The sequence below is a fragment of the Vigna unguiculata genome, chromosome 4 (assembly GCF_037176805.1).
Source record: "Vigna unguiculata cultivar grain cowpea cultivar isolate G323 ecotype 2 chromosome 4, ASM3717680v1, whole genome shotgun sequence".
Taxonomy (NCBI): Eukaryota; Viridiplantae; Streptophyta; class Magnoliopsida; order Fabales; family Fabaceae; genus Vigna; species Vigna unguiculata.
Genome location: NC_140795.1, coordinates 20,212,131 through 20,284,219, shown reverse-complemented (window position 1 = coordinate 20,284,219; position 72,089 = coordinate 20,212,131). Strand labels below are relative to the sequence as shown.

The following is a 72,089-nucleotide window of genomic DNA, read 5'->3' as shown; positions in this document are numbered from 1 at the left end:
GTGAGTTTTGAGCTTTATTGTAAGGATGAACTACCATGTGTCATGCCTATTTTTCTTGTGTGATTTGCTCATGTCTTGTTGGTACTCAAATGTTTAGCTGGATTCTGTTGTTTTGCATCTTAGGTGAACATGCATGATTTGATATGACTGAGGCATTTCTTGTTTTTAGCTACTTGGCCAAATAAGCTAACCATGACATTGATCCATTGGTAGCCCCTTGAGCTTAAACCTCTTTTTCTTGTTTTGAGCATACTGTTAAACCTTAAAAAGAAAAAGACCATTTTTTTCCTTACCTTAGGGAGAAAGAAGGAGCTAGTGGATTATGTTGAGATTGGTTGAGGAATAAAGTGTGGGGGTGAGTATTTCCCCCACAAAGTTATAAAAATGGCAAAAGGAAAATAATTGTTGATGACAGAGTGTTGAAATGAAAAATGATTGCTGTTTGAAAAAGAGCAACAAAGGAATAGACATGATTAGGCATAGTAAAATTAATTGAGACTGTACTTTGATTGAATTTACTATGGACTATCTAACAATTCTCACTTTTAATTGAGACTGTACTTTGATTAAAAGTGAGGATGCCAACAATTGAATTGAGTCTTTACATTGATTGATTTGTAAAACAACAACAATAATTAATTTAACAATAATCTCTAGATAACCAATGAAGAATCTTATTTAGAAAAAGCAGTGGAATTGACCTATTTATTATTACTGTGTTTACAATCTTCCGTGTCATTTTCTTTGCACATCAAAATCCCCCTATTTTTATAGTTGCTAGTTTTAATTGCATTTTTAAGAATCAAATATTTGAGATCAATTCCGTATTCATTGTGAGACGACTCAGGGTTATCTTAACCCTAACTATTTTGTTCACTACTAATTGGCAATACTGAAGTTGCTAAAGTAGTGGGAATTTGATCGCCTAACGACAGCGATATCAGAAAGGATTGAGATCATTCAGCATATGGTGGTAGACATCATCTTAGCCTACAATTAATATCGTTATTATGATAATAAGAAGGTTAATATACAGAATGACCACCCTAAACTTCCCTCATTATAGGTTGTTGTTGTCCTTCCTCGATCTCCATAGTTTTCAACTTTTCCTCTCACATTTTCACACAGTCTCCTCAATCTTTTGTTGATTTCACATTTTTACTCCGATCTCAATGGCTCAATCTCACTCAGGTTTCCTACTTGTTGTTTTCGCCTTTTTTTTTCTTCTTGTTCTCGCTGACCTCCCTCTCGCCCTCTCATGCTCTCTCTCTTATGTTTGTGATTCACATAGTTATATTTTTCACAGATAATGGATTGAAATTATTCTGACATTTGATTATTAATTGCCTATTTTCGTTTTTTTACAGGTTCTCGTGTTTCAACGTTTCATAAGTTCCGGATTTTCATAGGTAAGTTTTCTTGCTTTTTCTTTACTTTTCTTTTTCAATTGTGGTTTGATTTTCGCTTTCATAGGCAGGTTTTCATTTTGATAGGTAGGTTCTAAGATTCACATTATTGGTTTGTTTGTTTTTTTTTTATTGCTGCAATGCTATAATTTAACTAGATCAAACTACTAATAAGGTCATGACCTTAAGCATATTCAACATAGACTTTTGAACTTCGAAAATGATATTTTTGGTTCCCGTGATTTTTCCCCGACCCTTACTGATAAAATTAAAAAACTTAACTTATACAATAAACCATGTTATCGTGTTATCTACACTGATATATATATATATATATATATATATATATAAGTAAACCAACATTGAGAGATATAAACTATAGTTATGCCTAATATGAAAGTAAGAAAATAAATACAATAAAGAATTTTAAAAACATTGAAATTAGATTTTAAATATAAATTTTGATAATTTTAAAATCATAAGTTTAAACGTGGAACTACTCTCTTATTTCTGTTACTATTTTTATCCATTTTTATTTATCTTTGAAAAAAAACTCAATCTAACCATCAAAAACAAACAAAATTTAATCTCATATAATTTATTATATATAAAAAATAAAACAAAAGACTAATATTATCAAATTTTGTTTCAAAACTGCCGAATATTATAACTAGTAAAAACTAAAACAAATCTAATTTTTTTCTGTATTAATTGTAACATCCCAAAAACTGGATAACCTCAAATTAATAAAACGTCACATACATGAATATTCAGAGGCTACAGAGTTTGGAGTATGAAGGTACACATTACACCAAACATACCCATTTAACATGAAAAGAGGCCTCACACGACCTAAAACAAAGTACACTGGTAAAATAGAAGTTCTAGGTCTTGTACAGACAAAAGAATCATAACTAATAAACTTCTTCAGCGATGGGCTCCATAGTGGCCCAATACCCGTCCGTAACCATTAAGCTGCAGCATCCCTATTCTCATTACCACTGCTAGGGGTTCTCACATCTGCTCACATCAATAAAATTGATGATCATCGCAAAGGAGAAAAACCACACACAAACATACAAGCAAGCAGAAGGGTAAGCTAGTGCACAAGATTTTTACATCATAACACTCAACATCCAATCACATAGTCAAGCATAAATAACGAAAAACCACACATGAGGTACCAAACCATTTAAAACTCCAATACTAGGCTATCTGGATACGTATAATGAGGCACCACCACGAGACAGTGGAATTATGTCCTAGTAGTGAGGCATCACCACGAGGCCTTCGCGGAATTACATCCTTACTTGAGGCACCACCACGTGGCCTTCATGGAATTACGTCCTGGCCTTGAGGTAACACCATGTTACCCTCGTGGAATTACGTCCTGCCGTTGAGGCACCACCATGAACTCTCACCTCGAGGTTCATGGAATTAAGTCCAATAGATGAGGCACCACCACGGACTCCCCCTAGGAGGCCCATGGAATTACGTCCATTAGGTGGGGCACCACTATGAGCTCTCACTACAAGAGTCATGAAATTACGTCCTACTCACACTTTGTACATGTTTCACCAACCAATCAAAAAGTTCCCCTAATTACCAACATCATGCATAAACAACCAATCATACAACTCATGCTTTCCAATTCATACAGAAATAAAGCAACATATCATTCCGATCTCAACCTCATATATTAATCAAGGCATCACCCCTTAAACCTTTCTAGTCAATCATTCAAGTCAGGCAAGCAAGCAATCACATCAATGGCCATTCACATAATAGCACAAAACTTGTCCCGGTCTCGCTCAGGCTAGAAGATCTCGCTCAGGCGAGAGATCCTCTCGCTCAGGCGAGAGATCCTCTCGCTCAGGTGAGCTCCTTCTCGCCTAGGCGAGAGCTCGAGCAGTAGAACAGTGGCTCCTGCGGATTCTCGCTCAGGCGAGTCCCTTCTCGCCTAGGCGAGATCACACCTCGCTCAAAATGAAAATTAGTCGCCTAAGCAACAATTCAAGCAGAAGATCTTGGGCGAGCCTTTGCTTGTCTCGCCTAGGAGAGACAAGCTCGCTTGGGCGAGAAAACTAGTGCCCACCACTGTTCTCGCGTGCAACAGACAAGCATTCGACCCAGAATAATGTTTAAACAGACTCCCAAACAATTAACAGCAGTAACCAAGTCATAAACTCACGAAAATGGAAGTAAAGCAAGCAATAATTTGAAATAAACAGGCAACCCTAGCTTCCCTAACTTGGAAATAGATAGAGAAAGGGTTCGACTCCAACAGCAGGGACACAACAGTTCCAGGAACAGATGAACGAGCTGGAAACAGAAAAGCGGAGCGAGTTTTAAAATAGCTCACAACGAACCCTAACTAGAAACACGAACATGCGAATTGAAAAAGGGATGTAGGAGTCGTAGAATACTTACACGGATCAAGAAGATGGAACTGGGCTCACTGTATCGAGATTGGGGTTAAACCCTAGTAGAGCTCTGGGGAAGAAGATAGGGGGCTTGACGACTGCAGTTTTTGTAGAGTGAAGTGAATGGGTGAGACTAGGGCAGATTAGGTCTGAATCCCCTTTTTGGGCCAGTCCTTAGGCCCAATCGATTGGGACAACTCTTAAAATAAAAGGTAGAAAATAAATGGGTCTTACATTAATAGTATTTAAAATTAAAAAAATAAATTTATTTAATTTTTATGTCTTACTATTCATAGCATAATTATTTTTAATACATGATAATATTATTAAAATTACCTTCCGAATTAAATATTTTACTTTAATTCTTTTTAGGGTTAAGTATGTTTTTAGTCATTAAATTTTGATTCAAAATTGGAATTTGTCCATGTCCGAAACTTTGATACATTTTATTTTCTAAACGTTTAAAATAAATGAATATAATTTTTTAATCCAATTACGTTAATTTTTTTTACATACCTAACATATTTTATATTAGTATTGAAATATATAAAGAAAACAATTTCAATCTACAAAGTCAATTTTTTATTATAGATAATTAGATACAAACACAACGGTGAGAACAAATACTTCATAAAGAAAAAAAAAAACCCTTATGCCATGAGTGTTCTGGTCAGCATTTATATTACTATGAACAATTAAAATAAAACACAAACTCCACATAAAAAAAATCATATTACTTATCAATTACTAATTAATTCCTCTTTCTTATCTCTTCGATGGGATGATAATAAATTATTCATTTTTCGTCTTTACATTCATGTGAATCATTAAAAACCAGTTTTAATGGTCCGGTTGAACTCATTGGTTCAGAAAAGCGGCAAAAGAAAAGCATTTTTGAACGAAAACAAATTTATTGAAAGCCGCGTCATTATGCATAAATATGAACTTCAAAGTAAATTACAAAATTGCTAAGTTGGAATGAGCGCAGAAAAACCTGTGATGATGAAGACCATGGTGCTTTCGCCATAGATACCTTTTGTTCTTCTTCTTAATAATATTTGTCTTCCTAAATAATTCAAACAGATCTTTAACATTCTTTTGTCAATAGATAAATATGTACATGTTTATTTTTTTTTATTGTTTTAAACTTTAGAATTGAAAGAAAAAGAAAAATAACATATACAAAATAAATTAATCTTAAAACAAGTTCTGTCCATTTGTATTTATTTGACCTTCTTTCATTACTGTATTTAAGTATATTATAAATAAAAAAATTGATATTTTCTTATTTACGATAATAAATATATTCTAAATTAAATATTTCCCAAAATAAATCAATGATCACATTTTTTTTTCTTTTGTGTTTTTTTTCTCATTGATGAGATAGTAATAAATTATAGAAGAAACAATTCCATTTTACTCAATGAGATAGTAATAAATTATAGAAGAAACAATTCCATTTTACTCATTGATGAGATGGAAATAAGTTTTATTTCACTTTTTCTTTTCTTTTTCTTAGTCTATGGTCCCAAGTTTAACTCATTGGTTCAGAAAAGAAGCAAAGAAAAATAGTTTTCAAAGAAAATTAATATTCATTGAAAAGCTAGACCTGCTGATGAGGCCGGCATCGTCGTTAATCGACGAGAACTTGCTCCATTCGACGAGGATTCATCGAAAAGGCCTCTTGACGTCGATTTATTCGGTGAAAACAACCGAATATGTAGTGGAAGACTCGATTGGGTTTAGATTTCTCTCGTTCTAGTGGGAACTCTCGTTTCTCTCTGGTTTAGGCAACTCGACGAGGTGAAAACCTCATCTAGGGTTTGTTGTTGAGCCGAGACGAAAATGGAGGAAAAATCAACTCTCATATATTCATCAAGCTACGTTACAATGAAATGGTTTACACCTTTTATAGATGAAGGGCAGCCGTTAGAAAGCAAACAGAAGAAGAAAACAACTAACAACATGCTGTCGTGAAGCGAGAAAGAACGTGAGCCATGAACCCTAACGGTGCTAAAGCTGAACGTGTGAGGATAAACCTAAATCCTAGTTGGGAAAAGAAGGAACACGTGAGGTAAGAGGGCTCGTGTGAAAGCAAGCGAAGGCTGTGACTGAAACCCTAACACTGGCGTGAACCAGAACCCTAATAGAGGTTGGGTTTCGGAAATGAAGAGAAAACCTCCCTGGCTGAACGCATGATATATGGGCTTCAAACATGTGTGTGTGTGTGTGTGTGTATGTGTGTGTGTGGGTGGGTGGGTGGGAGGGGTGTGTGGGTGGGTGTGTGTGGGTGTGTGTGTGTGTGGGGGGGGGGGTGTGGGTGTGTATGGGTGGGTGTGTGTGTGTGTGGGTGGGTGTGTGTATGTGGGTATGTGTGTGGGTGGGTGTGTGTGGGGGGGGGTGTGTATGTGTGTGTGTGTGTGTGGGTGTGTGTGGGTGTGCGTGTATAGGTGGGTGGGTGTGTGTGTAGGTGTGTGGGTGTGGGTGTGTATGTGTGTGTGTGGGTGTGGGTGGGTGTGTGTGTGTGTGCGCGCGTGTGTGTTTGTGTGTGTGTGGGGGGGGGGGGGGTGTGGGTGTGTGTGTGGGGGGGTGTGCGTGGGTGTGGGTGTATGTGTTGGTGGGTGGGTGTGTGTGTGGGTGTGTGCGCGCACGTGGATGTGTGCGTGTGTGTGTGTGGGGGGGGTGTGTGTGTGTGTGTGGGGGGGGGGGGGGGTGGGGGTGTGCGTGGGTGTGTGTGTGGGGGTGTGCGTGAGTGTGTGGGGGTGTGTGTGTGTGTGTGTGTGTGTGTGTGTGTGTGTGTGTGTGTGTGCGTGGGTGTGTGTGTGTGCGGGTGTGTGTGTGTGTGTGCGGGTGTGTGTGTGCGTTTGTGTGCCTGTGTGTATGGGAGGCATGGAGAAGAATTGGGCCACATGCCCAATGCCAAATACTTCAATAATTGACAACTTGGAAAAATGGGCTACAATTAACATAACAAACCAAATTAGAACAACCTATATTTAATTAAAAATAAATGAAAATATAAGAAATTAAAAGAAATTGGCTTAGCCAATGGCCCAAGCTATGAGCCTTAATGGGGTCACATCACTTACTGCGTCAAAGAAGACAGTGTGTGCTTCCACCTTAGAAGATATTGCAAAAATCTTTATTTCTTCTTGTTTTTCTTTTTTCTCCTTTTTCTTCTTTTTAAATAAAATTTGTCTTTCTACACACTTGAAAGTAGAGTGGCAATGTAGGCATGTGCGGTTTGTTTAGGTCTGACCCACATTTAGTCCAAACAATGTGGATCGATTTGCTTCGTCCCACATTTTAAATGCGGGTTGAAATGTTTGACTCGCCCCGCATAATTGCGGGTTCGCGAGCCCGTGGGCTAGCCTGCTTTTTTTTAATTTTTTAATTTTTTTTTAAATTTTATGATAAAACTTTCAATGTTCAAAAAATTCGGAAAATTTAAGAAGTTCACAAAAGTAAACAAAGATTTTAAGATTTTGGGAAAGTTTGATGATAGATTGATAATTTAACATATTCATCATGTTTGTACTATGACATACACGATCTATTCTTTAAATTATAGTACAGTAAAACTACATGATACTTGTCTTTTGCAATCATATACGAATTTGAAACCTTAACATGCAAGAGTCTATACAAAAAGTAACTAATATACATAAGTGCAAGTTTTTATTTTATGCAAGCCGTAGGTCAGCCCATCAGACTGCAGGCTTGCAGTTCACTATCCTAACTCGCCCCGCGTTATTTTTGCGAGTTTGCAGACCAACCTAACGAGCCAGACCATATTTTTACCCCTACTTGAAAGAGGTCTTTTATTATTCTTTCAAAATCAGTTTTCAAAGATATAATAAAAGTAACATAAATGGATAAATATGAACGTGCCTAATTTTTATTGCTTTAAACTGATAAAGATTAAATTATTTTGTCTTAAAACAAGTCTCTCCGTTCGTATTTATTTCACATTCTTTCATTATTGTATTTAAACATATTATGAATTAAAAAAAATTGACATTTCCTTCAAGTGATAAGTTTCCTATTTTATCCAGTATTTTAAAAACTTAGAAAATAATGTCTTATGGATTATATTTTATAATTGCTTTAGAATCTAACTATTTCATAATTTTAAGAAAAAAAAAATCCCAAAACATTTGAAAGGTTGAAATTCAATTTAACTCCCAAATAAATATAATTTATTTTAAATTTTTTATATTTAAGAAAACAAAAATCAAAGGTCATTATTCATAGACCTTTTTCAGCAAACTACAAAATATTATAATCTCAAAAACTAAAATATATATCATTTACTGAATAAGTAAAAAATAATTTACTGAATTTTTATATCTAAATACCATTTATATTTTTCTTTAGCAATATCTTTTATAAGAGTGTTCTCTAAATTAAATATTTTAATTTTATTTATCTCTGAATTTTATTATTGAGGTGTCACTTACTATTCATGTATCCATTTTTTTTTAACTATGTGATGACATAAAACATTTTAAGCGTATTCAAAACACATTGATTTCTATGATAGAAAGTTACTAGACTAATGCTGTGTTTGAATCTGCATGAATATTGTTCATATGGATGGGAAGTGACTTGAAAATGTGTTTGGGTCTGCTTGTTTGCGCTAATATGTGAGTATGGGTTTGCAAGTGAGTTGTAAAATTTGGCACTTTCTAAAATGAAGAGATGAGCAGAGAAAGCCAGATCATCGTATTAAAATTACTTTATTATCCATCTCTTTTAACAATTTAATTTACTTATATTTATTATATTTATTAGTTTCTTTTTTCCCATGGGGGTATGCAGGAAAGATTCCTGACTGCACACCATGCATAGGTTCCTACATGTTACATGCATATAATAATTAGTATTATATAATAAAAAATATATAATAATTATATATTAATTATATGAATATTGATAATACTATATATATAATTTTAATTTTAATTATTATAATAATTACTATTATATAATAATAATAATAATAATAATAATAATAATAATAATAATAATTAACATTATTATTCAAATAAATATCTTTTGTAAATGAATTAATTATATAAAATAAAATAAATTTAAATAAATGTGGAGATATAAATTAAATAGTCTATATTATAAATTATTTTAAGTTATCATTGAGAATAATAATAATTTATTTTAAGTTATTAATGATATCAATAAATTATATTTTTTTAATTTTAAATAACATTTTTAGTTTTATTTTAATATCATTTCTTTTATTTATATTGAAGGGTAAAATGGTAATCATACAATTTACTCTATTAAAAAGTATAATTTATTAAATTTTATCAATAACATCATACACAAACTTTCACAAACTTTCCACTCATATCCATTCCAATCATATCATCTTTCCCTTGATCCAAACAACTCCATTTTTACCTACAAATCAACTCAAATCAACGCAAATTAATTCCCTCAAATCCACACTCCAATCCAAACACAGCATAAAAGGGAAATTTAAATATATTTCAATTATAGGTTACATGCATTTCTAACCTCTTTATATACATGATTCTCATTTACTGCTTTCACGAACGTTTAAATTCTCCGTAAGTACTTATAAATATCTTATTATAACTTCCGTGTAATGCCCAAAATATTAATTATTTCAAGCTTTAACTATGCAATTCTTAACACAACTTTATCTCGAGATATGGCCGAGACATACTCAGCCATTGGTTATTGATATGGTGTTGACCCATTTATGCTTGGAGCTTCATATCCTTCCACTTATTGGGCCTAGCCAAGATATGTGCAGCCACCCTAGGTCGAGAACATGGGCCCCTTTTAGTTGAGATGTATTGGGAAGTAGGGGTTGTAATAAATTGCAATATCTTTTGGCCAAGGTGTGTTGGAAAACATTAGTCTCTACTAAGTTAAAAATGTGGGCCATGACTAAGTTAACATTGCAGGTTGTGATGTCTTGGAAATGTTGAGAGTGACACTCTTAATTGGGGTGATTCCCATGGACCAATTTGCATTGGGAAGCAATATTGAATTTAATTGAAATACACCTAGGTTGACGTGTATTAGGAAGCAACACTTGAGTTGGTTGAACCTTCCCTAGGCCAAGATGTATTGGGAAGCATCAATTGAGTTGGTTGAGTCTCTCCTAGGCCAAGATATACCCACCTACCTATGCCGAGAGGTGTGTGCTTTCTGGCTTCCATTAAGAATTATGTTGTGATACATCATTTGATGAAGCATGACAAATGAAGAGTCGCCAAATATCATTTATTAGATGGACTAGATCTAACGGTTAGAAATTGTTTGCATGATTGTCTTTTAGGGTTTGTTTATTTGTTATAAATAGGGGGTGGGGATCAAATGGTTCCCTACCACTTATCGAGACTTATATAGTGTAATTTTTTATTTATTTATAACGAGAGTAAGAAAATAAATACAATAAAGAGTAGAAATTATGATTTCCAATTTTAAAAACATTGAAATTAGATTTTAAGTTTGAATTTTGAAAATTTTAAAATAATGAGTTTAAAGGCAGAATTGCTCTTTTATTTCTGCTACTAGTTTTATCCATCTTTATTTACTTTTCACCTCCTTTCATTATTCTGATATGAAAAGTACACTTCCTTGAAAAAAACCTCAATCTAACAATCGAAAATAAACAAAATTTAATCTCATATAATTTATTACATATCAAAATAAAACAAAAGATTAATATTACCAATTTTTGTTTCAAAACTACATAATATTATAATTAACTAAAACAAATGTATTATTTTTTTTCTTTATTAATAGTATTTAAAATTAAAAAAATAAATTTACATAATTTTTATGTCTTACTATACACAGTGTTATTATTTTTTTTAAGACATTATAATATTATTAAAATTACTTTTCGAGTTAAATACTTTTACCTTAGTTATTTTTAGGATTAAATATGTTTTTAGTCCTTTAACTTTGATTCAAAGTTAGAATTTGTCTATGTACAAAACTTCAATACATTTTGTTTTAAATTTTTTTAAAATGAATGAATATAATCCTTTCAAATATTATTAATTACGTGTCGAACGTGTTTCATGTAAGGCCCACTTATTATTCTGCCCAATGTTTAAGGGTTACCCTAATCTGTTGGGCCTAAGGCTGGCCCATAGGGTGTCCAAAACCCCTAAACCAACCTAACACTCTCATTCTCTACACTTTTTAGAAAAATAGCAGTCTCACTCTCTCTTAGAACTACAATTGTGCTCTGCTAGGGTTTGGGTCTCATCCGTCTTCGAGTTAGCTTAACCCCATTTTCTGCTTCACGTAAGTTGTTTCTTAACTCGTACTCGTTTTTCTCTAGTCTTGTTTTCGTGATTCCACAGAGGTTCATCTTGATGACCTCGTTTTTTATCTGTGCCACTATTTTCCAGCTCATGAATCTACTCCTAGAGCTACTGTGCTCAGCTGGTTGGGGTATCTCAGTCATTTGCTAGCCTTTTCCAAGTAAGGGAAGTTAGGGTTTCTCGTATTTTCTGAATGTTTGCCTATTTTTGACTTGCTTCGAGTTTGTATGGCTTGTATGATACTGTGATTATATGGGATGTTTTGTTGTGCTATTTGGATTTGTGCGTATGGCTGATGCAAGTACGAATAGTGGCGAGTACTGATATTCTCGCTCAAGCGAGCTTGTCTCGCCTAGGCGAGAATAGTAGAAAATGGCCCAGGTTGGTGCTTGAGCTCGAGCTCAAGCGGAGAGCTTTCGTCTTGAGCGAGAAAGCATCTCACTCAAGCGAGAGGGTCTCGCCTAAGCGAGAACTCGTGGTGTGCTATTGTGGCTCGCTTGGTTGTAGCTCAGGCAAGAGACCTCACCTTTGAGCGAAGAGCAGTCTCGCTCAGGCGAGGAGGTCTCGCCCAAGCGAGAACTCACGAACCCTGTTATGCGTTCTGTTGGCAGTCTCGCCTAAGCGAGGACTTGCAGCTTAAGCGAAAGACCTCTTTTGCCTGAGCGAGGGTTCATAGCTTGAGCGAGACTGGTGTTGGAATTCGTGTTCTTTTCCATGTTTTTGGTTGTTGGTTGTATGGTTAGTTGGAGTACCTTATTTAAAGAATGAAATATGTGAATATGCATGTAATCTTATTTGTTGTGCCATGTACATTTTATGAGATTAAATAGGGATGAGACATTGTTACGTTGGAATGGAAAGTATAAGTTTGTTGGATGGTTGGGTATATGTGTATATTGGCATGGAACTGGTATGCATGGTAACTTTATGCTTGGTTGGTGAGACATGATTGTGGTGTGGTTTAGGACGTAATTCCATGATCCTTGTTAGTGGGAGCTCATGGTGGTGCCTCATTGGTTAGGACGTAATTCCATGAAGGTTTCGTGGTGGTGCCTCATTATATAATTTAGTAAGGATTCAAGTAAGGATTGCATCCTGACACTCTAAAGCGTCAGTTAGTCTCACGTAGAGCGTACTGACTCAAGTGGTGAGAGTAGCAAGAGACCCTAGTCTTTAGCAGGATAATGGCCTTAGATGTTTGAAGGTTAACCTTGTGAGTGATAGGGTGAAACCTATTGGCAATGGCTCTGCAGAGCAGCAGAGACCACCAGAAGTGCAAACATTCAGTGAATCCGACTGATTATATGTATCCAGATAATCGAGTCTTAGTGTCTTGCTTGTTGGTCATTACATGCTTGTTTGATTTATGTACTCATGACTTTTAAATCGTATGTTCAACTGCATGATAAAAACCTTTTTACTTTAGCTTACCCTTTCTGTTTGTTTGTATGTTCTATGTGTGGTTTTTCTCCTTTTGTGATGATCATCAATTTATTGATGTGAACAGATGTAGTAACTCCTCGTGGTCGTCAAGGGGATGGAGATTCCACTGCGTAGTTATCCTTGGGTTGGATTTCCCTGCTCCAAGAGTTCTTTAAGGCCGAGGCCTATTACTATCTTATATTTTTAAGTATTGTTCAACTTTTATCCTGTTTAGTCAATGGCATAGTGGTGTGGCTTAGACCTTTTCTTTAAGAATATAGGATTTATTATAAGGAGTGATATTTATACTCCATAATGTTGCTCTTTATAGTATTATGTGTGATATTTCATTTAACTATATTATTATTTAAATGGGATGTTACATTTCATGTTAATATTGGAACTCACTGTATGAAGGAAACCATTTCAATCTACAAAGTTACTTTTTTATGATAAATAGTTAGATACAAACATAACACTGAGAACAAATACTTCATAAAGAAAAAAAAAAAAAAACCTTATGCCAATAGTTAGATACAAACATAACTTTATTTCTTCTTCCGTTCTTTGTTTCTTCTTTTTAAATAAAAATTGTCTTCTACAAACTTGAAAGAGGTCTTTATTATTCTTTCAAGATAAGTTTTCAAAGATATAATAAAAGTAACATAAAGGGATAAATATGAACGTGTTTAATTTTTATTGTTTTAAACCGATAAAGATTAAATTATTTTGTCTTAAAAACACGTCTCTCCATTTGTATTTATTTCATCTTCTTTCATTATATTATTTAAACATACTATAAATAAAAAAAATTGACATTTCCTTCGAGTGATAAGTTTCCTATTTTCTCCAGTATTTTAAAAACTTAAAAAATAATGTCTTATGGATTATATTTTATAATTACTTTAGAATCTAACTATTTCATAACTTTCAGAAAAAAAAAACTCCCAAAACATTAGAAAGGTTTAAATTCAATTTAACTACCAAATAAATATAATTTATTTTAAATTGTTTTATATTTAAAAAAACAAAATCGAAGGTCATTATTCATAGACCTTTTCAGCAAACTGCAAAATATTATAATCTCAAAAACTAAAATAAATATCATTTTCTTTTGAATTAAGAATACTATTAATTAAAAAATAATTTACTAAATGTTTATATCTTATCATATGTACCATTTCTATTTTTCTTTAAAAATATCTTTTATAAAAGCGCTCTCAGTGACGACAATTTTTTTTCTATATTATACTTTTATTTATATATATATATATATATATATATATATATATATATATATTAAATTTATATCATTTGATACATATTATATTTTTTACACTAAAAGAGAAAAAAATATTATATATTTACAGTTTTCCTATCTTTGGTTAACCTTTAAACATGTGAAGAAAAAAAAGTTATGGATATGATTCACTTGGATTATTGAGGGTAAATAAAAAGTGACTCCAATCTGTCATTCCAAGATAACTAGTGCATTTGGAGCATTTAGGAATGTGATAGTAGAATTTCCAATTCCTTGCAACGTTACCGAATTATCTATCGGATTAGTCTGCCATGCATTACCCGAAAATACTGCTACTATATCGGCAAGGAATGGGTTGAACATGTTAGGGGCAGCCATCTACGATGAGATTATAATATATAAAATTTTTGTACACAATCATAAAATAGGAAAGTGAGACAAATATCACATAAAAAATATAGCATATCTCAAGAAAATAAAAAAAAATGAAAACAATTCAAAATTCATGAAAACAGAGTTTTTATTATACTTTATTAAGATTTTGATTAATTTTGTAGTAACTAGTCAGGATAAACGAGCCTCATCATGGCCAACAAAGTAACCCAAGTAATATCTACTCATTTAAATCCCCAAGGTCATACCTCCAACTACAATAATCAAATATTTATTTATCATAACGAGGACTAGTACATGACTAGAGATAAAAATAAAGAATTAAAGAGGATCCGTACGTGATTGGAGGTAAATATAAATAAATAAATGAGAGTAATATAAGTTAAATAATTAGGACCAGTGCAAAACTAGAGATGAATATAAATAAATAAATAAGAATGAGAACTAAAGATAAATTAGAATGAGGTTAGGGACACCTCATTTAAAGGTAAATATAGAAATAAAAAATAATAATTATGAAGAGATAACAAGATAAAAGTAGTAAAATAGAATGATAAATGTCCTCCCCTTACCTTAGATATTGGAAAAGATCTAAATAAATGCACGATTCAACTCTTATTTCCCCTTTGCTTCTTACTTGTACGTTTCTCATTTTATTTAATGTGCTTCTCTCTATTTTTTTTTTTCTTGTTGCTTTTCCTCCCATTGCTTTCACTATACCATCCCTCTTTATATAGAGACATTATGTGGTAAATATTCCTTCATTAAATACACCCAATCCTATCCAAGATTTGCAATAAGAGAATAAGAATTTCATTTATTGAAGTTTTATCTGTTAACTACGGTACAAGAGATAAACTTTTATATATATATATATATATATATATATATATATACACGTGTAAATAGTATACATACATTACTTGCTATATATTCTGATAGTATTTTATTTTTACAATACCAACATTGTTTACCTTATTATTTTTAATAAAATTATTTTATTTTATTTCATATTTTCTTAAATTTAGTTATTAACTATGTTGACAAAAGGAAGAAGATGAATATCTTCCTTCAATAAGGAGTTTCGATGATGATGATGACTTATAAAGAAGTATGGAAGACTTGATGATGATGCATGGAAAAAGGTTAAAGACTTAAAAGAATGCTTGGATTCAAGAGATACATTGAAGACTTAGGTGTCTAGTTGTTTAGGTCTTCTAATATGTCATGTCAAGAGTCAAAAGGCAAAACACAAGTAGTAGAGCAACAAGAAAATATTTATTTGCAAAACTCACTGGAATAATCGATTATTCATAGTGATAATTTATTATCTGAGTTAAAACTTATTTTTAAGAAAAGTCTATGTGATAATCGATTATCATCTATTGATAATCGATTATCACTTGTTGATAATCGATTATCTCCTGTTGATAATCGATTATCACCTGTTGATAATCAATTATAAGTGATAATCAATTATCACCTGCTGATAATAGATTATCCGGGCTGGTAATAGATTATCAAAGCGAGAAAAATGTTTTTATAATAGTTTTTGTGATAATCGATTATCACTTATGATAATTGATTATCCATGGCAGTTGTGACTTAACTTTTCATATTCTTAACCTAATTTCTAAATAGACTTCTATAAATAGAGTGGTAGGCTTTCATTATCAAACACAGAAGTTAGAGAAGTCTGAGTACTTGAGAACTCTTTGTGGGAAGGCTTTCAAAAACCTAGTGTGGGTAAAGCGATAACTTTCATCAAGTGGGATCTTGAGTGATTGAGTGTTGCTACTATTGCTAGGAGAAGCCATTCATCCTTTGTGTGATTCAAAGGAGGTGTTCATTCCTTGTGTGATTCAAGGAAGGTGTTTTCATCCCTTGTGGATTTCAAGGGAGGTGTCTTCATCTCTTGTGTGATTTAGGAGAGGTGTTTTCTAAATCTAATCTTTCTTATCATTGATTGTAAGTTTGGTTTATGTTAGTGAATGAGTTAATCTCATTTTTGAGAGATTAACAACTAGACGTAGAGTCTTTTTGATCTGAACCAGTATAAATACTTTGTGCAATTTTCTCTTCTCTACTCTCTTTATTTTATTGTGTTTATTAAAATAAAGAAAATAATTTTAATTGATCTTTCATACTAAAAGGGAAAATTTTAAAAGCACAATTGTTTAAGAACCCAATTCACCCTCCCTCTTGGTTTTTGTCCAAATGCTAATCATTTCGTTGCGTGATACCAACAATTGGTATCAGAGCTTGCTTAGATAATTTTTCAAAATTTTCGAAAATGGTTGGACATAATCAAACTTTTGCTGAGGGTGCGTCTATCAATAGACCTCCGCTTTTTACTGGTGAAAATTACCCTTTCTGAAAAGTTAGGATGCAAATATTTTTGGAATCTGTTGATAGGGGTATTTGGGATGTTATGTTAAATGGTTTGTTTGTTCCTGTTAATGTTGTTAATGATGTGTAGGAACCAAAGCCCTTTTTCGCAATGGACTGCGAAAGAAAATAGAAGGGCTCAAAATGATGTTAGGGGCAGAAATATAATATCATTTGCACGAACTCTTGATGAATTTTATAGAATTTCAGTTTGTACAAGTGCCTAGGAAATGTGGGAGATTTTACGAATAACCCATGAAGGAACAGATGATGATAAGCGTGCAAGGAAGAACTCATTAATTCAAGAATATGAGATGTTCCAAATGCAACAAGGCGAAACCATCTATGATGTGTAAAAGGGTTTTATGCACATCATCATTCATCTTTCTAGGTTAGGTAAAATTTTTGATATTGATGAGTTAAATATAAAAATTCTAAAATCTTTGAACAAGACATGGCAGTCAAAGGTTACGACGATCACTGAATCCCAAAATCTTGCAACATTGTCCATGGCGGCTCTTTTTGGTAAATTGAGAGAGAATGAACTTGAACTTAGCCGTTTAAATGAAGAAGATGACAAAGGAAGGAAAAGGAACATAGGTTTCAAATCTGAGATTGTAAACAACAAAAGCCCCAAAGAAGATGATGACTCTGACGATGAGAATATGAGTCTCATGATAAAGAAATTTGTAAAGTTTATGAAGAGCAAAAATAGAGGTCATCACAAAAGGTATAAAAGCGAAAACGAAAACTTTGTTTCAAATTTCAATTGTTATGGATGTGGTGAAACATGCCACATAAAAATGGACTGCCCAAATGCTAAAAAGGGTAAAGAGAAGAAAGGCAAAAATGTTTTGAAGAAAAAGAAATGGGAAGATAACGATTCAAGTTCTTCTTCAAGCTCATCTAACTCTAGTGAATTTGATGAGGAAGCAAATCTGTGTTTGATTGCTGACCATGACTCTTCTGACAGTGAGGTAAGCTCTTGTGGTGAAAATGATTATGATGCTCTATATGATGCATTTCAATAATTGCTCTTTAAATCCAGTAAATTAGATGCTGATCATAAAAAATTAAAATCTGATTTTAAGGATTTACAAAGTAAGTTTGAAAAATATCTTGAAGAAGAAGAAATTTTGAAAATTAAAATTTCAATTTTAGAAAATAAAGAGACCGAAAATGTTGAATGTGCATCTTGCAAAAGTTATATGTTTGATATTAACATTCTTTAAAAACAACTTGAAGATGCAACAAATAATAAAATTTTAGAAAAACAATGTTTATAAGAAAGGTTTTTCATAAAAATAAGCAAGCTCCCAAGAATAAAAATAAAAGAACCCGTAGGGTATGGGTAGAGAAAGGAACAATTCATTCTTGGAATATAAATCGTGTTGCATGATTCTGTTGTATGCAAAAAGGACATACTTCTAACAAATGTAGAATCAAATATTTTGATGTTCCTAATGGAAGATGTGCTTGGATTCCTATTATAAAGTTACATGTCTCTAACCTCAAAGGACCCAAATAAGTTTATTGGGGAACAAAATGTTATTGTTCTCTGTCTCGCAGGTTATTTCAAAATCAAGAAAGTCTCTTTGGATGTTTAAGAGTTAGTATATTCATCAAACTTTTAGTATCCTGGTAAGTTCTATGATTTTATAAAGGGTTTTGGAATATTATATATGTGAAAAAGTGGTAAAAATCATTAATTTCAGTGTTTTCCGAAAATTTATGTTGTATAATCGATTATCTCAAGTAATAATCGATTATCAGTAAATCTAGAAATTTCTGTTATAGGTTATGAACTAATAATCGATTATCCTGCAAAACTAATACAAAAATTCAAAATTTTGACCGTTCTTATAAGTTTTTCAAACATTTAGAATATTGAAATTCTTAAATGAAAATTATAAAATTAAAGATCATTTTATATGATGTAACTTTGCTTGTTTAAATAAACCCTTGTTTTCTCTAAACTTTAGAGTCTCACTTTGATTTGGGGGGAGTTTTTGATTAAGGGGGAGTATTATTTTTTTCTTGAAATGTTTGTGGTTATCAAAATGGGGCAATATTACATGTAGGGGGAGTTTTATATGTTAAACAATTTTTTTAAGGGGAACTTAAGTTATTTGATTTAGGGGAGCTGTGTAAAGAATTCATTTTTGATTATGATAAAAAAGGAGGAGATATATTTGTGTTGATATCTTGTGATAATTGATACCTTTTTAAAGGGAAGATATGTGTTTATTGATGTCTTGTAATACATTGTGTTTTAAAAAAGGGGAAAAAAGTTATTTATCTCCCTTCTGGATTAACTACTATTTTCTCTTAAGTTGTTGATTAAGAACAAGACATATCACAAGTCTTCAACAAATTTTGATCATCATCAAGAAATTCGTTAAAAAAACTGACTGGAACAATCTCTATTATTCTTCCTTCTTGTCCTACAGGTACCACTACAAGCCCCACAGTTGACTTAACTCACAGGGAGGTGAATCATTAAGAAGGTGACTCAATTTCCAATGAAGAGCAACCAACTCTCAGTGACCTAGCTTTCAGTGATGATCAACCAACACTCAATGATATCTCTATTCATGCAGATGAGGCAACCTCACATGTAAATGACACACTAGAAGACACACCAGAAGAAAATAACCAACAAAGTCAGTAGGACAACACGCACTGGATGCAAACCAGAAGCAAGATAGGGATCTACAAGCCAAAAATTCCCTATATAAGGCTGTCAGAAATAGACACAGAAGACAAGGAACCAAAAAATGTTAATGAAGCTCTACTCAGTCCAAAATGGAAAGCAACCATCGATGCAAAATTTAAAGCTCTAACAGCTAATCATACTTGGACTTTGGTACCATTTCAGGGGCAGAATAACATCATAGACTCCAAGTGGGTCTTTAAAACTAAATACAAGGCAAATGACTCAATTGAACGAAGGAAAGCAAGATTGGTTGCCAAAGGTTTTCAACAAACTGCGGGTCTCGACTATGATGAAACCTTTAGTCAAGTGGTCAAGTCCAGCACGACAAGAATTGTCTTATCCTTTGCAGTACATTTAAATTGGGAGGTTAGACAATTAGACATAAATAATGCATTCTTGAATGGCAATCTCAAAGAAAATGTGTTTATGCATCAACCTGAAGGATATACAAATTCAACCAAGCCTGGCCACATATGCAAATTAAATAAGGCAATTTACAGACCGAAGCAAGCCCCAAGGGCTTGGTATGACAAGTTGAAAGACACTTTATTGAGATAGGGCTTTCAAAACACTAAGAGTGATTCGTCACACTTTGTTCTTAGAGAAAATGATCATATCATACTCCTTCTCCTATATGTTACAGGGAGCAACAATAAGTCTTTAGAGACTTTCATTACTCAATTAAACATTGCTTTCTCTCTCAAAGACCTTGGCCTTCTACACTACTTCTTGGAAATTGAAGTACACAAAGATGCTGGTGGAATGTCCCTTAAACAAACAAAGTACATTAGAGATCTACTCAAGAAGTTTAATATGGAAACACCAACAATAATAGTAACAGGGAAACAATTCACTGTTAAAGGAGAACTTATTGCTAACCCTACACTATACAGACAGGCTATATGTGCATTACAATATTTGACCAACACTCGACCAGACATAACATTTTCTATCAAGAAACTTAAGCAATATATGAGTTCCCCAATTATAGATCATTGGCAAAGGATAAAAAGAATACCGAGATATCTTCATGGCACAAAAATTTTTTGTCTTCATATTAAACCCTCAACCGATCTTGATATAGCTGGATTCTCTTACGCAAATTGGGCCACTAACATAAATGATAGGAAATCCATAGATGGGTAGTGTGTTTTCCTTGGAGAGACATTGATCTCGTGGGCCTCAAGAAAACAAAAAGTGGTGTCATGGTCAAGTATTGAGTCAGAATACAAAGCTTTAGCTAACCTAGCAGTAGAAGTAACTTGGATCATATCAATTCTAGATGACCTAAAATTTCCTATGCCTAGAAAGTCGGTTTTGTGGTGTGATAATTTGAGTGCTAAGGCACTAACTTCAAATCCAGTGATGCATGCTCGGTCTAAACATATTGAGATAGATGTTCACTACATTTGTGATCAAGTGCTTCAAAATCAAGTAACAATAGCCCATGTGCCCACAGTAGATCTAATTGCAGATTGTTTAACAAAACCTCTCACACACACAAGGTTCAACAAGTTGAGAGACAAACTTGGGATGACTGAGTCACTCAGTTTGAGAGAGGGAGTTAGAAAAAGTTACGATTCTAATTATTAGAATTAATACCAGAGATATTATGTCAATAATATTATCCCAATATCCCTAATGTTATGCTCGTGTATTATTTCTCATGTGCGCAGCTATCATTATCAATTATTACCTATATTGTTTATTGTATTCAACAATGACTTTATTACAGAGATTATGATTGTACTGTATTGTGTTTATATAAACACAACATCTGTAATATAAACTGCAATATTTCTCCATTTTATCTCTCTCTACAAAAATATTAAACCTACATTAATTTTCATAAAAACAATGAACATATTACAAAAGTATTATACTAAAAAAGAAATTTAAAAATATTTAAAATGTTAATTAAAATAATTAAGATAGCAGTAAAGATGAAATATAAATAAATACTTTGTAGAGAAGAAAATAGTTAAAGTTACAGTAATTCATTGAGTATCTAAATAAAAAAGATATTTCATGTTAAAAAAATTATTAATTTATAAAATTTGACATTGATTGATTCATGAAATGGCAATTGAATTCTTTTATTAGATGGTTAAAAAATGTTTAAATCTTTAATGAAGTGAGAGAAATTTTCTTCTGTAACCATTTTTTTTTCTTTTATCTTAAAGGAAAGAAAAGAGATAAATTTGAATGAATTTAGATGTGTTTAATTCTACTCCAAAATAATACTTATTTAGTAATACCATTCTAAATTTATACAGATACAAGATAACATTTAATGAATTTAATGTTAAATTTAGCTAATTAGAAATTAGTAAATAAAAAAATTATAAAACTGAATGAATTAAAAAAAACAAAACTGTGTAGAACTCTTGTATAAAAATAGAGTTAAAATTGAAATAGTGTAAGACCCAAAAAATTTAAATAATTAAATAAATAATTATTTAATAAATGTGGATGATAGAAGCCTTTATAACATTTAATGTTGATTGTTATGATGTGAAAAAGTGCTCTTGAGAGTACTTGGTTGTGTGATAGGATGGGTTCAAGTCCTGCTAATTATATGTTATTTAAATGGTGCATTTTTTGAGGGAAAAATAAGGCAATTGGGAGGGTTTTTGAGACTGCAATTTTGTGAGGGGTTGAGAAGAGAGGTTTACAAAATCATTCTAATTGCTTTGGGAGTGTGAGAGCTGAGTTTTGGAATGGCAAAGGAAGGCTATTTGGTATCATAAAGAAAAAAAAGGGCTAAAAGACTAGTAGGAGCAAGGATTTTCCAAGTTAGGGGAGCTCTTCTGTATGTATTTACATGATTGTTAAAAATTTTGCGTATTCTGTAATATGCATGAATAAATGTATCTTTGCCATGAAATTTTCGTGCTCAATGTGATTTGATTGTTTTGATGTTGTAAGAGTAATCCCTTAGGAGATTGTATGCAAATCATAGGGTTTTCTGTACCGTATGTGGATTTTAGTTCAACTTCAAATTTTAGTGGTCATTTTGGTGTCCAAAATTATGTTCATATTGTTTATGCACTGTGAGGGACTACTTGGTAATGTTGAATGTGGGATTTGGGCAATTGTTTTGGTGTTTGCGTGCATGATAGGGAGAATATATGTTATTCTCGCTCAAGCGAGCAAGGCTCACCTAGGCGAAAATAGCAGAAACTCAAAACCTAGTTTTGTTCGAGCATCTCGCTCAAGCGAGAGCATCTCGCCTAAGCGAGAAATCGAGAAGTTGTGAGGTTTGCTTGAGGATCTCGCTCAGGCGAGGAGCCCATGGATTAGGCGATAAAGCACCTCGCTTAGGCGAGAGGTCCTCGCCTAATCAAGAAGTCGTGTTAGAATGTGTGTGTTTTTGTTGAGTCGTCGCCTAGGCGAGAGATTTTTGTGAGGGGCGAAGGATGATCTCGCCCAAGTCAGAGGGGCTCGCCTAAGCGGGAATTCACAAGTAAGCCATGTAGCACTCTCGGTCAGGCAAGAAGGCTTAGCTTAAGTGACACAGGCCTGGTCGCTTGAGCTAAGGCTTCTAGCCCAAGTGAGTTTAGTGCAGTTTGTGTGCGTTGTTTGTATGCATTGATGCGGACGTGGATCAGGGGATGTTGTGCCATGAGCGGGTAGGTTCATGGATGGTGGTTAACACGTGATGATATGAGCGGGGAGGTTCATATCCAATTACTCTCATGTGGGGATATGGGTGAGGTAGGTTCGTATGTTCCATGCTCACATTTGAGAGATGCTGCGTGCGGGACGTAGCTGACGGATCATGTGTGTTGGACTATGGGCGGGCAGGTCCGTAGAGTAGGACTAAGAGCGGGGAGGTTTGTAGAGGCAAGACCACGAGTAGGCAGGTTCATGTGAGCATCATAAATCCTGAGTCCATGGCTAACTATGTTATGTGATGTGAAGTTTGAATAGCCTTGGAGTATTAAGGACTTGGCCAATGTCTAATTTTAATAATATAGCTGGGTGTAATTATATGATTGAACTAATGTGTTTCTTTGATTATTGAGCTCACCCTTTTTGTTTGTACTTGGCGATGATCATGTAATTATTTACGCGGGAGTAGTTGATGATACAAGTGATATTGCTAACACTTGAGACGAAGAGAGGGGCTAACTTGGGTTGGAGCAAGGGATTTTGTGATGTTTTTCCTTATTAAATTGTAATAACTTTATTACTCTAATTTTGTTTAAATTATGGCACTTTGATTTATGTTTTGAATTTTCCTGCGTTGGGAATAATAAAAGTTTGACGTTTGATGTTCTTTCCTTATTTATTTATTTTAATTAAGTAAATTCCAGTAGGAATGTTACAATTAGCAGTGCAAGGATTTTTAAAACATTGTATAGAAAATTTTGACACTTCATGTATCATGGCACAAATTTCTTCAAAAGACCATGTTAATTAACTCTTATTAACACTATATATTATATAATTTAACTATATAATATACAAAGTACATATTTCATGCAAATTGTCAATTAAGTGTTTTTTTATTTTTTTTTATGGTTTATGCGTCTACTTTTATATTTTTAAAAATTAAATGAAACATATTTCATATTCCAAAAGTTATTTTGTTGTTAACCATATCAATTATACGTAGTTCATATTCTCTTGTCTAATTGTTTGAATATATATATATATATATATATATATATATATATATATATATATTTTGGACAATGGTGAATATGTTGTTCTATTATAAGATAAATCTTTAAATGTATTCTTCCGATTTTTGGAAGAATATATAAATGCACTTGAACAGTGGATTTTGATCAATAATTTTGGGAGCCAAATTAATATACTTAAAATTTAGGTATAGTTACTGATTTGGTACACTAATTTTTTGGTTTAGTTCAATTTGGTCTCCATATTTTTTGTTGGTTCAATTTAGTACCCCAATTATTTAAAAGGGTTCAATTTGGTCATTTCCGTTAAGTTAGAGTTAAACCGTGTCCGTATAAGACACGTGTCAAGCTGTGAAATTTTTTAATTTTTTTTTTCTAAAAATTTATAATCTGTCACGTGTCATGTTATTGTCGTGCCACGTGGCAGTTTACAATCATGACACGTGATAGTGGTAAAACTTGTTTTAATTTAGTCCTCTATTTTAAATTTTTGGTTCAATTTAGTACCCCTATTTTTTAAAATGATTCAATTTTGTCCTTTTCAATTTAAGACCAAATTAGTAAATAAACTTAATTACAACTTATATATACATGTTACAATCATTTTTTTAATATATACATCAAATCACTTCACTTAACTACTTAAATTATTTTATTTTTTATATTTTTACCTTTATAAGTTTTTACACTTGAAATTTTTTACACTTGTAAAAAATAAAATAATTTGAATATTTAGGTGTAGTGATTTGATATATAAATTTAAAACAATAATTTTAATATGCATATATAAGTTATAATTAAACTTATTTACTAATTTGGTCTCAAAAGAAAGGACAAAATTATATCGTTTTAAAGAATTAGGGTACTAAATTGAACAAAAAAATTTAATAGAGGACTAAATTGAAAACAAATTTTACCACTTCCACGTGGCACGACAATAACCTGACATGTGGCAGATTATAAATTTTTAGAAAAGAAAATTTAAAATTAAAAAGTAAAAAAAATTATAAATTATAAAATTCCACGGCTTGACACCTGTCCTGACGGATACAGTGTTAACTCCAACTTAACGGAGAGGACAAAATTGAATCCTTTTAAATAATTAGGGTACTAAACTGAACCAACTAAAAATATGGGTACCAAATAGAACTAAACAAAAAAATTAGGGGACCAAATTAGTAATTATACCTAAAATTTATAAAGTTGTTTTTGATATGAATACCATTTTAAATACACTATCCTAATTTCATCTTTTTTACTTATTGGATATTCTCATATTTGAATATGTTCTCTTGTATAATGTTCCAAAAAAATTAATATCAAACTTATCCATCACCTGTAATTTTTTGAACTTTAAGAAAATAATTCTTCTAATTGGACAATTGGACTATTAGTATGATATTTTAGTTTATATACAAAATTTGAATTTGTTTTTATTTTCACCTTCTTAGGTAGTTTTCCTTTTATTACTTTTAAAAAATAAACTCATATTCTATATTCTTCATGTAACGTCCCATTTAATCAACAAACATAATTAACAGAAACGTCGCACAAAGGTAACATAACAGCGCAATCCTGGAATTTTAAACTTAACTCCTTACAACCTAAGGCACACCACGGTGCCATAAGAAAACATGTTATAAAGTTTAAGAGGAACATAAAGAAATCTAAAAGTCATACGGGTACATGGGCCATAGCCCTGAAGAAAAGCCCAACAAGAAAATGCAGTCCAGCCCAAGTAGACTATGCAGCGGAATCATCTCTACCTTGTTGACCACGAGTACCTCTCGCATCTGCTCCCATCAATAGATTGATGATCATCGCAAAAGTAGAAGAATAACATACAAGACATTCAAACAAGAAAAGGGTAAGCTAGAGCCAAAAAGATTTCATCAATGCAATCAGATATACTTTCACAGTCCAATATACGTACATCATCCAAGCATGTTATGACCTTCCAAATCAATACACTAAGACTCAACTCGACTCATCCGGATACATATAACCTGATCAGATTCAGCGAATGCTTGCACTTGTGGTGGATACCTCTGCTCACCCCCGAGCTATGTGTTACCAGTGTTACAATGAATCAATCCCCCACACATAAGGTTAGCCCTTAATGAGTTTTAGGCCTGCTGCTACTCTCACCACAAGAGTCAGTCCACTGTAAGTTAGACTAACTAACTCCTTAGAGTGTCAGGATGCAATCCTTACCGAATTATATAGATGGGGCACCACCATGGACACCCACTAACAGGGGCCATGGAATTACGTCCCGACCACTGAAGCATGACCCTAAAGTCTCACCTAGAGACTTCAAGGAATTAGGCATTGACCACAGACCAAACATATCCAAACAATCAAGTAATATTTATTACACTTGTATATAAATACATATATGTCCACCTTTTACAACCAACCTCTTTCATATTCCATGTCAAACCAATACTAACTCATCATGCTCTATCCATGAATTAGAATCTCAACCCATCTCATTACCATGCCACTTTCGCAACCAACCATTTCATGTTCATTTCATGTCAAGGATTTATTCAAGTTCACCATTCACAACTCATACACCCTCTCACTCATGCATATTTATCCCTTTCATGCCATCATACAATAATCCCATCAATTCAATGCCAAACATCCAAGAACAGGAAAGGAAACACCAAACTAGGACGCACTCTCGCCCAGCTCTTCGCTTAGGCTGAAGGGTCTCGCTCAGGCAAGAGGGACTCTCGCTCAGGCAAGCTCCCATTCGCCTAGGCGAGAGCTAAGGGTGGGCTAAAAAATTGGTTTACCCAATCTGATCCAATTTTAAACTGAACTGGTCCATTATAAAACTACTTTATAGATTCTGCTTTTTACTTTATATCCATTTTTTTATATATTTTTTAGATCAGTTTTTTATTTTATTTTTACAGATTTCAAAATATGGGAAATCTAAATTTTAATATTGGATCAGAATTTTATCCAAACTATTTGAACCGTATTCCCTATTCTTGATTTCAATTCCTGAACCCTAAATTTCTTCTCTCTTCCACATTGGGTTCTGCTGCGTTCGACACTGTTGCTTCAACATTGCTCCGATCTGCGATTCAAGGTCTATTTTTCTCTTCCACATTGGGTTCTGCTGCGTTCGACACTATTGCTTCAACAGTGCTACGATCTGCGATTCAAGGTCTATTTTCCTTTTTCTTCTCTCCTTTATTGGTGGATCTGTTGAATATGTTGAACATTGACGACAACATTTTTTTCGGAATTCACTTCTCAAAACATTTTCAGAACATTGTGTCCCTCTATATTTTGTCAATGATTGGAAGCTACTTCAGCTTTGTCGATTTGTTGTATATTGGTAAGCATTTCTTCATTTTTTTTCTTACCACAGTTGAACAGGTTTTCTTACCACTGATATAAATATTGATAACAGACAATTAATTACTAATAAATACTGATAACAGACAATGATATAAATACTGATAACAAACAATTAATTAAACATGTTGCTTAAACATACTACTAACATTCTTCTTAATATGAAGAATCTCTGTTCTTAAATTACTTGTGTGTTTGCATTCATATCACTAATCTTTTCTTTAATAAAACAATAGGAACTATCATATCTACTCTGCATTAATTCTCTTCGGTACGTCAAATACTTTTGCTATCAATCATTTGATGTGAGTTGTCGCATGATAAAAGATTGTTTCCTTTTCACCCAATTAAGACCATATCCTATATTCCAGAATACAACATTGTCCAAATTTATTTCTATTCTGGTGTATCACATCATTTTGTTAAATCCTATGACAGGAATTCATATTCAGAGCTTGCATAAGAAGAGAAATAATTGTGCAAAATTTCAGGAGATACATATATTACATACAACTAGAGGTGAAAAGGATAAAGATCTCACAAATGATAACTAGGCCTCTCTAAGAATGAAAAGAAGAAGATCACTATTTTTTGTTACTAAGTTAAACCATGACTAATTGCCGTTAAGCTTCAATTCTTAGATCTTCCTTCATCTTTCTAATGAAATCTTCAAACTTTTTATTCAACTCCTCTGTGCTCAGCATGCTGCTTTCTTCTTCTACATTTTCTTCTTCCTCTTTTACGCCCTCTTCAATCAGAATGTAATCAATTTCTGACCCTTTAACTTGCTCTTCTTCACCTACATCCAATTGTTCAGTTTCTTCATCTAGCTCATCCAATTGTATGTTACTTCCTTTTTCTTGTCCTTCATCCACCACAATTATCTTCTCCATAGTGTGCTAAATAAAGGGTTGGTGACAGAGTTTTAGATTTATAATATTATAATTCATTTTATAATGAGTTATATGAATCAATGATGATATATGTCATTTTATAATGAGTTGTTCTCACTATAAATGAAAATTCATAATCATCAGATTATGAGTTTTTCACCTATACTGATATTAGTGCAGTACAACGGTTATATTATCAAAGACGAACACATGTCAACAATATAAGTGAGTGAAATTTGTAACTAAGTTGAAGTTGATAAGTAGATGATATTATAATTTCATAATCTAACCATTTTAGATTTATTGATAGCTTCTGATGAGAAATCATACACACTTCAATTGTGTTACCGTAATCCACTCACCATGAATGAGTTCAATATCTGTTATCGTTTCAAGATAAAATTTGGTCTTAGAAATAAGAGAGGAGAAATAAGTAACATTTATTTTGTGATTATTATTCACAGACAGAAATCATAATGCGTGTATAAATGGCAGCCATGCAAAAGGGTAAGATTCATCGTTTCAAGGCTTCTGCAATGCAACACAGATGTATCAGAGGGACCACCATCAATCACATATTCCAGTTTTAAATGTTTAGGAGCGTTACAAACAAAGTTTGTTGTAATTAGATGAGAAAAAAAAATCTGTATTTTATATAATCATACATTCTGACATGTTTGAGTTAGTATTAGCAATAACTTGTAATAACATTTTACAACTGTAAATAATTTCAATTTAAAGGAATATTATGTTAAAGGGTGATGAGAGATTTTGAGTTTGGTTTTATGTGATGATGCAGGTGCCACCGAGACCAAACACATACATGCCTTTTGGAAATGGTGTCCACTCTTGTCCAGGCAGTGAGCTAGCCAAGCTCGAACTTCTTGTCCTTCTCCATCATCTCACACTTTCTTACAGGTTTCTCCCTCCTAACCATAAATTCCTCAACCGTGTATTTGGTTATAAACTGACTTCCTTAAAGAAGTGTATATTCAGACCAAATCTCAATTAATGGAAGATTTTTGGAATTGAAAGTTTTGACATGTTGTGTTTAAAATGATATGTTGATATGATATGATATCTTCCAGGTTGTGTTCTTGGTTAGTCAATATTGCAACATTGTTCTAAAAATGTCATTAATACATGAAGATGATTGTTCCGTCTCAAAACCAATTGAGCATGCACTTTCTACTCCATCAATTGTTAGTGGCTCTACAAATATGGGACCCCCTTCTCATGAGGGACGGAAAAATCGATCAGAAGCTTGGAATCATTTCATTCAAATAGAACCAAAATCGGATAAAAGGGCTCAATGCAAGTATTGTGATATCCTTATTCGATATGAGAAAGGAACAACTGCAATGCATAATCATGTGTTGAGATGTCCAAATAACCCCAATAAGAGACAAAAAGTAAGTTCATCTTCAACAATTGATGGAAATATTAACTCTCCTTCTTATGGTAGATTTGACCAAGAACTTTGTCAAGAAGAACTGGTAAAAATGTTTGTGGAAGCTGAACTCCCCTTTCGATTTGTAGAGCATGTTGCTTTTAGGAGGTATTCAAATGCTTTGCAACCAAGATTTAAGATCCCATCACGTTATACCATATCACGGAATATTGTGACATTATGGAATGCAAAAAAGATATATTTGAAGGATTTTCTTTCTCAACATTGTCAAAGAGTTTGTCTCACTACTGATGCATGGACTTCACCTCAAAATCAAAGTTATATGTGTTTAACAAGCCACTTCATCGACAATGATTGGAATTTGCATAAAAGGATTTTGAATTTCCGTCAAGTAATAAGTCATACCGGAGAGGCCATGGCTAAATTTGTTGAGTCATGCTTGCATGAATGGGGGTTGAGTCGTGTTTTAACCTTGACAGTAGATAATGCTACATCAAATGACACGGGAGTTCAACACTTGAAGAAAAGACTATTGTCTTGGAATAACTCGGTTTTGAAAGGTGACTATACTCATATGCGTTGTTGTGCACATATTTTGAACTTAATTGTGAGTAGTGGTCTAAAAGAGATTGATAACTCTGTTTTAAGAATTCGTGCTGCAGTGAAATATATTAGATCATCTCCTTCTAGATTTATGAAATTCAAAGAGTGTGTAAAAGCCAAAAGATTGAATATAAAGGTCATATTTGCTTGGATGTTGAAACAAGGTGGAACTCAACATATTTGATGTTAGATGCTGCTTTCAAGCATAAAATGGCATTTGTTGAGCTTGAGTTTTATGATACAAAATATGCTAATGAGTTAGGAAAGGAGATTGGATTGCCTTCTTATGAAGATTGGGAGTATGTTGAGTCTATTCTACCTTTCTTGAGCATTTTTTATGAAGCTACTTTGCGCATCTCAGGTAACTCTTATGTTACTAGTAATCTATACATGTTAGAAGTGGTAGGAATTTGGAATGGGATCAATCATCTCCTCAAGTCCAATGCTACAAGCAGTGCTACATATAAGATGGCTGAAAAAATGAGAAAAAAATATGAGAAATATTGGGGTGAACCTAACAAGTTCAATATATTGTTGTTAATTGTTGTTGTCTTAGATCCTAGATACAAGATGAGTTATATGAATTGGGCAATTGATCAACTTTTTGATCCTGAAAAGACAAATGATGGATGGGTGTTAAAGTCACGGCTCGATACTTCCTTAAAGTTGTTGTTTGATGAATATAAAAGTCAAAATGGGGGAGCTGAAAATGACACACAACAAACACATGTTGATGTACCCAATTATAAGCATGATCCATATGGTCGGAATAAGTTTTTGCAAACAACAGGATTAACCTCTTTAAACAAATCTGAACTTCAAAAGTATTTAGAGGAAGAGCTTGGTGAAACAACTTTGAACATTCTTGATTGGTGGAAAATGAATTCATGTAGATTTCCAATCTTGTCAAACATAGCACGAGAGCTATTAGCTATGCCTGTTTCTATGGTAGCATCTGAGTCTGCATTTAGCACGGGAGGAAGAGTGCTTGATCCATATCGAAGTTCTTTATCACAACAAAAGGTAGAGGCACTCATTTGTACACAGGATTGGTTGAAAGACACACATTCACCATCATTGTTAGACTATGATTTTGAAGAGCTTCAATATGTTGACCAAGGTATGTTGATGTTTAAATTATGTAATAATATTATAATTAAATATGTATTAACTAATGATAATTTTGTTTCTTTCTTAAAGAGTTGGTTTTTGAACAAGATGATGACCAGAATATAATTTCTTTGAGTTAAAGCTCACGCCCAATGCCTCTTGAAATTAGTAAGTAATGAATGGACTTCCCTTTTCATGTGAATAACTTCTCTTTCTTTGTATTCTATTGTTTAGTGATTTTCTTAAAACTTTAAGTTGTTAATGACAATTAAAGCATGATTTTATTAATATGGATTTGTTATTATATCTATCATTGGAATAGATTATTTAAATTTCTTTAATAATTTGTTCATGTTTCAGATAAATCACAAGTGGATTGATGCCAACTTTAGCTGCTTCATATATAGATGGTTGTGAAGATATTGCTAATGAGTTTGAGTTAATGAGCCATGGAAGAGATTTTGAACTTTGTAATCGAATGGGTGCTAGTGCATTCTATTTGAAGAGACTCTTAAAATTGCCATGAACTCTAGAATGTTTTGGATTTGTTATTTTTTAATGTTAGTGATATTGTATGAGGATGTAAGACTTTATAATCATTTTCATTACTAAAAGATTAAATGACTTTATATGGACAATTATATGATTTTAATTTTTTTTAATGTTAAGAATTTAAATAATATATTATGTTTAATCTTAAATACTATTAAATTTATAATATTTTTATATTTTATTATTTTATATATTATTTTACTTTTTTAAAAAATATTTATGTATTGGATGAAATAATTATTTTATTTTTAAAATATAAATTTAAAATTAAAATTAAATTTATAAAAAGTTAAGTTTCATTAAAAATGGATTTAGAAATGAATCTAGATTTTTAATTGATCCAAATATTTAGATATGGATATCTAACTTGATCCTAATATTTGGATATAGATTTTAATATATCCAAATTGTTTTTTCAAAAAAAAAGTGGATATGGATCAAAATCTGAACCATATATTTAGATTCAAATTGGATGTGGAGCGGATATCTAAATATCCAATCCATGCCCACCCTTAGCGAGAGCTCGACAAGGAGAATAGTAGCCCATGCGTAGTCTCGCTTAGGCGAGACTCCTTTCGCCTAAGCGAGACATCTGCTCGCTCAAAACGAGGGTTTGGTCGCCTAAGCGATAACTCGCGGAGAAAGCCCTAGGCGAGCCTCTACTCATCTCGCCTAGGCGAGGCAAGCTCGCTTGGGCGAGATTATTAGTACTCGCCATTGTTCACGCCTGCATCGCACACACACATATACCAAACAGAAAATCCAGACAGTCCAAACATCCAGGACAACATACAAACTTGAGAATCATGAAACTAAAAATGGCACAAGTCACAATCACACCAGACAAGGAGGTTCTAGCTTCCCTTACTTGGGAATAAGCTAACACAAGACCTTGACGCCAAATGGAGGAACACCACAGCTCCAGGAGAGGATTATGGAGCTGGAAAGAGAACAACAGTGGGTTTATTACAGGAACCTTAACATTGGCCACATAATAATAAGACCAGAGATTGAAAGCTATGCATTGAGGAATACTTACGTGAGCAGAACAAGGTTGAGCTAGGCTTGAATTTGGTTAAACGTCAAAACCCTAACAGAGTGACGGCTGCAGCTCTGAGCACCAAGGTAGCAGATTTCTGAAAGCGTAGAATGAGTGAATTAGGGCAGACTTAGGGGTGGTTTTATCCTTTGGGCCAGCCCTAAGACCCAGTAGTTTGGGGCAGTCTTTAGATAAAAGGGCAGAACAAAAAGTGGGCCTTACATTCTCCCTAACAACAAAATTTTCGACCTCAAAAATAAAGACTCATCAGACAAACAAATGCGGATGTGATTTTCTCATGTCCTCCTCTAACTCCCAAGTCGAGTCACCTGTTCTCCGATCCCAGATGACTTTAACGAGATGGACTGGTTTCCCTCTACCTTCCTCCACTCGACTGTCCTCCAAGGCAATGGGTGACACTTCCACAATGAGGTCCTCTCTGATCTGTATATCCTCAGCTTTCAGCACATGAGCCAGATCAAACACATACTTCCTCAACTGCGACACATGGAACAACGGATGAAGGTTTGCTAGGTGAGGAGGCAAAGCTATCTCGTAAGCCACGTGCCCAATCCTCCTCGAGATCTGGTAGGGGCCAAGAAACTTAGGAGAGAGCTTCCTTGAGCGGAGAGTCTTTTCCACACCAGTGGTGATGAAGGATTATCTTGTTCCTTTTTAAGATTATTGAATATGGTGTGAGTTGATTAAGAAAACTAAGTGAAATCCCCACTGGACATTAAGATAGCAAGCTATCTATATGTGAAGGTTCCTTTCACAAAGCTCAAGAGAAGAAGATGATGGATTGATTCAAAACAAAAAGGAAATGGAAAGCACATAAACCATAGAAAACCAAGAACAATTAAAGGAAGAAGAAAACATAAAATGGAAAGGAAAGGAATGGTAAAAATGTGAGAAACACGCCACTACAAGACTAGGCTAGAAGCCATGACAACCTTGAAGATGAGTGGATGTGTGTTGCCACTTGCTATGCAAGATAAGGCTTAAAAGTATTCACTCCCAAGGGAGGAAACTCTCACAAATGGTTGAGATACAAGAGTGTTTTTACTTCAAAATCTTCAACCCTTTTACATGTCTAGGAGGACCCCTTATATAGAAGAGTTTAGGGGTCTCTAAGCAAATAAAAGATACCTAAGGATGTCTCTACAAAAACCTAACCCTATCTTTTGGAAACTAGGTCAAATAAGGTTACAAAAATGAGAGACAAAAGAGCCAACTATGGTGTGTGCAAGGCTAATTTCGTTCTAGCACAAAAGGAGACAAAGAATGTGTCTCATATGTCTCCAAAAAGTGGCTAAAGTGTGCTAAAAACAAAGGAGACCAAAGGTACATAGGTACACTTGTTTTATGCCTTTTACTTTATGCTTTATGCCTTTGCTTTACTCTCTCATCCACATCATTTATGCTCCCCAATCACCATGTGCCACCTAGCATTGCTTTCTTACTCCTAATTAACCTAAAAAGCAAATAAACATAGATTAGCATGTTGGCTTAAGTCAAGTCAACTATAGTCAACAAGTCAAACCTAGTCAAAGGTCAACAAGTCAACTAAAGTTAATTCAACTAAGTCAACTTAGGGAATCAAAAATAACAAACACAAATGAAAGGGATGAAGGATTAGTGAACTTCCTTTCTAAACATGCTTAGTCTTCTTAAGCATGTGCCTTCATCCTTGGTTGGGGTCAATCCTTCATCAAGTGGTTCAGGTCACCCTCAAGAACACATGATCACCCGCCGCAAACTCCAAGGGTCGCCTCTTACGGTCTGCATAAGCCTTATGCCTACTCTGAGAGGCATGCATCCTCTCTCTCAGCATTCTGACTTTCTCAGTAGTTTGTTCTAACAATTCTGGTCCGACTAGCACTGCTTCCCAAACCTGATACCAACAAAGAGGAGTCCTACACCTCCTGCAATAAAGAGCCTCATATGGTGCCATGCCAATGCTCGCATGAAAACTGTTGTTGTAGGTGAACTCTATCAAAGGCAGTACCTCATTCCAAGCACCTATGTGGTCCAATATGCATGTCCTCAACAAATCCTCCAACGACTGGCCATCGGTCTGAGGATGATAAGCCGAACTCATGGTGAGCTTGCTACCCATAGCACTCTGTAGTGTCTGCCAAAACCGTGAAGTGAACCGCAGGTCTCTGTCTGACACAATACTTGACGGTACCCCATGCAACCTCACTATTTCCCTAATGTACAGCTGAACTAACTTGGTCATAGGCATTCTCAAGTTCATCACCAAGAAGTGAGCAGTCTTGGTCAACCGGTCCACTATGACCTAGATGGTGTCATGTCCCCTAAAAGTTCGTGGCAAATGGGTCACAAAATCCATGGAGATGCTATCCCATTTTTACACTGATATCTCTAGAGGTTGTAGAATCCCATCACGTCTTTGGTGCTCCACCTTTGCTTTCTGACAAGTCAGACAGGCTGATACAAACTGGGCCACATCTTTCTTCATCCTCTACCACTAGAAAGTTTCCTTGAGATCCTAGTACATCTTAGTCATGCCGAGGTGCAGACTAAGGCAACTCTTATGCCCGTCCTCAAGGATTAACTTCTTTACCTCTACATCATCAGGCACACAGATCCTGCCCTGAAATCTCAGGATATCATCATTACCCAAGGTAAAATCCCTCGCTTCATCAAACCCAAGCTGTTCTCTAACTTGATTCAAACTGGCGTCCAACAACTGCCTCTCTCTAACCGAGCCTAAGAAGTCACTAGATATAGTAAGGTTGCTACATCTAATGAACTCAGACCCCAACTCCACCTGTAACTCCATGTCTCGGAATTGCTCAAGTAGCTCCACTTCCTTAATTATGAGATGCGCGGTGTGTACCGCCTTCTTACTCAAGGCATTTGCTACTACATTCGCCTTCCTTGGGTGATATAGCGGTTCAAAGTCATAATCCTTCAGGAACTCCATCCTTTTTCTCTGCCTCATGTTCAGCTCCTTCTGATCAAATAAGTACTTGAGGCTTTTGTGGTCACTAAACACACGAAACTATGCACCATAAAGATAGTGCCTCCAGATCTTCAAGGCAAACACAATAGCTGCCAACTCCAAGTCATGAATGGGGTAGTTTCTCTCATGCACCTTGAGTTACCTCGAAGGATATGCCACCGCTTTCTTTTCTTGCATCAGAACACAACCAAGCCCAAGATGAGATGTGTCACAGTAGACCTCAAATGGTTTCCCAACATCCGAAATTACCAATATGGGGGCACTAGTCAGCCTTTGTTTAAGCTCCTGAAAGTTCTCCTCACATTTATCTGTCTAAGTGAAGGTTTGATCTTTTCGAGTGAGTTGTGTCAGAGGCGTCACTATCTTGGAGAATCCTTCTATGAACCTCCTATAGTAGCCAGCTAGCCCCACAAAGCTTTTGATCTCAGTTGCAGATTTGGGACTCTCCCACTTAACCACCGTATCAACCTTCGCTGGATCCACCGCTATCCCATGAGCATATATCACGTACCCTAAGAATTGTACTTCATCCATCCAGAACTCGCACTTGGACAGTTTAGCATACAACTGTTTCTCTCTCAAGACACCAAGCACTAGTCTCAGATGCTCGGCATGCTCCTTTTGGGTTCTGAAATAGATAAGGATGTCATCAATGAACACCACAACAAACTTATCTAGGAACGGTCTGAAGATCTGGTTCATGTAGTCCATGAACACAGCCGGAGCATTGGTCACACCAAAAGGCATAACCATGTACTCATAGTGGCCATATTTGGATCTGAAGACCGTAGATCAATCTTCGAGAACACCGACGATCCATGCAACTGATCCATCAAGTCGTCAATTCTCGGGAGAGGGTACTTATTTTTTATCGTCATTTTGTTTAACTATCTGTAGTCCACACACAGACGTGAACTGCCATCCTTCTTCTTCACTAGCAACACTGGTGCTCCCCAAGGCGAAGTACTAGGTCGGATGAACTGCTTCTGCATAACCTCCTCAATCTGTTTCTTGAGTTCCACCAACTTCGTCGGAGCCATACGGTATGGAGCCATCGATACCGGGCCGGTTCTTGATACTAGATCGATAGAGAACTCCACCTCTCTGCGGGGAGGCAACCCTAGCACCTCATCCGGGAATACATCCTCAAACTCATGCACGACCGGTATAACTAACGTCCTCTCCTCTTTCTCCACCTCAAGATGTGTAAGTATCATGAAGCACTGAGCACCATCTTGTAGCTCCTTAAGAACTCCTTGGGAGCATAACAACTCAGGCTCCTCTGAGTCGTGAAATAACAATCTATTTCCTTGAAAATCTATAAGAATGTGATTGGTAGAGAGCCAATCCATCCCCAAGATCACCTCCAACTCTTGTAGAGGCAGGCAGATTAGGTTCATTTTGTACCTGCGTCCCTCTACCTCCATTGGACACCTAGCACATAAGGACAACGTCCTGACTAAACCTGATGCCGGAGTAGACACCACCAGCTCACACTATAGCTCACACACCGGCAGACCCAGACTTTTGACACAAGCATCTAACACAAATGAGTGTGTCGCTCCAGAATCATATAACACCCAGCAAGAAGTACCAGCTATCATGCAACTACCCATAACTAAGTTACTTGAGCCAGTTGCCTCTGCTCCTGACATAGCATACACCATGCTGGTTGTCTGAGGCCTGTTGCCTTTGTCCCTCCGCTGATGTTGGTGGGGAGTCTGAATTGGAGGGCCCCCACATATGTAACACAACACTCGACCCTGCTGGGGAGGAAGGCTCCTAGACCCCTGAGGCTGATAGTGAGGTCTGTCATATGGTCTCCTCCGCTCATCATGTCTGGGCTTGGACCCAGATGGTCCACCAATCCTCTGAGGTTGCTGTGGTCGCTGACCCTCTACCTCATTCTTCATCTTCTCTATTACTCTTGTCTTCTCTACTAGAGCAGCAAAATCCTTGATGGATAAGGGTGGTACCATAAAGCGAATATCACCGCGGAGTCCATTCTCAAACTTGCGGCATCTCCACTCTTCATTCAGTGGCAATATCTAGAAGCGGCTGAGGTGCTTGAACTTCTCAGCATACTCTGTTACGGACTTCCCTCCCTGAGTGAGTTGGAAGAATTCCACCTCCTTGGCATATCTCACACTGTCAGGGAAGTATTCCTAGAGGAACTTCCCCCTGAAGGCCTCCCAAGTCACCGGCTCGCCTCTCTCCTCCATGATGGATTGTGTACTGATCCACAAATGCTCAGCCTCTCCAGTGAGCATGTATATTGTGAAAGCCAACCTGTTCTCCGTTGGGCACGTTTTTGCATCAAAGATCCTCTCCATAAACTTTAGCCATTGGTCCGCTGGGTGGTGCTTCAAAAAGTCCTCTAGGCTCCACTCCCTGATTGCAGGTCTTGGCTCAGGACCAAAGGTTGGGGCAGTCGGCCTATTCTCCTCCAGCTGGCGGAGGGCTTCCATATGCTACCGGTGAGCATCCTCCGCAGCCACCCTTGCAACCTCCATCTGCTGCATTACCAATTGTTGTTGATCGATCGACGCGACCTGTCCCTGCATTGATGCCTTAGGCTGTTGCATCATAGCTGTGCTCTGTTGCATCATAGCGACCACCATCGCCTCTATGGCTCTAGCGATATCAGGTATGTCGCCTTGAGAGGATTGGGAGGTCCTACGATGAGGTACCATAATTCACTAGCACACAGAAAAACACTTGGTTAGGCTTGATAAGACAGGAAATTTAACTAGAACATACAGAAAGACACAGAGAAAGCTAAGCGGACATCGAAGTCCACAAACCTAAGGAATGACCTCTCTGATACCATAAATGTAACGTCCCATTTAATCAGCAAACATAATTAACGAAAACATCGCACAAAGGTAACATAACAACGCAGTCCTGGAATTTTAAACTTAACTCCTTACAACCCAAGGCACACCACAGTGCCACAAGAAAACAAGTTATAAAGTTTAAAAGGAAAATAAAGAAATGTAAAAGTTAGACTGGTACATGGGCCATAGCCCTGAAGAAAAGCCCAACAAGAAAACGCAGTCCAGCTTAAGTAGACTATGCAGCGAAATCATCTCTCCCCTGTTGATCACGAGTACCTCTCGCATCTGCTTCCATCAATAGATTGATGATCATCGCAAAAGTAGAATATCATACAAGACATTCAAACAAGAAAAGGGTAAGCTAGAGCCAAAAAGATTTCATCAATGCAATCAAATATACTTTCACAGTCCAATATACAAACATCATCCAAGCATGTTATACCCTTCCAAATCAATATACTAAGACTCGACTCATCCGGATACATATAACCCGATCAGATTCAGCGAATGCTTGCACTGACCATAGACCAAACATATCAAAACAATCAAGTAATATTTATTACGCTTGTATATAAATACATATATGTCCACCTTTTACAACCAACCTCTTTCATATTCCATGTCAAACCAATACCAACTCATTATGCTCTATCCATGAATTAGAATTTCAATCCATCTCATTACCATGCCACTTTCGCAACCAACCATTTCATGTTCATTTCTTGTCAAGGATTTATTTATTCAAGTTCACCTTTCGCAACTCAATACACCCTCCCACTCATGCATATTTATCCCTTTCATGCCATCATACAATAATCCCATCAATTCAATGCCAAACATCCAAGAACAGGAAAGGAAACACCAAACTAGGACGCACTCTCACCCAGCTCTTCGCTCAGGCTGAAGGGTCTCGCTTAGGCGAGCTCCCCTTCGCCTAGGCGAGAGCTCGACAAGGAGAACAGTAGCCCCTGCGCAGTCTCGCTTAGGCGAGACCCCCTTTGCCTAAGCGAGACATCTACTCGCTCAAAACAAGGGTTTGGTCGCTTGAGCGACAACTCGCGTAGAAAGCCCTGGGCGAGCGTCTGCTCTTCTCGTCTAGGTGAGGCAAACTCGCTTGGACGAGATTATTAGTACTCGCCACTGTTCACGCCTGCATCACATATACACATATACCAAACAGAAAATCCAGACAGTTCAAGCATCCATGACAGCATACAAACTCGAGAATCATGAAACTAAAAATGGCACAAGTCACAATCACACCAGACAAGGAGGTTCTAGCTTCCTTTACCTGGGAATAAGCTAGCACAAGACCTTAACGCCAAATGGAGGAACACCACAGCTCTAGGAGAGGATTATGGAGCTAGAAAAAGAACAGCAGTGGGTTTATTACAGGAACCTTAACATTGGCCACATAATAAGACCAGAGATTGAAAGCTATGCGTTGGGGAATACTTATGTGAGCAGAACGAGGTTGAGCTAGGCTTGAATCTGGTTAAACGTCGAAACCCTAACAGAGTGACGGCTGTAGCTCTAAGCACCAAGGGAGCAGATTTCTGAAAGCGTAGAATGAGTGAATTAGGGCAGACTTAGGGGTGGTTTTATCCTTTGGGCCAGCCCTAAGGCCCAGTAGTTTGGGGCAGCCTTTAGATAAAAGGGCAGAACGAAAAGTGAACCTTACACTTCATCAATCAATCGACCTATTCTTTATTTATGTTTGAAATTCAAAAATAATTTATCATAATTTAATGGAAAATTCAAAGATATACCTAATAAAAGAAAACTATGCTAATCAAGTCACAATTGAAAAATGATTATAAAAAACACATATTACATTCTTTTTTTTTCTATATACAAAGACTCATGTTATAGAAATAATGATGTTAACTATATTAAACTAATATTTCACTAGTAAGTGAAAAAAAAGGGTTTTTTTCTTCAAAAATTGAAGAGAACATATGAAATGACAACAAAAATAATGAGTTTATATTTAATCTTTTTTTTTCTTCAAAAAAAATAAAAAAATAAAACTAAGAGATAGTTATAATATGTGAAAAACTCAAGAGACAATGTAAAAAAAATATCTTAATACATATTTTTATTCTTTATTATATTTGATTCTATATTTTAATATTTATTAATATTAAATGTTGTGTTTCACTAAAGGAAGGCTGACTTAATTATGTTTTTAATTATGTATTAAGTCTCTACTAAATTTGAAAACTTTTAATTGAATCTAATAAATTTTTGTGATTTATTGAATGACGTGATTATTATATTGTCATGTTATTTGCTTAGTTATCGTCACGTGTCATTTTATTATTTTAAATTTTTTTAATTCTATAATATAATTTATAATTTTACAACTGATTTTATATTTTTATAATTTAATAATTTTTTATATTTTAATTTAAAATTATATAATTATGATATGGTAAGATAATAATAATGTCAGCCCTTAAAAACCACATCACCCCTATTAAAAACAAAGTTAATTGTAGAGTCTCAAATGAGAAAATAAAATTGATTGAGTACTTAATACATCATCCCATTAACAAAAAAAGTTAATATCGGAGACTCAATTGAAAAAAATTAAATTTAGTAAAATTAAATTTAGTGAGTACTTAATGGAGTACAAAAATTTCATCAGGAACACAACTGAAAATTTCCAAATTTATCAACGACTTAAAAGTTAATTAAACCTAAACAAATAAAAAATACATAATTTAATTTTTATTAATTTTTAATATATAAACATATAATTTAAAATTTTCAAAAAATATTAAAAATTTAATATATAAATTTAAAAAAAAAAGGGGGGTCATGGCCCCCTTGTCCTGTAAAAGCTCTGCCACTACACTAGAATAAGGTTTAGTTATTGTCATTAAAAGGAAGATGAAAGTTACGAAGTATATTTTCTCAAGGTGATTTTAGGAATTTTACATTTTTTATATTTGTTAATGAACATAATGATAAATTTTCATTTTTTATATTCTTTGTGAGTTTTTTTTTTTTTGTATTTATGTTTTAATGATATTGTATTTATGAGTTCATTTCTAAAAAAAGACTTATGTTTATAAAAAAAATGAGGCAAATAACCTATTGGTCCCCCTATATTGTAATGTCAAGGAACGTGGTTTTAAAATGTTTACTATTGAAAATGTTTTAGAAACTTTAGAATTGATAAATAATATTAATGACATAAGTGTTTGACGATCAAATGAAACTTAATAACACATTTTTTTCTTACTAACTTCATTTGATGGTAAGACAATCACATAATTAATATTATTTAACTCAAATACAATATAAATTTAGAACACAATAAAATAAAAACAAAAAATCTCACTGACTGATACTAAGAATATAAGGAAATTATCACAATGTACATAGACAAACATTTGGATACATTAGACAAGAAAACCTTAACGAAGCATAAGAATGACATATCTTTTGGATTATATTATACAAGAAAATATTAATAATACATATACGAATGATGTAACTTTTGGATTGTGACCTTGTTCATGAGCGGAAGATAAAGAAAAGTATTATTTTCAAGTTTCATTTAACTCCTAAAAATATAAAAATGAATGGCTAACCTGTGCAAAAAATAAAAGAATACTTAATTGACTTTACGAATTTAAATTACATTCATGATTATATGAAAGTAGTTGTTCACATATTTGATCCAAATGTTACTCATTTCCAAAACAATATGTAGTAACACTTTTCTAAAATCATAAAAATACAAGATAAAACTTAATAAATTTGATATTAAATTTACCAAATTAGAAAAATAATAAATAAATAAATGAAATATTAAACTAATATTATTTTTTTTATATTTAAAAGGAACTCCTCAAGTCTTCTTGCATTACTATATTACTCCTCTAGGTAATGTGCTAAGTTGGTTGTTATTGATATGTTTAACCCACCAATGTCTATTGATGTCATATACTGATGAAGCTCCAAACAATTGAATTAATGAAGATGGAGAGCTTCATGAGATGTGCAATGCAGAAGAAATATTAGATGAAGATTATACTTGGTGTGGTGAAGAGAATTGGTGGTGGAAGAAGCCTGGTAAGGTGAGGCCAATCCTAGAGGAAGGGTGGCTAAAGGAGATCCTAAGGAAGCTCTAGCCAAGTTAACTCTCAAGTAGAATTTTCTAAAGTGGTCTCAACAGCACACTAGTGCAAAAACACTGTTTAACGATAAGAAATGATAATGGCTCCAGTGCAAGCATAGTGGAAATAAACGAGGTGGCGTTCTCGCAAATAAGGGAGCCAAATTAACGACAATTTTACAGATGACCATCATTATTTTTATAGCAATGCGAAACAACGACAGGCTTTCTATCAGCCATCGTTATTAATTTCCAAACCACGACGATGATTTCAATAATCGTCGTGGATCAACTTGTCGAGGGTCAAAAAAAAACTTTTCACTCTTCCCCTTCACACCCATTTTTCTTTCATCCTTTTGCCCCGTCTGCACACACCGTCATCCAACACCGTCGAAGCTGTCATTGTCTCCGTCAAACATCGCCCCCAACTCTACTCAGTTAGACAAAATCAAATCAAATATTCTTTGAATTATAGTCCTTGATCCTAGTTATTCACTGCATATATTAACTTTCCTTTATTATTGTAATATCACAGTAATTATTACCGTAATCATTTGTTCAGCACCAGGTTAGGAAAGTATTTGTCTCAATCAACATAATGAGCAATACTATAGGATCTTGATTTGGAAGACTTTCTCTATATTTAAACACCACATGATCAATGCAAATACATATCATTCTATACCATTTTCTATCTTACTCTAGTTGCTAGCCTTCAACCACTGCTACCACCACTGTTAAAGCTTGTGCTACTCCTACGAAATTGTCGTTGGTGGTCCGGGAGAAGTCTCACTACTGCTTAGTTGTCACTTCCATCGCGCCTTTGCCACTACCACTAAGTCACTACTGCAAAGTTTACCACTATGACCACCACCGTTAAAACTTGTCACATCTCCTACGAAGTCGTTGTTGCTTTTTTGTATGCGAAGTCATTGTTGTTGCTGCATCGTTGTTATTACCATTGCACCATTGCTGCCACCGTGAACTCTCCACTGCTTCCATCGTACCTTGCCACCGCGCCTTCCTTGTCCCTGCCAAGTGCACGAGAGCTAGCCAAAAGCAGTGCCCAATGCATCATCTTCTTCTCCCTCTCAAACCATCGTGGTTCAGTTCTTCTCCCTCAAACCATTGTGGTTCAGTTCTTCTCCCTCAAACCATTGTGGTTGTCGTCGAAACAGGTAAGTATTTTTGTAATTAGTTTTTAATATTATGTGTGTTAGTGTTTTAAATTTGATTTATTTTGTTTATATGTAATTATATGTAGAAATTTTATTTTTGCATGACAATATTTGTTGTTATTTGGATCCATATAAAGCAAAAATGTGGCTTATTTAGTTTTTAAATTTTAGTATTTGTTGAATTAATGTGGTATATGGATATTGTCAAACGAGTTGGGATTGAGTTCGAGGGTGTCCAACCTCAGACAATGTGTTGGGATTGAGTCTGGAGGTGTCCAACCCCGGACACTTATTACTTTCATGTACTGTAAAAAAATTTCCCATTACAGAACAATAATGGATCAGAGCTAGATTAATTTATCACATAAAATAATGATTATGAGAGAAGGGTCAAGGAGTTTATATAATTCGCTCAATGTCATGGTGGTAGTGTAGAAAATAGAGGAAATATGAGGTGTCCTTAAATTGTTTGAATGGGAGAGTATTGGATGTGGTCGAGATTAAAGAATATCTTTTATGCGATGGATTTTTAAAGAATTATACAACATGGATGTGGCATGGTGAATTAGTAGAGACTCCAATTGTTACTGAAGCACATCAATTTGTGGAATCGACAATGAAGATAGATTAGAGGACATGATTCGTGATGTTGGAGTACAAACCTTTGCTAAAGTTGTGTGTAAAAATATGACTACAAATGTAGAGACCCTGTTGTATCCTGGTTCAACTAATTTCACACGATTATTAGCAGTGTTAAGGTTGATAAATTTGAAGGCATTAAATGGGTGGACTGATAAAAGCTTCACATAATTGCTTCAATTGTTGAAGGAAATGCTTCTTGAAAGTAATACACTACCTGATCGAATGTATGAGGCAAAAAAAAACTTTATCCGACGGGTATGTAATATGAAAAGATTCATGCATGTCCTAATGATTGTATTTTATGTAGAAAAGAGTTTGCAGTGTTAAGAAGTTGTCCCAAGTGTGGATTATCACATTATAAGGTCAAAGATGGTGATAAAGAGGAAATTGATGAGGTCACAAAGCATGACCCTCCTTCGAAGGCAATTTAGTATCTACCAAATTCCAAGGTTTAAACGTATGTTTGCAAATCCAACTGATGCTAAAAACCTTATATGGCATGTTGATGAGTGAAAATGTGATGGACTAATTCGTCATCTTTTAGATTTTGTGCAATGGAAGAACATTGATAAAGAATTTCCTACATTCGAAAATGAATCAAGAAATTTGAGACCTAGACTAGCTTCAGATGGAATGAATCCTTATGGGAATTTAAGTAGAAATCATCATTCATGGCCCCTTTTGTTAGTGATTTATAACTTGCCTCCCAATTTTTTGTATGAATAGAAAGTGATGAGTCATTATTTTTCCTTATTCCATTGCCCTTTTTGGGCCCATCTTGATGCTTGTTTAGTGCTTAATTGTCTTTTGTTACTGCATTTTCCTCAATTGGGCTTCATTGGGTCATTATCTCGAATTTTGAGTAATTTGGCATTAATTGGTCTAGTTCTTGTGTTCTAATTATTTTTAGTTAATTTGTGGAGCAAATTTTGGAGCTTGGACTCTAATCTTAAGATAAGAAGAGAGTTGCCACATCATTGCCACGTCTACACCATGTCAATGAGCCTGTCCACGTCACTGGCCACCATTTTCAGCCTATAGTGGCATTTTTGTAATTATGAGGGGCTGAATGGTAGTTTTGTAAATATATGCAAATGTGGTGATGTGACCACGTTTTTTTAGTTTTTCTTAAAGTAGTAACCACTATCTCTTCTTCCCCAATCTGATTTTGCATTTTGGGAGAGCACCATTGTTAGGGTTTATGCATTTTCTTGAATCTTCTACACATTGGAGCTAATAGTAACGTTTTCTGCACATTCTCTCTTCTAATTTGAATTTTTTGTCTTCTTTTCTTCCATTTAATGATGCATTTCAGTTTGGGTTTGTTTGTTGATTCGAATTCCATGGGCAACTAATTTTGTATGCATTGATTCCTTGTAGAGAATGAAATGACATTGATATTAGTGTTTTGTTTGGTTGGGTTTTGTTATTTTTCGTTTTGGATTTGCATTTGTGTTTTAATTGAAAAAACCAATATGTTTATGCTTAATTTTAAGAGTGGGTTCATTTTTCATTGGATTGTGTTCATGCTTAATGAACTCTGACAGATTCATGTATGCGTGCACTACTTAATTGCATATTGAATTTGTGGTTAACCTTCGTTTAGTTGTTTAACAACGAGTTTCATGAGAAATAACGAAACCAATTTAGTTTGTAATCTGGGATGGGTGAAATATCATTTGAAGCAAGTAATCAATGTCATTTTTGGTACTATTTAATCAAATTTGCAATTACGTTTTATTCTTATGTTGAATTTCTTGAATCTACCAACCCTCCCTCTTTGTGTTGAATTGCAATTTGGAAGGCTTTGAATGAAAAGTTGGTCATTGAGGGACGACCTTGGTTTAACTACAGAGTATATTGCATTTTATATTTTATTTGGTCGGGTATGACCTCGATTAGAAAATATCTATGATGATTTCTAGTCCAAGACTACCAGGGAATGATATTGATGTTTATCTTAGTCCATTGATTAAGAACTTGAAGTTGTTTTGGGATGATGGGGTTGAAGTCTTTGATGGGTTTGACAATGAATCTTTCCAAATGCATGCCATGTTATTTTGTACTATCAGTGACTTTCCTGCATATGGAAATTTGTCAGGTTATAATATGAAGGTCATAAAGCATGTCTGATATGTGAAGAAAACACATCATATGAATAGTTAAAGCTTGGGAGGAAAACAATCTAGCTTCGACATCATAGATTTCTAAATTCATTTCATTTGTATCATAGATTGAAGAAGGCCTTCAATGGACACCAAAAACATGACATTTCTCCAATTCCACTAACTAGTGCTCAAGTTTGTGAGAAGGGGAAAGGTCTTCATGTAGATTTTGGGGAAAAAAGAAAGACAACTATGACTAACATATGGAACAAAGAGGTCAATATTTTTTTATCTTCCATATTGGTGCAAGTTAGATGTGTGACATGGTATAAATGTGATGCATGTTGAAAAAAAAGGTGTGTGATAGTTTAATTGGAACACTTCTAAATATAAAAGGGAAGACGAAGGATGACGTCAATGCTCGTTTGGATATGATTGAAATGAATATATGAGAGGAGTTAGCATTAAAAGAAGTTGGTAAGTGAACTTATTTGCCCACAACATGTTACACTTTGTCGAAAAAGGAGAGAACAAATTTATGTCAATGTCTTCAAGGAGTTAAGGTACCATAAGGATACTATTCAAATGTAAAGAATATTGTATCCATGCAAGATCTGAAACTAACTAGCTTAAAAAGTCATGATTGTCATGTTTTAATACAACAATTTTTGCTTGTGGCCATACGTGGTATCTTACCAAAAAATGGGAGGTTTAGTATAACCTGATTGTGTTCATTTTTCAATTTCATATGTAACAAAGTTATTGACCGTCAAAATTTGGAGGAACTTCAAAAGAAGATTGTTATTGTTTTGTGTCACTTAGATTAGATAGAGAAACCATGTAGAAAAATGTTTGAAACTAATGTTATATATTAAACGAAGTGATTAGATTTTGAATGTTAAAATGACTATTTTTAGTAATGAAATATTTTTTTATTACATGCTCTTCTTAGGAAGATAAGAAGAGAATTTGATGAAGTGCATGTAATGATAAAAATTATTTATTCCCTTCAACTTGAGCATCTCACGATATGCTTAATTAACTTCACTTCTCATTTTTGGAAGAAAAACATATTCTAAGTAAATAGTTTAGTCCTAGATTAGCCATTTCAAGCATTCAATATTAGTTTCACCCATAGTATATATATATATATATATATATATATACTAGTTCTATCATTTTTTTACTCATTATTTGTCTACCCTAAGTAAGGTTAAAATTAAATTTATTAAGTATCATCTTGTATTTTTATAGTTTAAGAGTGATGTTAATAAGTATTAATATAATTTAAGAGTGATGTTACTAAATATTGTTAACATATTCTCCTATGATCATGTGTTATTTCAATTCATGAATTGTCAATTAAGTACACTTTTATTTTTGTATATGGTTTATGAATCTATTTTTATATTTTTAGAAATTAAATGAAATATAAAAATTTTTCTCCATCTTCTATTTGAGTTGAAAGTCACAATTCCAAAAGTTATGTTATTGTTTAACTATATTGATTATACATATCAATTGTTTGAATATATATATATATATATATATATATATATATATATATAATCTTTAACAATTTAATATTTTATTATTGTAATGATCAATATTTTTTTTTTCTAGTACTAAGGAGAAAAATGGTTATATTGTTGTGACAATCAATAAGTTATTGGAAGTTGAAAAGTTACAATGGTGAATATGTTGTCCTATCACAAGATAACCAGGTTTGGTTATTCTCATTAAAAGGAAGATAAGGTTGAGAAGTATATTTTCCTCAAGGTGATTTTAGGAATTTTACATTTTTTATATTTGTTCATGAACATAATGATAAATATTTCATTTTTGTAGTCTCTATCGGTGATTTTTTTGTTCGTATTTTTCTATTTGTGTTTTAAATTGATATTGTGTTCATGAGTTCATTTTTAAGAAAAGAATTATGTTTGTAGAAAAAAAATGAGATAGATAACTTATTATCTCCTAGATCATAATCCCAAAGAACGTGGTTTCAAGTCTGCTGCAAAAATATTTTTTGTTAAAAAGGTTTAAGAAACTTTAGAATTAAATAATATCAATGACATGTTGTCTTACGATCAAATAAAGCTTAATAACACTTTTCTTTTTTGCACTAACTTCATTTGGTGGTAAGAGAGTCACAAAAAATAATATTATTTCATTCTCTATTATTAAACTTTAAAGTTTTTGTAGTCTTCCTAATTGTAAGCATTTTTGTAATAATAAACTTAAAATGCTAGCTTCCCTTACCTGGAAAATGCTAGCCAAGGACACTGACACCTAAGCCAATGAGCACCACAACTCCAAGAGTAGATTCGAGAGCTGGAAACACTAGCACAGATTGAATATGTGGTTACCAAGGTGAACCTATGTTAGAACCATGAAAATAGAGATTAGAAAAGAAAAGGTACGGGTTGGGAAGAAACTTAAATGGAGTAAAAAGGACCCGACAAAGATTAACCTTGGTCCTACGTATTCTCATTAAAATGAGAAATTAGGTCTACGTAGTTCTTTATAAAATTGTTTGATTAAATGATTTAATTTTTGAAAGTTGTTCTTTGACATATTTGAAAAGGAGTGTCGTGCGACGCGAGCGGCCGATTAGACACCAAACACATTTTTATAACTTGCTTATTGAAAAAAAGAGTGTCGTGTGACGTGAGCGGTCAATTAAACACCAAAAATAAATTCTAATAATTTTTGCATTTTAAAAGAAAGTGTTGTGCGACGCGAGTGACCAATTAGACACCAAAATAATTTTTATAATTTTTATTTTAAAAAGAAGTGTCATGCGACGCGAATGGTCAATTAGACACTAAAAGAAAAAAAAAAGAAAAAAAATTTAAAATTTTCTTTATTCTTATTTTTATCCTTTTTGAAAATTATTTTAATTTTTATTTCAATTTAAAATATTTTTTTATTTTTGAAAATGATATGATTGAAATGTGAGATTTAATTAAAAAAAGATAAACGAGAAAAAAACAAAAAAAGATACATCGAAACGTGGTGCATAAAAGAGAAACGTAGGGTGCATAAAGTAAATGCGGGGTGCATTAAAGTAAATGAGGGGTGCATAAAGTAAAACGCAGCTTAGCCTAAGGAGAAAATAAGGAGTGGGGTGTGTGCTTAGTGAAAACGCAGGTACATAAAGTAAAATAAAACTTAATGCAAGGGATGTGGGGTTATTACATTGGTGAGTGCATGAAGTAAGTAAATAAACAGAATCCAAATTAAAAGCAAGGGGTGCGCAAACTGAAATATGGAGGTGCATGAAGAAAAAGAATCTGCTACCCTAATTAAAACAGGGGTGGTGCGCGAATGAATTGTGGTGGTGCATGAAGCAAAAATTAAACCTGCTAACCTTAACAAAAAATAGGGTGGTACGCGAATAAATTGTGGTGGTGCGTGAAGCAAAACTTAAACTTGCTAACCTTAATAAAAGAACAGGCATGGTGCGCGAATGAACTGTGGTGGTGCATGAAGAAAAAGATTAAAAAACCCTAAAGCCATATAAAAAAACACAGCATCTGAACTTCAACCCTTAAACTTCATCTCCTTCCTTCCGCAAACGGCCACCACACAAACACCATAGTTGCTCTTGCTCGAGACCCACAACCAGACCACCACCGGCGACGAACAACCAACAACGACGGCAATCCCTAATGTCGTCAATGACGTCACCAATGCCAAAACCTTTTCACATTCATCGCATCATCCCAGAATCCAACACTGGTTCAACCGTGACTCACCATCTCTCTTGCCGCGACCACCACAACAACGTCGATGACCACCGCGAACCAACACACAAGCATTATACACTACCAAAGCCGACATCAGAGTTGTCTCAAACGCTGCAGCACGCTTTGAACGTAGCATCACCCATCATGAATGGTTCCACTCCTCTGTCAAGACTAAAACCCAAAGGTTTCCTCTCCAATACCTTTACTAAATGATTCCAAAATCAACCATGGCTGCCCCACGATTTCCCGGAATGACAATGTTCACTGCCGAATTCTTATTTATTAGCTGCAAATCCATTCCTTTCTATTTCTATTGTGCAACTCTGTTTTTTATTCCAAATGTTGTTGGTTTATCGATTGGTTCTCCTTTGTTGCAATTCTAAATTCAATGATTGAATGAAGATTGTTGCATAGAAGTGGTGCCAAAAGATGAAGAGGATGTTTGATGATGGATTAACGTGTGTCTGGGAACCTCCTAGTGCTTATGCGAACTTAATTAACAGATGGGGTAAGCAGTAGTTGGAGGAAGTTGAGATCGAAGAATAAAAAATCGTTCCCTCCAATCCTCCTAATAGTTTTTATTTTCAATTTTAATTTTTAATTTTTAATTTCTGAATTTATTAATTAATTAAAAACGAAAATATATTTTTTATTATATTAGAAAGACAAAAATTATTTTACTCAACGCTTAAAAACATAAATTCAAAAAACTTTTATTAATTAATTTTTATTATTATTTTTTTTTAACAATTTATTTTTTATCCTTTTTATTTAACATTTATTTTTGAATATATATATATATATATATATATATATATATATATATATATTATTTTATTTTATTTTATTTTATTTTTTATTTTTATTTTTAAAATAATGTTATTTGTCCGGACGAAATTAGGTGTTGACAGCTACCCCTCTTTTCTTAGATCTTACTAGATGATACGAAAAATTAGTCATTTTCATATCATCAAAGTAAAATATAAAAAAGACAGAAACACTAATTTCATCCGGGTTCTAAAAAGAAACTACATCCAAATTTAAAGAACTTCGATTAAACCATCTTTTTCATATTCTTGAGTGTTTTGGTGGCATCTGCAACACTAAGCATGTTTGTATAATCAATTAGAATCTGTCTTGATTGATCTTTTACATTGTTCTTGCTCTAAATTGTAAATATGCATTTCTATATTTTTCTCAGTATTCATGTCGACTATTTTTCTAATTCAATAGATTGATTATACCAGTACAGTATCTGTCTAGTAAAATCAATCAGCTAACTTTGTTTTTGATCGGTTGAAAGTATATTGTCCAGAGGTTTTTGCATCCAAATTTGGTGATCGATTTAATTTAATTAAAGATAGTTTTTAGCCTTTAAAGATTGCCTAAATTTTTAACTATCCAATTCAACCCCCCTCCCCTTCTTGGCATTTCAACCATTTTAAAACTTACAAAGTCGAAACCCAAAAATTTAGGAAGCCATTGTTGTTGTTCGGGAGTTTGGAGCCATTGTTCCAATAATTCTTTTAAACTCTTTTGATCAGTTTTGATGATAAATTTATGTCCTAGCAAATAAGGACAAAATTTAGCCAATGTCGCTGTTATTGCATAAAACTCACGAGTGTAGGCAGATTGTCGTTGCATTCTCGTGGACATCTTTTTGGAAAAATATGCAATGGGATGATTCGCCTGACTTAATATCGCAGCAACACCAAAACCAGAAGCGTCAGTTTCTAGAATTAAGGCTTCTGAAAAATTAGGACTTGCCAACATAGGGGTTTTCATAAGAGTTGCCTTCAATTGAGAAAAGGTTGTAGTGGCTACCGCAGACCAAAGAAAAGCATCTTTTTTGAACAAATCAGTCAAAGGTGATGCCAACTGGGCATATTTGTAAACGAATATGCGATAATACCCTGTGATTCTAAGGAACTCGCGTAATTTCTTCAAATTTGTAGGTTGGGGCCAATCACGAATTGCATCCAGCTTTGAAGTATTCATTGCTACTCCTCGTCTAGACACAATATGGCCCAAATAATAAATTTCGGAGACTCCAAAAGTACATTTAGAAAAACGAGCAAACAACTGATGTTGCTGAAGTTATTGTAGAACCACTTCCAAATGATAATGAGCAGGCCACAAAGAATTGTATACGAGGATATCATAAAAAAAGCATAACAAACTTTCGTAAAACGTCCCGAAAAATATCATTCATTAATCCTTGGAACTTAGCCGGATCATTAGTCAATCCGAAGGGCAAGACCAACCATTTGAAATGACCATGGTGAGTGTAAGACCCGAAAAAATTAATTAAATTAATAAATGCAGGTAGTGTGAGCCTTTATGACAATTAATGTTGGCTTGTATGATGTGAAAAAATACTAGCTCAAGTGGTTGAAAGTGCTTAATTGTGCTGAGAGGACTTGGGTTTGAGTCTTAGGTATGTCAAATTGTGTGTTATTTTAAGTGTTTATTATTTTAATATGTTTGATCATGATGAGTGACAATATAATTCTAGATTTATAAGAATTATCATGAAATATGAATTGGTTGAATGGTTGTGCATTGATTTGACATTGGCGGGCCTTCAAAGCTGCCACGCGACTCATCTTCTTTTCGTTGTTTTGGTGATTCTGGGTGATTTTAATCAGAGGGAAATGTAACTCTAACTATGAGTGAATACTAGATGAAATTGGTTGATTGAATTCTGCAACGATTTAAGGTAATTGAGTAAATAACGATAATGATACATTTTTAAGGTCTAGAAGAGATTGGAATATTGTGTCTAAGATTAATGGATTCAGAATTATCCTAAGGAAACTGTTATTACATAATTACGTTAGTATTAGACCCCTTTGGCAGCTTGATTGACGGTGGGATCGTGGGGATATTCAGAGAGATGAATTTTGGGGTTTCTTGGGGTCTTTGCACGTGCTTGAAATTCTGGGAATTTCCAAAATACTATGCATTGCCTGGCAGTACAGATTGAGCTGCCAAGTGCCAGCACAGAATAAGAAACTTGTGTGGTTGTGAAGGAAATTAAGGTTTGGGGTTTTTCGTGGTTATTTATTTTAGGATGGTGAATCATGAGGCCACTGGATCAAGGGTGAGTGAATTGAAAACACCTAAGTTATATGTAAACTATGATTGGATTGCACTTGGGAATAGGTTAAAGTGTGAGAATAACTCCTAATGGAAAAACCATAAGTGTATTGTCACCGTTAGGCAATAGAGTTGCGGATTCTAGAGTATGGACCACAGAGATGGTTGTATCAACCAACTTCAACTAGAGGATGCAATTGTCATAATGGAGCAATGGGTGGAAAAATTTTACAAGAGACTCAAACCAGTACTGCGCAAGTACTGATACAACGTTTGGCGGTGGTGTTTGACCGTCAGGCGATAGTTGCCAAATTAGTGAGGTATAGGAACAAGGGGCACCTAGCGGTGAAGATCGCCCTGCCAGGCGATACATGTAGGTCAGTGGCATTTGAGGCGCTTGGCGCCTGGCGGCAGATGTGTTCTCGCTATGCGGTCTGAACACAATTTCATCTGGCGGCTCTAGAACAGCACTAGGCGATATTACAGGATTAGCAGACTTGTTTGTTTTGGATGTTCATGGTCTACAAGGCTTTGGGGATACCTTAAAGGTGGGCTTGCTGGAGTGTTCCTTTAATTGTGGCTCAAAACATATCTCTTGAGTTGTGGCTCGGGATAGGGGTTAAACACATGGCATTCCTTGAATTGTGACTCAGAATGCCATCTCTTGAGTTATGGCTCGGGATGACGGATGAACACGAGGAACTCTTGAGTTGTGGCTAGGGTTGGCAAGTGTTGCTGGTGTGAGTGTGCGAGGTATGGCTCGTACAGATGGGTCTAGATAGATTACCCTCCTTATGAACTATGTTCATATTGGGAACTCCACCTAATGTTACGGAGTGTGGTCTGTAGTAGGTTTCCCGCACGTGATCTACAAGTTGTGGCTTGTAGGTGTGGCAGCAAGACATCTTAATATTCATCTAAAGACATAGATCATGGATGACATGGTGGTGGCCATGTGGTGTGGAATCAAAGGATAAGAGTTCTATTGATGTGTATGTGTATTTGAACTGTATGTATATATATGCTTTATACTGTTAGCTCACCCTATATGCTTGTGTTTGGCGATGATCGTGTATTGCATTACACGTGAACAGATGATGTTGCAGGTGGATTTGGTGAGACATAGAGTCGGAGCGGGGCTAGACTGAGAAAAAAGTTTTATCAAGAGTTTTTATTAATTTATGGTTTTTAAAGACTTTGTAATCGTTTAAATTATTGAACTTGGCTATTATATTTTGAGTTTTATAAATTTTGGATTTTGAGTTATTTTACAACGTAATAAAGTCTTAAATTTTTGCATTTTTGGAAAATGGAGTTATAATAAATGTCGTTTGTCTTTTATTTTTTTATTATATTATTTAAATTTGTAATATTTGGTCGGGATGTTACAGTGAGTCCAAAAAGCAGTTTTGTGTTTATCTGCAAGTTCTAGCAAGATTTAGTGGTACCCAGAACATAGATCCAATTTCGAAAAGATTGAAGCACCAAATAATTCGTCAATCGATTCATCCACAGTATGTACAGGGAAACTACCTTTAATAGTTATGGCATTCAACGTACGAAAATTAGTACACACACGCCATGAACCATTTTTCTTCTTAACAAGAATGATTGGAGAAGAAAATGGGCTCTTACTTGGTTGAATAATGCCCTCATTAAACATGGTTGCCACCAATTTCTCGATTTCTTCCTTTTGCTTGTAAGGGTAAAGGAAAACCTTCAATTAAAGGAATAGAATGATCGTGTGAACGACGAGGAGGTAAAGAAGTAACACAGAGGCATAATTCCTTAGTAACACCGCCAATTGAGGGTTGATGTCTTCCGGCAAGTCAGGTAAATGAAGAACCACATTATTAGTATCCACCATTTGCATGGTATAAACTTCTGCAATTGCCTTAGTCTTGACCATTCTTCTAACATGATGCAAATGAGCTTGCATTGGAATATGGTCCACATCCCTTTGAGGTGTGACAAACTTATCATTATGCAAGAATTTCCAATTCAATGATGCATAATCTGCGACATGGGGTCCAATCGTCTTCAACCAATTAGCTCCAAGAATAAGATCAAGTCCAGAAATAGGAAGAAGATACACGGGTAATTGAAACAGATTCCCCTGTGCGTGTAGAACTAATTTCTGAACCAATCTCCTTCAGCGGCCATGTAATTACCGTTCCCCACCATGACTTTAAACGAAGGAGCGGGTTCCACAGGGAGCTTCAAAAATTTTGCAATACGAGGTTGCAGAAAGTTATCAAAGCTACCCCATCTATCAAAACCGTAATAGGTAATTTATCTAACATAAGTTAGAAATCGAATTGTACCTACATCAATACCGCCTTTAAGCGCATTTAGAGAAAGATGATGGTCCTCGATAAGTGGTTCTTCAATGAGGACGGATTGGCCAGTATCGGGAGAGTCCTTGTCTCCTTCCATGGAGGATTCCTCCAATTGCAAGAACGGAAACCGTCTATTGTGACACTTGTGATTGAACGAAAACTTTTCATCACAAAAGTAACATAATCCCTTGTCTCGACGGAGTTGCATTTCCGCTAGCCTAATTTTTTTGACAGTTGGGTCTTTTAATGGTGGAGTATTAGGAGTCGACAAAAGGGGTGGAAGGGTCGATTTGGTGAGGGTTTTAACTAGTTGATAAGAAGTAGTATGAGCAGACCCATATACAGGGGAATAACGACGAATAGATGGGGTACTAGATTTAGGCACCGTAATATATCTTTCCTCATATAGTTTGGCTAACGCCACCGCCCGTAGCAACGATAATGGGGATTGAGAAACCACATCACAACGAATTTCAACCTGTAAGCCACTCAGAAAGCAATTCAGCAAAGCATCATCTTGTAAGCCCGAACTTCGATTAGCAAGAGTCATGAACTTCAAATAATATTCGGAAACAGTAGTAGTTTGTTGTAATTTGAACAACTTCACCATGGGACAATCAAAGGGAGACGGCCCAAACTGTGATTCTAATGTTGTTGTCAATGCTGCCCAAGTATTAACTGCATACAAACGTTGCAACATCTGAACCTAAGGAATGACCTCATTCTCAAAATGAATTACAGCAATATCTACTCTATCCAAATCTAGCATGTGGTGATAATAAAGTTTTAAAAGAACTAGTAATGTCCTGAGAAAGGAAACGATACACCACAAAAGAAAATAGAATGTCTCTGTAATTGTAGTATTAAAGCTCTAAACAGCAATTCAAGAGTTCGACAATAACCACAGAAAAGCATAACCTGGTCAAGAGAAAAAGGAAATTGTCAAGGTAGGAAACGAAGGGAATTCATGAGAGAAAAGTTGAGAAGATTTCAAAATAAGGATCATACCACACACATGTCTGATCTGAACGCACAAAATCCTTCAAATGCACATTCTCTCTCCTTTGCCTCATGCTTTTCCTTCTGCCCTTCATTTGCTGGTCATCTTCCACGTGGCTTGGCTTGGCTGCAAAACTAACTTTCCTTCCTTATCCATCTCATTAATATTTCCCGTGCGTGTTACACTCCATTACAAAATTGTTATGCGGAAAGATTCTTTGCTGAATGCTTCATCAAGTCAAGAGTGCTTGCAATAGGGTGGTTCGTGCTAAGAGGGACCTAAGACCATCGGCGTAAATGAGAGAGTTGTATATACCGCCAATGGATCGAATAAAGAGCTTGAAAGGTTAAATTGTCATTAAAGTCAATTCCCTTTCACTCGAGTTGTGAAGAGCCATCGCAAGATCCTGAAACTGAGGAGGTGAAACTTCTAAAAGCAGAGGTGGAAAGGTTGAAAGAGAAGAAAAGGTGAAATTGGGACTGTCCATGCATCAAAGGTTGAAGTTTTTCTTTGAACTTTCAGGAAAAATTTATCCAGACTTGGTGAAGGTGTTTTTCACCAACTTGAAGTTCAAAAATGATGTGCTGCTATCAAGTATCAAAGGTGTTCCACATGGAGATCAACAAAAAAGCTTGGAAAGATGTGACCGGACTCAAATCAATGGATGTGCAAGTAAGAAAAGGTGAAACTGGGACTGTCCAAGAATTCAACAAGGTCCAATACTATGGTTAATGCTTGAGGAATCCTGCTGCTGAGTTCAAGCACTTTCATGTCAGTGGACTCAAGATGGATCAAAGGTTTCTTGTTATGATTGTTACAAAAATCATAGTTCCACGTAGGAGTCATCGACTCCCAGAACTGAAGATGGGACATGTGCACATAGTAATAATATGCAAGGAAATGTGATTGCACTTGTCACTTTTTCCTTGTATGGCCTGTCTCAGGATTAAACTCCGTCTAAAGACAACTACCAGGAATCAGATCAAACCTCGTTTTCGATGCCCGTGACCACCACCAGCTTACCAACTAATGTTCAAGGGTTGATACCCATATATTTGGCAAGAGGGAATAAGAATGAAGCGTCTATACAGCTCAAAGCACTGCATGAAATGCATGGTAGTTCCCAGACAAGAGCTCGATCTCATACAGATATGCAAGTCGTATCAAGTCGTATCCACAGAAGTTGATTAAGGAAGAATAGGGTTTCTTTATTGATTGATTTTGAACGATCGTGATGATAAAACAAGTATATATATTAATTATGTATTCTGAAATAACTGAGGAAAACTAAGTATCGTTAGTGGTGATTTTTAAGAATGAAGCGTTCATACAGCCCAGAATAAGAATGCCCAGAATAAGAATGAAGCGTCTATACAACTCAAAGCAATGCATGAAATGCATGGTAGTGGATCCCAGACAAGAGCTCGACCTCATACAGATATACAAGTGGTATCTACAGAAGTTGATAAAGGAAGAAGAGGGTTTCTTTATTGATTAACTTTTAATTTTGAACAATCGTGATGATAAAACTAGTACTATATTAATTATGTATTCAGAAATAATTGAGGAAAACTAAGTAACGTTAGTGGTGATTTTTAATTGTCATTTCATGAAATATTGTTTGGATTAAAATAATTAGATAGGAACTAAGGAAGACGCATGACAAATATTCAAAATGCTCCAAAAAGGCACAAATTGGCTTAACAAGTCATTAATGGAAGCCACTTTCGATATAATGATTTTTACAACAGAAACACTCCAAGGCAAAACTTTAAAACTGAGAATTACAAAACAAAACCTTTCAACAAAGTAAATTCCCTGTCATTTCCAAAACAACGAGTGATAAAAACAAAGAAACACGTTGCCATATTTCAATGCACATATTTAGAAACATAAAAAAGAGAGTTCACGAGTTGGGTATTTTTATCTTTACAAATATTTGATCAACAGCCATATGACGACAACCAAAACCACTATACCGATCACTGATAGAAGCATGCACAAGCAGGAGCAACCACCCTTGGTACGTTTGTTCAAAACTGCCAAGTTCTTTTGAACTCGCTGTTTACAAATCATAAACTCGAAAGGTCAGTTGCAAGCTACTTCATTTCTACATTATCTCAAATTAAGAGCTAAAACAATGGGGAGAGTTAACAAGTAACTACTTTTTAAATAAATGCACCAGAAATACCTATATTAACATATGGAAATATCATTCATTTATTTTCACATACTTTTGCTTTCTATGCCAGGTGTCAAATATAAATTTGAAACTTCCAAATTAAAGTGTTAATGATAGGTAAAGGAAATGCAAATATATTTAAAAAAATTTACTAAATATTGTTATACAAAAATAATTATCTCCAAATAAAAACGTAACATTATGAGCAGAAATCCCCACAGATCTATAATTGACAGTGTATAATGATGAAAGTATATTCATCCCAAATAAGTATGATTTTATAGCTAAACCACTACCACAAAAAAGAAAGACCAAATAATATGTGTGCCTGTGTCGTGTACTTGAAAGGAGGTTAAATTGATTCACTTTCAAAATAACAATTTAAAGATAATATACCTATCAAAATGAAGGAATTTATAGACTGAAAAAGATAAGTAGATAATTGAAGTATCACATGATTCCACCAAATCGTGCATGTTGTAAATCCAAGCCATAAATTCAACTTTCTTGCGCTTAAAAACATGTTATGTATAGAAGTTATAGTGAGAGTGTTACCCTCAGCCGAGAATCTGTAACATCTACATGTTCGTCTAAGTCATCCTAGCAAAAGAAGAGAAAGGATTAGATTTCATAACTTATAGGAGATGGACTAAAAGGAGCAAAGAAACACATGGGGGAACATACAATGAGTCTAGTGTGTAGATCCAGCTCTTCATTCACTGCCAACGCAATATGTTTAGTACTGATTACAGTCTCCTCCAATTTCTCAAGGCCATCGTCTTGTTCTGCGTGAATAGCACATTTCCAAATTAATATAAAAAAAAAAAAAGCAGACTACAATTAATATTTTTAAATTTCAAACAATTCAAAGTGACCTTTCATAATTTGCCGTTGAAGACCAACTAGTCCACTGTTGTCCAGCCCAACAGTTCTGCTCATTGCATCTGATTTTATTTCTGGCCCAAGCAAACTATCCCTATTTGCAAAGTTTGACATGTTTAATGTTGAAGCCATTTGGTTAACTTTAGTCCTCAAGTTTCCAAGCATATCCTTGCGACGATTCATCTCCTTCTCAGTTCTGTGCATTATTGACAAGGAAACACTTCAATAACAAGCATGCAATTTAACATAAAATAGATAGTCAAGATCAGAAGGTTTCAAAACATTTATTTCAAAATACACAGTATCACATGACTACAACCCAATAGTGTTCCAGGTCACTATGCTCTGCCATAACACCATGAACTTTTCCTAATCAGCACAGGAAACAACTAAACACTCACTTCGCAGGGACCTTTGACAAAAGAGATTGCAAGCTATCAAGCCTGGTCCCTAATATCGTGATCTTCCTTCTTGTAGCAGATGCATGCCGCTGGGTTTCGGGTCCAGATGCAGGAAATGAACTACGTTCAGCAATCATGCCAGTGATATCATCAGCAAGTTTTACAGCTTCATTATATTCTTTCATCCAAGTGTCTGAAGAAGATGCCATTTGCCTGAAAATAAGATGCAAAAGGAAGAAACCCAAACTCAGAACCAAGGTACGGACATTTCTCATTTTATAGAAGAAATAATCTATAGAAGTCCTATCTTCCTATCTAACAGATTTTACATTAGATTTTACAGCATAAATAATACAAGAAATAAAAAATCATGTAAAATCAATAATGCTGTAAGTTGAGAAATCTTCAAGTAGAGTTCGACTTGATAAATAATTTTCCAGTCTTCACGATTAATATGAGATAAATTTTACCAGGTTAGAGAAATTCTTAAAACACAGATTCATATAAGTAGCTATGACACAATGACCCCCACTTATGATAATTTAACATCCCACATCCTACTAACTACTCTGGTACCTCAAGAACAAGCTGTGACAGCCATATGATAGTGCAAGAGAATCATGATAATAAAGATACAGACAGATTAAGTCACAATGGTATTCTACATTATTACACGGTGCTTCATGAAGTTACTCCATCCTCCCTCAATAATTATGTCAGCCTTCTAACAAAAGAGGAAGAGACTGATCAGTCAAGGTTACCTCTACAAATGAACCAAGTCTCGTTCAAGTGCAACAAAACTTAATGGATCACTCATAATGAGCTAAGCTAAAGAACCCTTCTGCTTTATGACAAAAACTAACCATTGAAGCTTTCTGCCCGCAAAAAGTTCCATAACATATTAGAAAATGGAAAAAGGTTTTCCTAATCAAAATAGGAAACTATATGGTCAGCTAATGTCATGATGAAGGATCAGAATATGTGTCAACAACATTGTTCTATATAGACGGAGAACTTCCGAAGCATGGATACAGACTCAAAGAGACATCCATAATTTCCAAAATATAGGATACAGCAACACAAATACACACAAACTGACAATTATTATGAATTAGTTAAATTGACAATCAAGAGAATATTCAAAATCATATATTAAAAAGTTAGTCAAATATAACAATCTGCACACATTATTTTCTGATACAAAATTGGATATAATTCTTCCATCTAAAATCCAAAAAGTGAAAAGAGGATATAATTCGTTTAAGATAGTTAACCCTCTTGTATATTACCATCATTGAAAAATACACCCTCTAGGTAAGATTCATCTAAATAAAAATTTTAATAGAGAAGGAGAAACGCAATATGTAAATTTGAAATTTGAAATACACGGTTTGTTTGTTTAAAGAAGGAATAGAAAACTTACACAATAAGTTTCTTACTTTCTAGCTGCTTAAAAGATCATTGCTTCTACCCTCACTCTAACCCTTTATTTTTATAATACAATGGTCTACCAAAAAACTCACATTTAACTATTAAATTAAGAGAAAATGAAGGTGAAAATAAGTAACTCTCATAGACATACACTTTAAATAACTTGATCCCTCTTTAATAAATCAGTCCAAGAATCTCCAAATTCAAAATGTCCAATCCTGATGGATGAGTAAAGGAGGTGTTCAAATCTCACATCCAACATATATATATATATATATATATATATATATATATATATGTGTGTGTGTGTGTGTGTGTGTGTGTGACAAAAATAAAACTAAATTAAACATATAAATAAACTTATAAAGGCGTAGCACCCATAGCCTCATAATCCCCCACCTTTAACTACCAACCATTGAACCATGCCAACACCAGCATCAACATAATTCTTACCAAAAATGAGTCTTCCTACCAGCATGCCAGACTGATTACTTCAACAACATATTCCTATACAAAATCCAAAATCTACACCACAATTGCCCCCGAACCTCAGCATGAATAAAGGCATAGCACGGGGTGGGGGGCGGCTTTTAAGTTCATCATCATGATCACAAATGGAAAACTACAAAATCACACCCATCATGCGATATACAGAAAATCAATCACAAAACATGTACCAAAATCAGATACAAATACACAATTCTCAGAAAACAATAAGCACAGAAGGAAAACATCAAAACCAGGCACAAAAACGCAGCACAACTCCAATCCAGATGGAAAAATCGAAAACAAAAACGCGCAATTCAGAAGACCAAGAGCTCCAGCAACTCCAATCCAGATGGAAAAATCGAAAACAACGCCAACGAAAAACGAAAGTGGAAGAAAATGGCAAAAGGAGAATTGAATTGAATTCAAAATTACGCGCTAATGATGGTGAAGAAAGCGACCTCCTGTCTTCTGAATTAGGGTTTGTGGGTAAAGAGGAGGGAGGGGTTTGGTTTTGATGAGAATAATGGATAGAACGTGGTTTGTGAGATCGGCGTAAAGGCTGCACCACCAACCGGCACCGTGGGTCTGAAACAGTCGTCGTTTAAGGTGTGTGGGAAGAAGAAAAAAATCTGTTGCTGAGCGCAGTAGTTTATGGTGTCCCTTCCCAACAACCATATATACTATTTCTCCTAGATTCATTCTAAAGCAAGAGAGGGTTTACTAGATTTGTAATTTGTAATGTACAAACACTTTCATTTCTAACATATAATTCTAATTAAGTTAAATCCACTAAATGATATTTATAATATATAAAATTACTTTTATAATGTACATAAATTTTTTATTTATTTTATGAATATTTAACTTCAATCATTATAGTTAAAATGTTATTTTATAATATTTTTAATTTAATTTTTATAGCTTTTTTACAATAAAGTTCATAAATATGAATTCTTTTACTCATTTTATACATATTAAAAAATACATTTAAAAAATTTATATAATTAAAGTTAATCGATTTAATAAAGTTATAGATAAAATAAAATATGATAAATAATATATATATATATATGATTTTTTAATTAATTATTGTAGCATTATCTTTTAGTTTTTACGAATTTAGAAGGCAAATTTTAAAATATAAAATTATACATTTTGTTCTTTGTTTTAAGGGTTAAATATATTTTTATCTATCAACTTCTAATGATTCGAAATTTTAACTTAATTTAGTCTCCAAACTTTATAATTGCGTATATTTTAATTCTTTTAAACAAAATTTGTTATATTTATTTGACGTTTTAACACGTTGATAATTTTTAGTTAAGGGGGTAACAATTTGATTTCTAAACTTGATCCAAGGATAGATGGGTAATTCTCCACATACTTGTCTTATAGTCGACATGGTAAAGGTCAGTGCAACATTTATGAGTAAAGACCAGAAAGGGAGAAATGTTTGTTGTTTGGGTCGATGTCCAACCTTATGAAAGACTAGTGAAATCACGACACTAACTGTCTATGAGCCGAGTTCATATTCAAAGACTAGCCTGGAAGATTGGGCCAAGAATTGGGCCTACATTCATCAAGTAGTTGGTTTAAATTTCATTAACGAATCATATTGTATTGGAGAGATATGATGTTTTGGTTATTATCTATGTATTTTGATATTTATTTACTATTTTTTGTAACAGATATATTCTCTTATCTTTCAGAGAATAAACAATTTATAATTGATTTGCTTATAAATAAAATGCTAACTTCCACGACCAAAGGACGAAACAATTGGTTAGTAATTTTGAGTAAGAGAATTCAGTGTATCTTTTGCCTTCGGTTTAAGGCTCTTAGTTTCTACCAAACCAAATTGGTTATTATCTTTGTATTTTGATATTTTGTTACTATTTTTTGTAACTAATATATTCTCTTATCTTTCAGAGAATAAACAATTTGTAACTTATTTGCTTATAAATAAAATGCTAACTCCCATGACCAAAGGACACGAAACTATTGGTTATTAATTTTGAATACAAAATTCATTGTATCTTTTGCCTTTGATTTAAGGCTCTTTGTTTTCTACCCGACCAAATTGGCTCTCACCGTGGGACTCAATAAAACTCGATCCTAACCCCCACTCACTATAAGAAGGAGCTATGATGGGTGAATAAGGAGGTACGTAAATGTTCCAATGAGGAGGCGAAGGATGCAAGACCATAAGGATTCTCGAGATCGGCAACATAAGTGAGTTAACCAAGAGCAAGAGGAGGGTCACCCTTTTTCAAGGGAGATTATGGACGAACAGGTTCTTTCGCACCTCATGGTCCCTAAAGTTCCTCCTTTTCCCAAAGACATTGACCCAGAAAATTATTTAAAGGCTTTTAGGGCTTAGATGTTGATCTTTAGGAGCACAAATTTTATTTGGTGCAAGATGTTTATCGGGACTTTAGCCAGCACAGAGCTGAAGTGGTTCAGATAAATCCATAATGTTGTAATCACTTCATTCTTAGTGTTTTCACAAATGTTCTTAGATCGATGATGAATGCATATTTATGCCTTCATTTACTCTTTAATTTTGACCTTTTAATTGATTTGTTTACTTAAAAGATTGATTTAAACATGATTTGTGATAATTGAACTTATTGAACATGTTAAATAAAAATGTCACGAAAAGTGCTTTTAGTTGCATAAATTACTTTTAGATATTCTAATGCTTGTTGATTCAGCTCAAGTTAAATTTGGTTCATTCAAAGTGTGAAAATAAATTTTTATATATAAGCTACAAAATAAGACAAAAATTAGTAAATTTTGGAAAAAATATACAAGGAGATACACCCTTAGTTTCTTCTTATACAATCCTCTTTTTCAAATGGGCCACACAAAATCTATTTTTACACATTCAATATATCTATTTGCATCACATCTATCACTTACAAAAATCAGCCCAACCAAAACATGCCATGTGGCAATCCTCACTTTAAAAATATGTCCAACCAACAGTTGGCACATGGCCTCAATCTTAACACACTAATATGAACCTGTGACAAAGTGACATGTATTCATCATCTTGTTCCTCTCTCACCAAGCCAAGACGCATTATATCAGGTCACCAACAGAACAACGCTAGCATCACCGGACTTCACACATCAACATCAGAGCAACCACGAGAACAACTTCGTTGGAACAAAACGCACTGCTTCATCGCGCTTCCTTGAGCTAGAACCACTGCAAAGTGCAAATCTTCTCACATCCATAACCTGCAACTCGCTAGAGCAGTGCCATCGCGAGCTTCGGCGAAGTTGCAGATCTCCACTCGTATTTGATTAATCCAGCTTGCACACCACTAGACATCTATTCATTAGCAATGCCAAGTCTTCCATCAGCACGTCGTCAACCATACAAGGCAACCACTTGAAAGCAACCCTAATTTTGAGATGGTGTGACAATGGTACCAATACCAAATAATGAAATTGAATCACCGTTAGTAGTTGCAATTGACATGGGTGAGTTAAGTGATAATGAAACAAAAAGAAGGCAAATAATGTGACATATGATTAGTAGCACCTAAGTCAATGATCCATTTGTTAGAAGGTATATTTAGTGATGATGTACATTGATATTACAAGGCTATGTTGGCCTACGATTGGAAAACAAGTCTAATTTCCTCGGCTAATAATTCATTAACAACATCATCATTAAAACACAAACTTTCAAAATCACTGCACAAGGTCATAAGAAATTGAACCAAAAGTTGTGATTCTCTACAAGTAATATATGATGCAAAAGCACTCAATTTCTGCTAGCTCAGTTAAGGCAAGTTGATCCCATAAGGTTGTCATGATAGATAAAAGTTCTAAATATTTATGTCATTTTGCTTTAGTGCACAAATATGTCTCAAGTTGATATTATTTGGCAAAATTAGATCGTGTATACAATTGAGATATGTGATACATACCTCCTTTGCATATCATATTTTGCCAATTGAGCATCAATCATATGTGTGACAAAATTATTGACCCAAGTGATAATTTTAGAGTTATTAACTTCTCATACCTCTAAATATGTCTCAAGTTGCTTTAGTGCACAAATATGTCTCAAGTTGATATTATTTGGCAAAATTAGATCGTGTATACAATTGAGATATGTGATACATACCTCCTTTGCATATCATATTTTGCCAATTGAGCATCAATCATATGTGTGACAAAATTATTGACCCAAGTGATAATTTTAGAGTTATTAACTTCTCATACCTCTAAAGCAGTAGCATAATCATTGGCTTTGGTGTCAATCGATTTTTCCTTAACACCTGAAATATAACCCCACATGGGCTTTCCACGAACAAAGTTTTCCATAACATAACTCCAGTATGAATAATTTTTACCATCCAATTGCATACTAATAGACTGAAGAGAATCCTCTTTACAAGTCGTCGTAACCAACCGAATACAAAATAAAAATGCAAACCACACAACGAAAGCAACAAACAAAAAAAAAACACAAACCCAATATTAGAGGATTGCAAATGCCTTAATATGACACAAAGAACATGGTGCAGAACTTCCAAAAAGGCCTCAAAGCAGACAAAAAAATTGTGATTGGGTGCAACATGAAAAATTGCGAAAGAGGCTTAAGGTTACGACTTTGAGCTTAAGATTTAGGGTTTAGGAAGGAAGAACTGCTGCAAGAATACCTTCTCAATCATAAAATTTACGAAAGAGGCTTAGGACTTAGGGTTTAAGGTTTAGGAAAAAGGAAATACTGCAAAAGTCCTTTCTCAATCATAGATCGTTTGGGGCTCTTGATAACATGTAGAAAACAAAGAGAGAAATATATGAAAAAAGGGATAATGTAATATTGATTGTGTATGAAATCTTATAAGAGGTGTGTTATATATACACACAAAGCTAACTCTAAAAGTCATAAGTAAATGAATCTAAAAAAGGAGCTATACTAGCTATATATATATATATATATATATATATATATATATATATATATATATATATATATAATTAAAAACTTTATCAACAAACAAGAAAGCAATTTATTTTCTGAAAAGAAATCATGCTTTTTAAAGCACACCATTAATTCCCACTTATTATCTTTGTTGCTTAAAGCTATTGCCCTCGACCTCTCTCCTATCTAGGGATGTTAACGTGGCGGATAGGGTACGAATAGAGCTATTAAATTGGGTTGGAACTCGCGAGCCAATCTGGCTCACCACGGGTTCGGTCCGGGTTGGGTTGAAATTTTTTTATAAATTTTAATACAGGTTGATTTTTGACCCGATTCACTTAGAACCCGACTAATCCGGGTTGAACCTGTGGTGAGTCGGGTTGGTGAAATAAAGGGTCATGCAAGTATTTTTTGTTAAGTTGGACTTTGCATTTGGGTTAGGTTAGGTTGTTTTTTTAGCCAACACATAGATAATTTTGTATTTTTTTTTAATTTTAATTTTTATTTGAATTATATTGAAATTTATTTAAATTTTAATTATAATTATAATTTAGTTTTGATCGATTTTTTTTTTAAATTGTAATTTTTTAGTTTTTGCTACATTGACTATACATGTCAAATATCGTAGTAATATGTCATATATCTTAGTAGAATATTTTTCACCACGTGATATAAAATTTAATGTGGTTAGATGAGAAAAACTAAATTCATTAGTGTCTAAAGTTCAGTACCAAAAATAATAAAATTTGAATTTAGAACGATTTCAATTTCTTAAAAACATATTTAACCATTAAAATATTAAACCTTCATAATTAAATATTCGTATTTTAATTATGGTTTTTTTCTTCTATTTTTTAATTAAAGTCGTAAATATTTTTTTCTATTTATTTAAAAATAAAGGAAATTGCGAAAAGAGAAAAGTAAAAGACGGTAAAGGTGTGTGGATACCGCGTTGCGTTGCGTTGCGTTGCGTTACGTAACAGTGATAACATTGATTGATTGATGCCACCGAAGGTCCTTCCTCTATAAACAACGCCAACGACACTTGTTTGTAACCATAACCATCCATCAATTCGCATTCGCATTCAAACGGGCTTTCTCTCTCACTCTCATATTCGATCGAAGAAAATCGAACGAAAGAAGAAAAGAAAGAACGACTTGACTCACCGAAGAACAAATCAATGGCCGATCAACTCACCGACGAACAGATCTCCGAGTTTAAGGAGGCCTTTAGCTTGTTCGACAAGGACGGCGATGGTTTGCTCTCTCATGCTTTGAGTGTTTAATTTGATTTTGGCGATTCTGCTTTTCATAGATCGGTCGCTAATTTGGAAATTACAGAGTCTGATTTTATTTTATTTTATTTTATCTTTTTCTTTTTCAATTTAGTGGACTTTGATCTCGATTATTGTCATTATTAGTTTAAATCTACGAATTATGAAGGTTTATATGAATCAACCAATTATAAATTCTTGACAATATTACTTTAACAAGTATACGGGTTTTTCATTTGTGATATATGCATATGCTGTTTATCATCATTATACTTATTAATTATGCTCAGTGGGCAAAACTTTTGACGTTAATATTTTTATTCTAGTGATTTTTTTTTTTCATGTTTCTTTTTGGTTTTTGAGGAGATGAAAGAAAAGGGACGGAGGATACTATTGAAAATATGTAGCTTGTTTCAATTTTTTGTTTTTGATAGGTGAGTTGCATGTAATATCGTGTGTTTTTTTATATATTTCCGAAAAGAAAAATGTTTCTTATTATTTTTCGTAAGGTTCTAGGTCATGTTGTTATGTATGACGTTTTGGTTTATTCAACTTTGGGAAAAGAGAAAGAAGAAAGGAACAAATAGTAGCTTGTAGGTGGTTTACTCGTTTGAAAATTATGTTTCGAGAAAGTTTTATTACCAAACTTTTGATAAAGGACATATGTCAAATGAAATAAAGGTTTGATATGAGTCGGAAAGAAAAGAAAAATATTTGGTGTGTTATAAAAGATAAATTTTGTTAAAACATAGTTCGTGAAAGGATCATGGTCTTTACTCGTTATTCTACATTTATTTCTGCTTTCTGGTCAATAATATGTGATGGTCAAGATCGTGATGCTAAAGGCGGAAATCAGGAAGACAGCTTCATACATGACAACGTTTGACTATATTATATAGTACGTGAACCCTGAAATGATTGTATGAAAAAAGTCTATTATACATTCTATCCTCTGTGGGAGTGACTGGTTAATGATAATAATGTAACTAATATGGACTGGTGAATTATGGACTAGGCTGTGAATTAGAAGCCGTTATTGATTTTATTGTATATGGGTTGAATTTTCAGGTTGTATCACAACTAAGGAGCTCGGAACTGTTATGCGTTCATTGGGGCAAAACCCAACTGAGGCAGAACTCCAGGACATGATCAACGAAGTGGATGCTGATGGGAATGGTACCATTGACTTCCCTGAGTTTCTAAACCTCATGGCCAGGAAGATGAAGGATACTGATTCTGAGGAGGAGCTCAAAGAGGCATTCCGGGTATTCGACAAGGATCAAAATGGGTTCATCTCTGCTGCTGAGCTCCGCCATGTGATGACAAACCTTGGAGAGAAGCTCACTGATGAAGAGGTTGATGAGATGATTCGTGAGGCTGATGTTGATGGTGATGGCCAAATAAACTACGAGGAGTTCGTTAAGGTGATGATGGCCAAGTGAGTTATGTCTAAAAAATATAAATGAAGAACTTAGATTTCAGTTTTATAACAGTCATGTATTAGTTCTTGTGCTTTCTTTTTCCCCACATTTTTATTTGGTGGTTTTGAATCCATTATTAAAACTGAAATTAGTTGTAGCTGTTGTAAGTCCTGCTACTAACAACTGTAGTGGAACATATACCTCAGTATGTCTTGTAATTTTATCCAAAAAAAAGTTTGTAATGTTAATGTCACCTCATTTTCTACCACTCCTCATTTGGGTTTTTGAAAGACGTGCAATATTTTTTTTTTTCAGAACGATTTTTTTAAAAGATAATTTGACCAGAGTTCATACTGGAAAACAAATATTTTTTTGTGAAAGATAACCTTAACAAACTTCGCACACTGAGATGCATGCAGCCCTCATAGGATGAATCATGGTCCAACAGACTTGTATACTGAAGCATAGTCTATCCGACGCGTCTAGTGAAGCAAATAGAGTGTATAGCCTGATCAATTATAAGTTAGATATCAGAACTATAGAAAATTTCACATACACAATTTAAGACCCAGGAAAATATTTTATTTAGTAAAATAATAGTAATGTTACTAGTTACTAGTATATAAAGTTTTATCCTAATCCTATTTTATTGTAAGAAAAATAAAAAGTGAAGAAACATCTCCTTTCCTTTACCTAACAATGAGCTAATAATTCAAAATTTTATGCTCTTTAACCGTAACCAAAGATCTCACCACTTTTAATTATCTTCTTCACCACTCTAACCCATTCATACAGCTTCATTACCAACATACATTTCACACTCCCATGATTCTTTAATCAACACGGTTTAAGGAACTTTGTACTTAATCATTCACCTTATTCAAACCATCTATATTACTACTCCAACACCAGTGGAATCAATCACCACCGGACCCTCATCATTTTCAATTTCGTTATCGAACACTCAACAAAGGAACAAATGTTAAACTACTTTAAGGTAAGGGGCTAACTTTCTTATATATTTGATTTTTTGTAGATATTTATGCTTGTGTGAGTTTAGATGTGACAAGTTGATAATTAGTAGTAGTAAGGGATCAGTTTAATTATAATCGTTGCCTAGTTTTTAAGTTAATAAATGAACTTTGATGGCATGATTATTGGATGGATTTTTTTATTTTAGTTTGGATGGGTTGATTTGTTTGATTGTGGTTTTTTGTTTATGTTTTTCTTGATTTCTATTTTCTGAGTTGTTTCGGTTAAGTCTCAATTCCTATTTGTTAACCATTAGATCTAACTCAAATTTTGATATGATACTACTAAAACATATTTCTTAACTCTTGTCGTTGGGATTGTAAATTTGATGCATGTGCTTAGAGAAATTGATTTCGCATTTTTTAGGTAGTTGAACATCACACTATTTCTGTTTCTGAGTTGTTTTAGTAAAACCTCAATTCTTACTTAATTAACCGTTAGATTTTGTTGAAATTGCAACATGTGGTCTAGGATATACAATATTTCACTATGAATGTTGGGATCTTAGAATAAAGGTCTCTTGTTATTGCACTTAGTTGCTCAGATTGACCCTTTCACTTTCTTGATTCTTCAATTTTGAAGAGTATTATAATGTTGACGTGTTACTTGGTTGCTAGGTACTTATTTATAGTTTTAGTTGAACTTAAAATAAAAGGGTGTATATTGATAATCTACAATTTTTAGGTCTAATTGAATTTTTGATAAGTGAAAAAATGAGTTAAGTGTTCTATGTGTAAGGCCCCATTTTTATATTCTGCCCTAAAGTTGATGGGCTGCCTTTGTGAGTTGGCCTAAGGCCGGCCCAACGTATAAGTCCCTAAGTCTGCCCTAATTCCACACTCACTCTCACTATTGCAGAAACTCCGCAGCCGTCACCTTCTCCTTCCGCTCTAGAGCTCTGCTAGGGTTCCTCCCTAAGTCTTTCGAGCTAGCCCCGAATCAGCTTCTACCCCACGTAAGTAACCCCTCTAGACCATCAGAG

The 72,089-nt window shown here is 34.3% G+C and overlaps 4 protein-coding genes and 2 pseudogenes across 8 annotated transcripts in view; 3 read left to right on the top strand and 3 right to left on the bottom strand.

Moving 5' to 3' along the window:
- The first annotated feature begins 29,390 nt into the window (after positions 1-29,390).
- LOC114180579 (zinc finger BED domain-containing protein RICESLEEPER 2-like) lies at positions 29,391-31,764 on the top strand (annotated as a pseudogene).
- An 876-nt stretch (positions 31,765-32,640) lies between these two features.
- On the bottom strand, positions 32,641-37,946 carry LOC114180580 (uncharacterized). Its single transcript, XM_028066890.2, has 10 exons — positions 37,562-37,946; positions 36,910-37,432; positions 36,328-36,595; positions 36,110-36,252; positions 35,853-35,992; positions 35,566-35,711; positions 34,984-35,277; positions 34,705-34,869; positions 33,356-33,473; positions 32,641-32,663 (listed from the first exon to the last, which is right to left on the bottom strand). The coding sequence occupies exons 1-10, from the start codon at positions 37,944-37,946 to the stop codon at positions 32,641-32,643; spliced, it is 2,205 nt and encodes a 734-aa protein (XP_027922691.2).
- Positions 37,947-55,144: 17,198 nt separating this feature from the next.
- Positions 55,145-58,631, bottom strand: LOC146886915 (uncharacterized; annotated as a pseudogene). The gene is made up of 2 exons (XR_014994611.1): positions 57,057-58,631; positions 55,145-56,966 (listed from the first exon to the last, which is right to left on the bottom strand). The product of XR_014994611.1 is annotated as an uncharacterized LOC146886915 (transcript).
- A 117-nt stretch (positions 58,632-58,748) lies between these two features.
- Positions 58,749-63,132, bottom strand: LOC114182270 (syntaxin-51-like). Of its 3 annotated transcripts, none has more exons than XM_028069101.2 (6): positions 62,866-63,132; positions 60,514-60,726; positions 60,106-60,308; positions 59,915-60,015; positions 59,786-59,830; positions 58,749-59,109 (listed from the first exon to the last, which is right to left on the bottom strand). In XM_028069101.2, exons 2-6 carry the CDS (start codon positions 60,720-60,722, stop codon positions 58,978-58,980), a joined length of 690 nt encoding a protein of 229 aa, XP_027924902.1. In that variant the 5' UTR covers positions 60,723-60,726; positions 62,866-63,132; the 3' UTR covers positions 58,749-58,977. The 3 variants fall into 3 exon arrangements, with proteins under 3 accessions (XP_027924902.1, XP_027924903.1, XP_085528838.1); XM_028069102.2 differs by having other exon boundaries at positions 62,892-63,130; XM_085672712.1 differs by lacking the exon at positions 62,866-63,132 and adding an exon at positions 61,179-61,229.
- Positions 63,133-68,337: 5,205 nt separating this feature from the next.
- On the top strand, positions 68,338-70,343 carry LOC114181830 (calmodulin). Of its 2 annotated transcripts, none has more exons than XM_028068423.2 (2): positions 68,338-68,637; positions 69,723-70,343. In XM_028068423.2, exons 1-2 carry the CDS (start codon positions 68,562-68,564, stop codon positions 70,094-70,096), a joined length of 450 nt encoding a protein of 149 aa, XP_027924224.1. In that variant the 5' UTR covers positions 68,338-68,561; the 3' UTR covers positions 70,097-70,343. The 2 variants fall into 2 exon arrangements, with proteins under 2 accessions (XP_027924224.1, XP_027924225.1); XM_028068424.2 differs by lacking the exon at positions 68,338-68,637 and adding an exon at positions 68,676-69,552.
- Positions 70,344-70,491: 148 nt separating this feature from the next.
- The window catches only part of LOC114181829 (uncharacterized), a 3,312-nt gene continuing 1,714 nt past the window's right edge, over positions 70,492-72,089 (top strand). Inside the window, exon 1 of the mRNA XM_028068422.2 lies at positions 70,492-72,062. The gene's annotated coding sequence lies outside the window, so the exon portion shown is untranslated. The remainder of the gene's footprint in view (positions 72,063-72,089) is intronic.

Coding starts and splice junctions, on each gene's coding strand:
- LOC114180580 (XM_028066890.2), bottom strand. CDS start 37,946: ATGGTACCACCCTTATCCATCAAGGATTTTGCTGCTCTAGTAGAGAAG. Junction 37,433..37,561: donor GGGTAGTTGCATGATAGCTG/GTACTTCTTGCT, acceptor CTCCGGCATCAG/GTTTAGTCAGGACGTTGTCC. Junction 36,596..36,909: donor TCGCCTTGGGGAGCACCAGT/GTTGCTAGTGAA, acceptor TATCTATTTCAG/AACCCAAAAGGAGCATGCCG.
- LOC114182270 (XM_085672712.1), bottom strand. CDS start 61,198: ATGAAGCACCGTGTAATAAT. Junction 59,831..59,914: donor ATCTACACACTAGACTCATT/GTATGTTCCCCC, acceptor TTCTTTTGCTAG/GATGACTTAGACGAACATGT. Junction 59,110..59,785: donor TTACAGATTCTCGGCTGAGG/GTAACACTCTCA, acceptor ATTTGTAAACAG/CGAGTTCAAAAGAACTTGGC.
- LOC114181830 (XM_028068423.2), top strand. CDS start 68,562: ATGGCCGATCAACTCACCGACGAACAGATCTCCGAGTTTAAGGAGGCC. Junction 68,638..69,722: donor GTTCGACAAGGACGGCGATG/GTTTGCTCTCTC, acceptor TTGAATTTTCAG/GTTGTATCACAACTAAGGAG.